At 36.3% G+C, this 59,287-nt stretch overlaps 2 protein-coding genes across 2 annotated transcripts; both read right to left on the reverse strand.

The window, feature by feature from the left end:
- Nucleotides 1–23,902: 23,902 nt before the first annotated feature.
- jagn1b (jagunal homolog 1b) lies at nt 23,903–26,525 on the reverse strand. The gene is made up of 3 exons (XM_052590525.1): nt 26,409–26,525; nt 25,402–25,513; nt 23,903–24,978 (listed from the first exon to the last, which is right to left on the reverse strand). Exons 2-3 carry the CDS (start codon nt 25,488–25,490, stop codon nt 24,516–24,518), a joined length of 552 nt encoding a protein of 183 aa, XP_052446485.1. The 5' UTR covers nt 25,491–25,513; nt 26,409–26,525; the 3' UTR covers nt 23,903–24,515.
- A 221-nt stretch (nt 26,526–26,746) lies between these two features.
- col8a1b (collagen, type VIII, alpha 1b) lies at nt 26,747–39,197 on the reverse strand. Its single transcript, XM_052590524.1, has 3 exons — nt 39,052–39,197; nt 30,249–30,555; nt 26,747–29,579 (listed from the first exon to the last, which is right to left on the reverse strand). The coding sequence occupies exons 2-3, from the start codon at nt 30,550–30,552 to the stop codon at nt 27,670–27,672; spliced, it is 2,214 nt and encodes a 737-aa protein (XP_052446484.1). The 5' UTR covers nt 30,553–30,555; nt 39,052–39,197; the 3' UTR covers nt 26,747–27,669.
- Nucleotides 39,198–59,287: the final 20,090 nt, after the last annotated feature.

The raw sequence follows: 59,287 nt of genomic DNA on the forward strand, positions 1-59,287 counted from the left end.
TCCAGGTCCATAAAATTGGTAATTTCACAATATTTTGAGTTTAATATTGCAACTCTGAGTTAGTGAGTATCTAAGTATTATAAAAAAAAAATTAATTACATTTTAAAAATGTCTGAATTGCGGGATAAAAGTTGCAATTACCCACGGCTGAAACAAGCTTTAACATTCTGCACCATTGTAGTTTTTAAGATTTTTTCCACTGATTTCATTATCAAATTCATTAGTCCAGCTGAATCTTACTTGCTCATTTTTTCCAGTCATTATAATTATTAAGATTCCTGGTAAAGATTTTGCTGGGATGGTGATTATTATCTGTAGATGATGTATACCTGTTCTGTAAATCTTGGATTAGACCATCAGCTATCCATCATATGTAAAACCGTCTGCCTCCGATCTTCATAGATGCCAAAAAAAGCGAGAGAAACCAGGTTTCTGGCCACCTCCTCTATTTAAGCGAATAATATACGACTGTGTGCCAATTCACTGAAGCTTTCAGCAGTATCATACAGAAATTAGGATAAGAGGAAGAGACTAAAGGGTATGTGTATGAGAAAATTAGATATACCTGCCAAGAATACTTTAACTCTTAGGAATCTTTTCCTTTAACCACAGAGAGCAGAGAGGACAGATTAATGGGCTTAATTTATGACCTGAAATTAACATTCACACTTTTTCTTCTCATTGTCAAGGGCACAGTACATCATTATTTATCCCTCCCATCTCTCTTGTCACACTGTAGATGTCATACATAACCTGAATATATTTTCCTCCACTACACACCTGGATTATCTGGGAATGTTGACCTACTTCTGCTGCATGTCTCACATGATGCATCAAGATTCAAGGCCAAGCTGGGTGTAATTACAATGGTTTGCTATTGAAGGAATATTCTGAGTCATGTCATTTTAGTAACTCTACGATACTTTTCCAGTGTTTATTAATATTTTGAAATATTGACTTTTTTTATTTACTTTTTTTTTAGTTTATTAAGTTTTTATTTTTTTTGTCTAATTTTATAATTTCTTTATTTTATTAAAACTACATTTAAAAAATGTTTATCACAAAGTCAGCTCAAATCAACAGGATTTGCGGCATAACGTTGATTACTACAACAAAAAATTATTTCCAAGAAAGCAAGCAAAACATCTGGGTTAAAGTGAGCTGTTTACAATGGAAGTGAAGAGGGGGCCAATCTGTAAACATTAAAATACTCACATTTTCATAAGTACAAGTCATAAACCATATGCAAGCCTAATGCAACATGATTTTAGCTAGAAAAATTAAACATTTTTACTCACCGTTTCTGTATAACGTTCTATGCGATTTTTACATTGTTGTTATCATGCCAACAATAAGTAACACTATATAAACATTAAAAAATTGTGCTTTTAGAAAATTATATGTTTCACATTTATATTTTTTAAACATTCAACAACTGGCCCCATTCACTTCCACTGAAAATGCCTCACTGTAACCTCCATGTTTACTTGAAATAAAAAGAGGGGTGAGTCTAATTTTTATTTTAATTTTTTTTTTTTTTTTTTTTTAAGTAAACAACACTGTGGCACAAATGTCACCTGAGCTAAACAAATTATTATTTTAAGAAATCCATCACCTGAACAGCATTTTAATTTATACCAGTACTGCAGTATCAGATATAGATATTGGGAATGCTGGGACGACAATGTTTTGTCAGATACAGACGTTTTTTCCAAGTACTCCTCGCTGCAGACTGTAGCGCGGCGATGTCACGTATGTACGTGACGTGTGTTTACCGCGCATGTGCAGTAACGTATATGTATTTACCGTAAATACGATTGTGCGCCGTACTGACCATATACATATATACTCTATATCTGTATTTATGTCTATGGTACTGACTGTCATTAATGTGCATATCCAGGTTCATTCACTTCCGGATGTTCGTAAAGTATGGTGAATATGAGATATTACTTTTGGTTTCTTAAAAATTTGCGTTTAAAATTGTGAACAACAAACGTTTTACCATCTGCACTATTGGAGCCGACGACTGTACTTTATCTGTTGTAATTTTGACTAGCTCAATAAGAAATATAAGGTGCCATTGAAGTGTAATATTACAATATACACAGTGAAGTAAAGTGCAACAGAATGTTAATATATTGTAAGTAAGATACTACACAGATATTACAAAATAAACTTTAATTCCGTATAATTTTACCTCAAATGAAACATGGTAAAACACGGTTGTTTTCCCCGTCTTTTTTACGTTTATGTTCTTTAATACTTTAACATTTTATTAGAGTTTTCTGCTAAGTATGCACATCGTTTTAACGCACGCACAACGCGAAAACAACTAACGTCATCACGCAATGCAAATTACATGCGCATGCACGGTAAACTCATACGTGACGTACATACATGACGTACGTACGTGACGTCACCGTGCTACAGTCTGCAGCGAAGGAGGTGTCTCGTTTTTTCACCTCTGCCACTTTGTCACACCTCAGACCTCGAATATACACCCTCAACCTCCGGAAGAGACCACCGTGAGGAGGAAGACAAAGTTTATGGAGAATTTTGTTCCATTCACCAGTTCTGCTTCCCTTCAGCTTTCAATTCATCTCACCATGGTAGTCTTGAGATTACAAAGACAGAAAAGATCTATATTTTCTGTGGAACTGCATTCAGCTCTTATTACAGCGGCAAAAAGAGGTTACATTTTATCCCACATATGGTCTGTATGAGTCACAGATACTAAGAAAAGTGACTTTGAATCTACAACAAAACACATGTTGGAGCAACCAATATCTGTCCAAATGTTGTCAAAGTCTAACAATGTTGTCTGAACAGTTTCATATTGAGAGATGGTGTTGATTTGTAAAGGGTTCGCATTTTTCCAGCTAGCACTGCAGTCATGTGGTCAGTATTTTAAGAATATTGGTTTGTCGTGTGCTGTTTTCATGTTCAGCTATGCAGATGATCTTTTTGTCATCACTGTTAGACGTTTGCCGTGGTCATGTTAAGAGCTTGTCTTTTTACTTCATAAGAATTGTGAGTAAAATCTTCATGTTTATTATTATTATTTTTTTATTATTATTCTAGGCAATGCCTTTGCTTTGTTCAGAGACAAACATTGTGAATTTCATTTCATAATTACTATGGAATTCCTTGCATTGTTAATGATTGCTTTTGGACAAGAATTTTTTATATGCCCTGGCTAAGAAAACAATTAAAATTCAGACTGGTAGTATTGCTAGAGACAATAGTCTAGACAATAGTCTTTTTATAATTTTTGTCATCAGTTCATTTTACACTGAGGTCCATTTTAATGGTGCAATAGAGGGTTACTAAAGATGGCTTGCACTGATTCTTTTTGGGTCTTTGTGAAATGTCTCCAACACACTTTGGTTTAAATTCTTCAATGGTTGTGTAAAACAACACCCTTTTTACCTTATCAAAAACAGCCTTGTTCATAGCAACCCGTTTTGGTGCATGTCTCTTTAAATGATACTCCATCCTTCTCTTCTGTTGTTTGTGTATATGGTGGAGTGTTATCATCAAAAACAATAAAAATAATAATAATATAATTGTATACACACACACACACATATATATATATTATGAATAATTAAATAAATGAATCCACTGTGTCCTCAATGGCTGTGACGTTGGGATAAAATGCAGTCTTATTTTCATTTTTTTAATCCAGCTACAAAACTTCTGCATTACTTATGAGACATTGTTACCATTACACCATGGAGGAAATGGCGGAAAGCCAACAACTGGCTAATACAGGACAGTCTGTCAGCGGTCATGGGTGGGTCCAGAAAATCAAACGACTTGATAATTGAACATGTTTAGGTTTTTTGATTAAAAAAAAAAAAAATTGAATTTTTTATCATTGTTGGATAGTTACATTTATGTGCAAACAGGATGTTAAAGTGATTTTTGCATCCAATGTCCCTTTTAAGGTCCTACTGGAAAGAAAATAGTTTCTCAGCAATGAGATTATACTGTAAAACTAAGAAAAAACGAAGCAAAAACGTTTTAAGTTAAGTCTCTGCCATGCCCCCCTAAAATGGCTTGTTTAAACACGCCCCCACATGTCTATGTCACTATGTGGAAATATTTGCGTAATGTCACCAAAGGCGGCGTGGTTTCAGTAACCGCAGTTAGTGTTGAAGCAGCCATGTCAGGGAGATGCTGTGTGTATCTAGAGAGAGAGAGAGAGAGAGAGAGGGTCACACAGTGGAGTCAGCTTAACCGTCTTAACCGTCTGTGTCCCGTTTACTGCAAACACATACAAGCTTCATCACTGTATTTGTCATGCGACTCTCTGCTCCTCTTTCAGGTTTGAACTGATGATAAAACTTATGAAATGATTAACTGTCTTTACATGCATTTTGAAAGATTTAGCTCATGATTATGGAAAGAGACGATAGATTTCCGACAAGTGCTTGCGGTGTTCATCCAATCACGATGCACTGGGTCAGTTGGCCAATCAGAGCAGACTGTGCTTGTCTGAGGGAGAGACTTTAAAGAAAGCAATGAGTTTGAGAGAGGCGGGGCATAGAGGACCTCCAATAATGTAGAGTATTTGAAAAATAATGTATTTTTTAACATTAAAGCATGTCAACATCTTCTGTTACACCAAATACAGAAAATAATGATGAAGCATCATATGACCCCTTTAATATCAAAGCAATATTGATAGACAGAGACTAGTAACACTGTTCAAATGAAAGAAGTTTCAAGTATTTCAAGTAGTTTTATGGAGTATCTCAATACTGCAAAATTTCAATCTCAAAATGAACCCAAACATTTCCCATCAAACTCTTTCAATACCAAGAGATATGAGCTGCTATCCACATTTACTGTAGAGTGTCTATTTTTTCATATCCTATAAAATGTAAGGAGAAACATCTCAAATTAATTCTCCCCTGAGCAGTAAAATATTCCTACTGCAGCTTACTCATCATTAAACAAACTGTATATTTCATCAGCAACCACAAATGCACACTAGTAACTATCAATCGCACTTCATCATGGTTCAACAAGACAAAGACGAAGATGAAGCTCCTGCCGAATACATGTAGCCCTTCTTTTGTCAGGCACCCAACACAGTGACCAGCCAAGTATTCATTCACCTCATACCATATAACACATTCATGTCTAAAATAGCTTAACCAAGCACATAAAAATAAACCAAAGCTTGAACCACAAAAGATGAGCTCAAACAGGTGCAACAGAGTATCTGTGGCAACACATATATCTCTTCGCATCAACTTGCTTCTACGAGGCATTGAATATATTTTAAGAGACGTAGCATTTTTACTGAGCCAGAGCTTGTCTTTCACTGCTCTGCACATGGCTTACTGAGTCCCAAAGGCTTTAATGTCAAATCAAGAGATGAAAATAAAGTGAGGGATGATCTATCATCTCAACAATACACAATGAAAGCGCACCAAAGGGCTTAGAGAAGGCTAATTTATGAAAACAGGCAGCAGTCCTATCCGAAATACAACTGTCACACATTTCCACTTCTTTGGCCTTATGAGGTACTGTAAACCATGAAATTATGCTTTTCTTAAACAGACCTTGTTGAAGTTCACTGATCCTTAAAGCGGGACTGGAGGAGAGTCACTCATTTTACAGCCAGAGATGGAGATGTCTCTGTGTGTGGATTTGAATCAAAGGTCCGCAGACTGTGAGAATAAACTCTTTTGGTTATTTATCCTGCTAATGCAAATTAGTTGAGCAGTCATCCATCATTACAACAAGAAGAACCTTACCAGTGAGAATGTGCAAAAAAAAAACACAAGGAAAGGTTTGCGTGCATTCTTCTTATTCACACATGCACATCTTGGGGTATCCATCATTTTTCAATACCCTTGATTTTGTTACATCCTGTGTAGCTCAAAATCCAAGATAACTTGATTATTGTGGCTATTTTCGTGTAATACTGACTACCTAGTCCTATGGAAAAACGTGCCTATACAAGCATTTTGTGAAACGTTTAATGCAGCATGTTTTAAAGTCCACCGAGTGGTGCTAAAACTAGTACAACTTTTATTTTTATCTGAATGTTAAATAATCACTGTCGTGGATCTACTGTACCATTGTACTCAGAAAATCAACACAGTCTCACTCCCTACTCGTCAAATGTCTGACGCATGGTCAAGGGATCTGGCGTCACTTTTTTGATAGACTGGGTATACCTTTGGCGTTATTTTTCAACGTGCAGGTTACTCCGATAGACTTCTATAGAACTCAGCAGCATTTCAATTTGACGTCTTGTGTCAGCACACCGCAACGAGACTAAATAAACAAAATAAAAAAGAATAGGCTACAAAAAATTCTATATGACAGAGATCGTCTTTATCTGGCCCTCCAACTTGTTTTTGAGGTTTAAAAATCCTCGCAATCTGATATCAAAGTGCTCTCTGCGCAAAGGTTTAGCGCGTTCATCAGTGGTGAGTTTAACAACCCTCAACTGCAGGGAAAACAGCATTCAGCAGTGAGTTTGACCAAAGCAACGCGCAACTGCAAAAAACAGCATTAAAAGGTGAGTTTAACAATGCTCCAAGGCGCGTGCAAGTAAGCAGTTTAACCGTTTTCTTACAACCCATTCTCGCTTATCGCTTATTCATAGTTTATCGCTATGAAATCACGTTCAAGAAGTCTCATTCAGCACACATCGCGATACTTGCCATCAGTTTCCATGTGCCACAGGTTCGGTGAGTAGATGTAATTACGCTCTTTTAATGCCTGTTTTAAAATTTATTCTGTCTTCTTTATTAATCAGATTAGCGCCGTATTGTTTTCTCGCTGTATTATCTCAGTCATCCGAGTTTCCTCATCCTTTGAGTTTCATTGCGTGTAACTAAATGAACACACCTGCTAACTAGTGTGATTAAACTCTGTCGGTCACGTGACGTGCCATAGACTTTGAATATATTAATTTCAGGATCAGATATGTAAATTTGTAGCAAAATCATGGGAACCACGACACGTACAATAGTAACAAATTAAATTTGAAGTTAAAACCCAGGAACGGGACATTTACCATGTTTTTACCTCAGTAACTGTAGTTTTACTATGGTATATTAAACTCACCTTTTAATGCCGTTTTCCCTGCTGTTGAGGGTTGTTAAACTCACCACTGATGAACGCGCTAAGCCTTTGCACAGAGAGCACTTTGATATCAGATTGCGAGGATTTTTAAACCTCAAAAACAAGTTGGAGGGCCAGATAAAAACGATCTGTCATATATAATTTTTTGTAGCCTATTCTTTTTTGATTTTTATTTATTTAGTCTCGTTGCAGTGTGCTGACCCAATACCTCAAATTTAAACGCTGCTGAGTTCTATAGAAGTCTATCGGACTAACCTGCACGTTGAAAAATAACGCCAAAGGTATACCCAGTGCGTCAAAAAAGTCTCTTTTTTTGTTAAACAGAAGAAACTCATACAGTTTTGCAACAACTTTAGGGTGAGGAACTGATAATAATTTTCATTCTGTGGTGATATATCCTTTCAACTGTAATACATTTAAATAGAACATCTTTGGAAAAATAAAACTTGCTTTACAGGGGCATCACCAATGCAGAGGAATGCAGTAAAATGCTAATGTTTTGCAAAAATATCTGGTCACGTTTTTTGTCATGAGTTGGAGACTGAATAACAACTCATGTGATTTTTGCACAGAATAAGCATTGTAACCAATCACAAAATCATGTCTGTTTTTGAGCATGAATGTGCCAACATCTATAACAGTCAATAACACAATCTGTAAAACCCAAAACATGCATGTTTTGTTTCACATCTGAGTGAATGTGTGCCAAAGAAAAATCACGACACTCAAAATAACTTTTAGAACCAAAGCAAAAAGTATTGTCGGTACTATGAAATGAATTAAAATTTGTTACATTACACTGGTCACTTGGAATACAGATGGTAAAAAAGTGAAAAAAAAAGTGAGTGAAAAGTGAAAAGTGAAGTGTACAGCAAATGGCTAAGGTGACAAAACTAGAAAGCTCTTTGGAGGTCAGCGAATTTTCAGTTCCAGAGTAAGCTCTCATTGTCCTGTTTCGTGGAACTCAACAACTAAGAAGACCCAATTATCATGGCTTTCGGGGAATTATTATTAGTATTCAGACTCCAAGACTCCAGAGTCATATGGTTAATATCACTCCTCGCTAGGCTGAGAGATCCGAGCAGTTTCTGTCTCTATCTTTCACTTTCTCCATTCCCTAACGTCTATCCGTGACATGCCATTCATCAGCCCATGCTATGAGTGGAGGTCCGCTGGGACAGAAGCTCCAAACAGCCCAAATGTATCACTATCTGGGACGAAGCAGAAGGACATGTCAATCAGACCGTGGCCAATTGGGAATCAGCATGTGCTTGGCAACAGCATCCAATAATAACATATCCAACACTTCATCATCTTTATTATTTTTAACATTTTATGTTTATGCGCAGAACAGCTGGTAAAACCAGAGTAAGCCCGGGTGGTCTTATTTCAACGCATGCAAAAAGGAGAGCATCAAACACTGCGTAAGTGATGTTTTGGTTGCATAAGATTCTAATGTTCTGCTTTCTCCACCAAGCAAGTTCGTTCAAGTTCTTCCTCAACCAATTACCTTTTCCAAATAAGTAAAAACCAGTCTGAAAATGCATGCTTGTCTAATAAAGGAGTCCATAAACATTAGCATTAGCATTGCCATTCCTCTCAACGGCAGCTGAAGATTTGCTCCAGGCCGACAACCCAGTCCAAATCAAACTTTCATGAATATCTTATCAGTTCAAATCCCTCCCTCTCCAGACAGAGGTATGGTGGTCTCACTCAGGCACACACGTTTTGTCTCCTTGAGCACACGTGAGTTCATCTTCCCTCCACGTGCCATCAACCTTTAACAAAACTGTGTGCTACAGAGTGCTAACTGTCTGGGTCAAACCAAATTCCTTGGTAAATGTTTTCCTTTGCTCTATTACCACTCTTATTCTAATTTTAGCAAGAGGTTAGTAGTTGGTTGAAAGTAGAGGAAAGTACTGACAGATCAGGAAGTGGGAAGCAGTTGGGCTGACAGCCTGAGGTAGGCCGCTTTTACAGTGAGGTAAGCACACTTTGTCTGCTTAAATTACTCTAATATCAACTGTTAGCCACAGTTCAGACCTTTACTTAGTTTTCACTTGTACTACAACTTTAGGTAAGAACCAAAGAGGGTGCAGAAAGTATCCCAGGTCAACCACAATGGTAGCGTTTGGATATGTTCATTTATGCAAAAGTGCATAAAACGGCACACTTGAATATATATTTTTGTGATGAACATGCTGTAAGAAATATGGACCATCACGAAAACAAATGGACACTTTTTTTTCTTTATCTTGGATACTGTATATATAATATATATTGTCCTGATACTACAGTCAAGTAGGAACGTCTCAAAACGATGAGGAACATTGAGGAGATGTGGTCTGCTTCATATAACTAATTTGGCTGATGTCAAACAGCATTTGGCCATTCCTGGCCTGTCATGAATTGTGGCATGGGAAAAACTGCACTGAATCATGGATTGTCAACAATCTTGCGGTTAACATACACTGCTTATTGGATAATTTATCAGATGGGAAAGGAGAAGAACAGCTAGGAAAAGAAAGACAACCAAGGTGGAGAACCTGAATAAATGCCAACGTGGAACACAGCAGGAGAGTGTCTTCCCATACCTTCCCACTGATTCACAAGCTTGGTGGGCCACACATCTCAGCAACAACATGCTGAACAACAGCCAAAACCACAAACGCATACATGCACGCAAACATATAGATCCGGACATTCCTGCAAACCCTAAATCTTACGATCTGGTTCCGAGCCCAGAACTGAACCCCCCCTGATGAGCAATCAAAACAAACACTGGGATATTTGGCGAAGATGACTGAGTGACTCAGTTATGAAGAGGCTTTGCATTATCAACACCTGTTTATGCTTCACACGTGAACGGCAGCAGACAAACTTGACATTATTTACCCAGGTAAAGGTAGTTCATGTACATGAGGTTGCCAAAACAAGAATCTGAACTTCGATTAAATCCATTGATTCATGAGGCATATGAATGAGCTGATTTGAAAGTGAATCATGACTTACAATTACAGCCATAAAATAAACCAAGCTTCACTAACCTCTCTTTTGCTATGATGGGCCGAAACAAACTGTTGTATTTTTGACAAGTTGAGAGAGTGCGAATGCATTTTGCATTTTGACAAAAAGATGGATTAAAGACTTCTCTGAACAAAACAGGCCTAAAACAGATGTTTCCGTCAATAATTCAATAATAATTGAATTTGCATGATGATACAGAGGCCATAAGGACTTTAATAAGGAACACGCAGGTCATTATGTAACAGCACTGGAAATGAAAAATTAAAATAATCTGCAACTTCTGATCATCTGTGAAGATTTTAAAATTACATAATACATCACATAAAAAATGTAGCTAATTTTTAGTATTGTGGTTCATTTGGGTTTATTGTTAGAAAGCTGTCTCCTAGTATTTTCTCAGTTTAATATGTAAACCATCTGTAGGCTGATTTCCCCTCTAAAAGTGGTCTATTTTGTTTGTGCTGACCAGTCTAGCATAGCAACACTGGCTCAGCCAATGACGTGCATTTAAGGCATTGGTTTCACTGACCAATGGCAGATGAGGGGAGTGTTTAGGAAACCTGTTTGAAAGCAGTCCTGGTCTTTGAAATTACACAGAGTGTTAATGCACAAATAGACCAATTTCATGTAGCCGTCAGTTGTGGTGGCAGAAGAAAAATGTTGGAGTGAAACGGGAAACATCCACGGAATAAGAGATAAAATGTATTGTTGGGTGTCAGAATCGGGAATGCAAATCATTTTTATAGAGTACTGTCATCAAAAACGCCATTTGAAGCTAAACGCAAATGTTTAAATGGACAGCCTAACAAAGGAAACCTGCTATGATTACACTACTTTTAAAGCATGAATTTGATTTAAATAACTGGTCTACATAATATTCACATATGCAGTTCATTGGGAACATATTATATTTGCCCTACAGTTACAGCATGAAACACTATTTAAACCTATAACATTTTACATTTAATGTTACCTATTTTGTCTCACAATTATTTTTTGAAAATAATTTTGTATCATCATGCAATGTCAAATTTCTCCAGTTATTGTTAAAAAAAACAAGTTAACAGACTTCATAGCTAGCGTTAATGAAGCAGTCAGGGGGATCTTTCTGCCACCACCTAAGCTCCGCCCACAGGAAAACGTCACAATAGGGCCTTTTGCGCCGCAGAAATCTTTTCAAGAAACTAATTCTGGAACTACCCACTTTTGGGAGTTTTAGTAACGGACTGCCTTTTTCGAGAACCAAATTAGCTCCTGCTCCAGGGCAGGATCTAACCAGCACAACTGGTACTAACCGTGACGTAAGTAGATATTGATTGGCCAGACGCATTTGAAAACGCCCTCATCAGCCATGATTTAAAGCGCTTTGTAACCTAGTGTAAAGTAAACATTGTGTCAACTTATTTCACAAGTATGATCAACAGCAATAAATATACGGACGCTGAAGTGCAGCACTTGTAGCGAATGTAGCACTGCCAGTTATCATTGAAGATTCTTAGTCTTAGATATTCCTCCTTGACTTCATTTGTATACGTTGACATTCCATGTCCATTATTGTGAAACACGACAAAAACACAACGGTGATCACAGCGTCCTCCGTTCTCCTATTGTTAATGTTAATCTTCTTTGTTAATGCTGTTGAACACCGTGCACAAATTACATCACTTTCAACCGGCTTACGTCACGTCCTAGTACACATGGTCATGTGAACGCAACCCTTTAAATGGTACTGGGAAATAGTTCTCGCAAAATCGTCCCAGTACTTTAGTACTGCACATTTAGTTTTAGCCCTAATGTTTAGCCCTAATTTTTCACTAACAGAAAAAGGGTCTATTGCGCACTTAACTTTCAGATAACATATAAGCTTTAAATAAAGCAATAAGCCCAAAGAAGCCGTTGTTTACACTTAATATATAACAGCTAAGAGGCGTTAGCTGTAATAAATGTACTGTAACCACAGGTTTTTCACTGCAAAACCCCCTTAACTGTTATAAATCCGCTGTAAACCACAGCTTCACAGGGCTTATTGGTTTTATTAAATGGTTATTCCATATACGCAGTAAAGTTTCACGGAATAAAACAGAACAAAAAAGTGCAATGATATAAATAAAAACAGTATTCTTCCACCATACAATGTAGAACCTCAGAAGCAGTTGAGGTTCAAACAAAGTGGTTGCCGAGCAACACACACAACAGTAAACAAAAGTGTATGGTTGTAGTGCAATTTACAACAGCTTCGAACGCGGCTCAGCCAATCAGAATCAAGGACCGGAACTATCCGTTTTATAATGTTAAAAACATGATTAGTTGTAAACAACTGCTCAGATGTTACTAATATCTAAAAAGTACAGTCATATGACCAGTCAAAATAACAGACTTGTGACCCTGATCTAAGTAAGAATCATTAAAAAGACCTCCAAAAAGAACCACCATTACTGACAGGAAATCCTCTGCCCTCTCATAAGCTATCAAAATGTGTGCCAACACAAATCCCTCACACTGACAGAGGCCAGTATGTTTTCGTACGAGCCACACGTTTGACTGTTGAGCGTGACGCTAACGGGTCACTTACCGGCATCAATTGAGATCCCAGAGACACACGATAGCCAGGAATTCCCAGAACACTCTGCTCTCTTTCTGAAACACGTACGTTCAGGAACGACATAGGACACAGAAATCTTACACCTTTTGCAGTAAATCGTGAAGTGTGAACAAAACAGGCTGAAAATGTGTTGTCAGCTGTTTTCGGAAGCCTTTTGGCAATACGTAGGCTACCCCAAAAGTGGTAAAACCAGTGGACCAGAAAGGACAACCGGTACTTTGTACTCACATCCAGTCATCCTGAGCAGGATTTATTACTAAACAAGTATTTCACATACAGTAATTGCCATTCTTAGCCAGTTGGCTATTCAAAAACAATCCTGAAACCTTAAGTTACTCAAGCCTTCAAACTTGTGTGATAGAAAAAAAAAAGAGAAGGTCTGTTATTTGTACTCAATTTAAACAACATATATTTGTGTTTACCTGTTTGTTCAGCATCACATCTGTAATGAATGTTTAATTAGTTTGTTGATATTAATATTGCTTGCTGAAATAGACGGAAACCGAATGTGTGCGCCCTCCTGCGGCAAACGAGGGAACTACTAGTGTCATTGAGTGACATTGTGACCAGGTCATTTTACGAATCACATTTTGGTGTGCATTCACATGCACAAGACTGAAGAGGTCAGAACCGCTATGACGGCGGCCATGAGGTCACTGTCTACAAAGGAAGAGAAAACGCCTTCGTCTGTGTGGACTACCAGCTATAAATAGTGAATTATGAGTTGAACAGAACAGTTTTATTTAAATACTGAACCGTAGGACTGAGTAATATTCCACCTTGTGTCTATGTGAGGACAGAAAATAACACCCAGAGTGGTCTGGCCTCTGCTCCAAAACCTCGCCACTTGCTAATAACAAGAATATTCTCACCATGTTTTTCGCTAGCATATAATATTAGCATTTGGTATTGTGATTGTGATATTTTATTTTAGAACAGGGATAAATAGGGTCATCTCTTCTTTTGAATTCCTGTGGTCTCATATGCCTTCAAGCTAATCTAACTTGTTTGACAGCTACATGGGATAAATACTGATTCTGGATTTCTCTGACAGTTTTTATCTTTTTGTTTTTTTGATTTTGTTTAGCTCGTCTTACTTTAATGCAAAACTAAAGAGCATCTGACACGGATTTGAATCAACGCAAAACAAAGAGGAAATAAATACCCAATGTGCGGGTATGTTTTTAATGAATTTACAATGAATTGCAGTTTATGTATCTTCTGCATTTCACAAATGTATTTTCTTGTAACTGCTTCCCCCTGGTGGAGATGCTCTCCTCACTTGGCTTAAAGAGAAATGAACTTCAAATGACATGGTTACTAACACTGGATTCTGGATCTCGTTTCAAAATCAATCAATCCATTTTAATTAGGTAAGGAAATGTATTTTATGTAACTCGTACATAAAATCTCCAAAATAAATTCAGACCCAACAGTCTACGCATCATTTCATCAATGTTTAACATACATCAACAGTATTAGTAAAAAAGCAATAAGCCAAACTCTTATTATTAGTGTGTTTACAGTACATTTATATTATTTTACAACAGAGCACATATCAGTCAGACATGGCAAAAACTGACGGCTGATAATGTGCTTGCTGTGCCAAACCTTAGCTGTCAAGTTTGTATAGATAGGCAACAATAATCGGACAGGCATTTCCAGCTCAAATGCTTTTAGTTTATTTAGTATGAACCGCAAATAAAATCAGGTGTTAACAAAGCTACTTATTGTTTTGTTGTTGATTATTGGAATGTGAGTCACTATTAGATTGGATTTCAAGCCGTTTTTAATCATCATTTGGGAAAAAGCATATTTTTGTATATCCTTAAAGGGGGGGGGGGGGGGCATGTGGGGGGAATGCACTCAGGCCATCCAAGATTATTTTTGGAACAGATCATTCGAACAGATTTGAATAAATTTAAGCATTACATCATTTGCTCACCAGTGTATCCTCTGCAGTGAATGGGTGCCGTCAAAATGAGAGTCTGAACAGCCGATAAAAACATCACAATAATCCACAAGTAATCCACACCAGTCCAGTGCATCAATTAACATCTTGCGGAGCGAAAAGCTTTGTGTTGACAAAAAACAAATCAAATTCTTCTCTTGTGAAAAGTCACCTTGTCTGAAACAGGAGAGAAATATGCATAGATTATGCCCTGTTTACAAGCGGAAAAATAAATAAATCCAAACTGGTCCTAACAGACATGCCAGTGGACTTTGATGTAAGAGGACAACAGGGAATTTTCCAATGGAGGAAGCGTCAGAAGTGACAGTTCAGAGCTAAAATGCCTTAATGATGGACTTGTTTCTTACAAACATGCATCTTTTCACTTTTATAAGATGTTAACTGATGGACTGGAGTGGTGTGGATTACTTGTGGATTATTGAGATGTTTTTATCAGCTGTTTTGGACTCTCATTCTGACGGCACCCATTCACTGCAAAGGATCCATTGGTGAGCAAGTGATGGAATGCTACTTTCTCCAAACCTGTTCTGATGAAGAAACAAACACATTTTGATCTTGGATGGCCTAAGGGTGAATAAATGAATTTCATTTTTGGGTGAACTCGAAATATATGTGAAAGTAATTATTGTGAACAGTACTAATAGCTTTAGGACAAGAAGGTCAGATTGCATAACCTGAGAAATGTGTCAACAGTCAGTCCTATAAAAAGTACAAATGTGAACAGAGTCCAAGAAGCTCATAAGAACATGTTTAGAGAACATAAAATGGAGTTGCTAATGCAATACTGGGTCAGGATACAACTGTACGAACGCCAAGACCATTCTTACTCAAAATATCTGACTCAAGATGATATTCCTCCTTGACTTCATTCATTTAATGAGCCTTCACTGCATGATGAACAGTACATCTTTGCTGAGGTCAAGACAACAGTCTCACCAAGGAGTTTTGAGGAAAGGAAAGGGTGGTTTGTACACTATATTGTATTTATTTAGATATTGTGACCTTTGGTGTATTATCATCATATGATGATTATTTAAAATCCACCGTACAGGGTCCCTGATCTTGGTACTTGTGGTGGTCAGACTCCGGGACTATATTCTGGCTAGACACCTTTGCTACATTCACATGTTGGACGAGGTTGTCAATGCCGAAGATGAAGAGAAGGTTGAAAACCATCATGCATTTGCAGATGTTCACCACTAACAGAGTAGGACTGCCTCCTCTTGACTTGCTGTGGCATGTGCATGAATATAAAAACTGCTTCGCTGCAGAAAGCTGTGTACTTAACAGTGTTAACTATTCACTTTTACCGGGTTAAGATTTGGTGCAATGCTGTGATACACAGTCCCACTACAGACAGAGCACATGCTGATCCAATGCAAGGCTTCAGAATATTGATAGTTGATATCATATGCCTAAAAAAAAAAAAGAAGACACCTATCCAATTTCGATCCAGATTATATCTTGATCTTGTTGTTAGAAAAGCTGTGTGTGAATAAAATGAAAATCTGAACACATTTTGAAGGAGAAAAAAATTAAGTGGTCAGTCACCAGTCAATGCAAGACATATATATTCACATAATATCTTAAAACATCAGCTTGAAGAAATCTAATCTCAAACCCGAGCACAACAGCCAGAGAGAAACTACTCAAAATCTTCTTCTTCATAGGAGTCCCTCGTGAGCTAAAGAATCAAAATTAATATATATATATTTTTGTATATATACATACATAAGCTATTTAATATACATTCTTTATTTACAAGTTATGCAAACAGAATCAAACCGTCGTGACTTTTAATATCAGTGTATTTAAATGTACCCCAGCGTATGGTCGTGGGAAATTTTTGGAAAGCTCGGGGCGGACCGTTGAGGGCGTTTCTAATGAGGAAGAACACATGAGCGGCTTACAGGATGTTCCAGGCAAATGTGGACAGCAGGAAGTACTGCAGCAGGGCTGTGATTGCTGTACAATGACCCTGATCATTCTTCTCCTGCACATCTGATGAAGGAATAACATTCTGCTCTGAAACAGATGACTTTGAGCTCTGGACCGGATTGTTGATCCCAAAAATGAACGAACTGATGTTCACCAAGAGCTTGGTTGAGTTAGCTCCTCTTTGTTTCCTGTAGAACTTAGGAAAAAATACGATTAACCAAACTAAAAAAAACATATACTTAGATTTTGCCTGTTCCATAAACCATTTCTATTGATTAGCATTAGTTTGCTAGACATTATGTAATAGAAATACTTGAAATGATCTTCCAAGAAATGTTGCCACAATAAATTAAAAAAAAAGTGTTTTCCAGTAAAAAATATTTTATTTTTCTGGTTAATAACTGACACATGCCTAAAATTAAAGTGCTGTACTATTTTGTCCAAATAAATAAAAAATTAAAAGTGAAATAATTTGGCTAACAGTAAACTTTAGCATCACAATTTTACATTGTATAGTATGAAAAATGTACATTCGTTGATTTGCTGAAGATAACATTTAACAGTGTTGTAAAATACTATTTTTAAAGAATGTTCAGTTTTCCAATATAGATAAGGTCTCAATATATTTGATACGCCTAGAAATAAAATAAAAGTATAAAATGACTATATAGAATTAAATCAGGTCCACTTCCATCAAGTATATTTATGACAATTAAAATTGCATACAGTTAGTGTTGGCGGTATGGTTATGTTCTGGGCAACACTCCACATGCCTGTCCATACAGCGATGCTTGGACAGAGCGGGGAGAGCAGCAAGACAAACCCCCCTGGGGTACAGAACAGAACCATTGGAAGCATATATAATTACAATTCACAATTACATGAGTTGTAAACAAAATGTGATAGAGACTGCTTCCAATGAAGACACTGTAAAGAAAGAACAAGTTAGATCAGATTACAGGTTCAGTTGGTGGAGTTGGGGTTGGAGGAGGGAGTTAATTGACTAACGTGGCCTGACTGAACTAACGCGATGCTCGATTGTATTCGAATTGCATTATTTAATTTTATCTTATACACTATTGGCAAAATGGGTTTTTCATAAATAAACAATGTATGGGGGAATATACTTAACATTACACGTTAAACGTTACGTTTATATTGCACTCCATTGGGATTATGTATTTTGACGCAGCCCTCTGTTCTTCATTCTTTATGCGCGAAATCCCAAAACAAACATGCAAATTGAAAACATAAAGTCACGTCGAGCTTTATTGTCATTCCACTACATGTGTGGAAAAACAGTGGAAGAAAATGTTGTGTCTCGCAGGAACACGGAGCTGCATAAATAAACATAATATAAACATACAACGCTAGTCTTAAGAACAATTTTTAGACCAACATAGCTAACTATCTGAAGTGGTAATCTAACTATACTGTGCATATACTATAAATAGTTGACTATACATACACATAACCTAAGACAGACTACACGTATACTTTACATAATAACTGTGCATGATATTGTGCAAAAGAGGTATTTAAGGTTAACAAGAAAGTAGTGCAGTATGATTTGTGGTGCATTCACAAGTAAACATTTGTTTTATCTTAATAAGTGCCTCTAACATGAACTGTTTATAAGAAAATGTCTGGTGCATATAGAGAGAAAGGAGTGTGTGTTTTTCTACAGGTGGTTTGTCCAGCCCACTCACTTGTGTAGTACACTCAGAATTGCACAATGTTTCCTTGAAACATTGAGTGTTTATACGAAAGTTCGGTGCATATAGAACAAAGAATGTTTTTCTACAAGTGGTTGGTCCAGCCCACTCAGAAATGCACAATGTTCTTGAGGTTTTTAAGACACCATGTGTGTGTGTATTGGACGGCCCATGTTTTCGCTTTGCAAAACTGAAAAGATTTTTTGGACTGGTTGGAAAAAAATGTGTGTGTGTGTGTGTGTGAGATGGTGATTTTAGTTAGCCATTAGATGGCGACAAGAGACTGTTTACGGGTCAGCAGTAAAGACTTTTAAATTGAAATTGAATTCCTTCAGTACTAGTTCTAAAGCGACGCTGTCAAACTGTTGTATAAATGCAATATCAAACTTGTAGATATGAGATATGGCTGTGTATTGGCACGCTGTGATTACCTACGCCCAGGGTAGGACTTAAAGGGACAGGGCCCCTGGGCTTAAGGTTATGTTTGGGCCCTATACCTACACTACAAATGTCCTCAAACAGAGCACCATTAGGGAGTAACACAGAATACACAAACATATGATTTGGGGTTCTTAAATAGTACAATTAATATGCAATATGTAAGGGCTATAGTTAAAGTTTAAATGTAATATTAAATGTTCATTATAATATAATAAACAAGGATGTGTTATCTCAGTTGAGAGATTAAAACCCTGAGGGGAAAAAATCCAGATGTTGGCTTATTAGTATAATAAAAAGTTATTGTCATATTTGTGTCCTCTTATGTCAGGTCCTCATTTAATCAATTAATTAAATCGAATAAAAAGACATGCTGGCTATTAACTATTAAATGAAATCACTATCAGCAAAATAAGATGCTTGGATGGATTGTGCATACATTTTAAGTTTAAATATAACTTTTTAATGTAGAAATATTAAATGATTGCACAAATTAAATAAGCTACTTTATTTATATATGTAAAAACAGCCACCAGTGGGTTGGATGAGTTAAATCAACCGATTTGTTTAAAAAGCTGATACATAACTTTGAAAATGACAAATGATAAAAACTAGTATGATATTGCTTATTTATATTAATATGAATACAAAAGTTTTTACAAAATCTGTAAATTATAATTAACTTGTTTTATTCAATTTTTTTACATCATTATAACATATTAATTTATTACAATTATGATTTTAAATATGTGTGTAGAATTGTTTTCATTATTATATATATATTTATTAAAATATTGAGGCAAGTATAATGAAAAAGAAATATGTGAATAAATAAATTACATATAATTCATTTTTCAGATATTTATTTATTTATGTTTGGCCAGTTATTTTGTGGTAACGACTGACTGTACGTTAATTCATATGTAGGTGTTTTATTGACTAATAACATGAGTGATTCATAAACTGTCATGTTATGTAATCATTACAAGATGATCATTTACCTCTGGCCTGATGGTACACTCCATGTTATAAAGCAAATCTTTTTTCTGTGAGGCTGGCAGACACCACCCTTCTCTTGGTATCGAGTTCACTCCGTAAATGTTTTGAGTTGAAAAAACAATCGTTTTCATAAAGCACCATTCCAACACTGGGATTTCTGTTCCCCGTGGGAAAAGGGAAGGAATAAGGTATTCAAAACTTTGACTATTATTTCTATCCCTCAAAATGAAAACAGAAACACAAACAGTACTCCAGTCTTTCTGGGAATCATTTTGCAGTTTGATATTTAACAGGAGATCAGTGGGACGTCCTGAAGAAGATACCATATTATCATCGTCTGCAACCAAACTGATTCTTTCAGGAGAATTCTCTGACACATAATAAAAATGATCATAATAATTATAATATATATATATACATACACACACACTATACTATACACAAAACATTGCACAAAACTATTTTTTTTTTTTTTTTTTAAGTTTTTATTTTATTTTTAAGTTATATACACACACACTCTCGTAAAAAATCATATCAGAATTTTTGGGTCTAAAACAACAACAAAGTAAATATTGGTGACTTTTTTTGTGTAATAACATTTAATATCCTATTTTTTCACAAGGAGAAAACTAAAACGTATTTGTGTCTAAATAAAAAATAATAATTTGCAAAAAAAAAAAAAAGGGCAGCAATTTTAACATAAAAAATGGATAATATCATAAAATAATTAAAAGTATTGTATATGGTATAATAAAAACATTAGATATTCAAAATTTTTATAAAAACTAATGATACTAAAATTACACTTGCAGACGACTTTTTGTCATCTAAATGAATGTGAATTGGTTCAAATTGTCAACCATTGTGCCCTATTAAATGTCAAAGATGTAAATACATACGTTGACTTTGCTTTCTAACACCTCCAGGTTCAAGCCACAGTCCAGAAGTTTAATTCCACCAAATGTTTGGAAAGGTGTAAAATACAAACACTGAGCCAAGGCCATAGGAGTACCAGCTACAGACGATATCAAAGACACACCAGACTGGTTAAACATGTTAACTTACGAAACACAAACCAAAGAAATTACATACCCAAGCTCAAATAATATTTTGATATCCATTTCTGACAGAAATTAAGTTAAATAACTGCATTTCCTTTCTTTTCCATTTTTTTTATTATTATGTTGTATAGTTTGTCAAAATAAAGGATACTTTTTTTACAGCCTAGTTCCTCCCATTAATGCTTATATAATGTTTTTGTACTCATTAATGTTTTATTTGTTATACTGCATACCACTGGCTGTTCCTTGAGGGCAAAGCTGTGTTGAATAACTAATCTGACTGATCATGGTGAGTTGGAAGGTCAAACTGGTGAGTGTTTCCTCTGAACAGGTATTGCCTGCAACAAAACCATTTTGGGAACCGTCATATTGGCAAGTCATCCTTGACCAAATCATAAAATGGTTTTACTTATATTACAAGCTAGAATTTCAGAGAACTCTTCAGCAATGCTTACCTGTAGGTTGACAAGTGGTTAAAAGCAGGTTAGGGCTGGAACTTGATGTTGACCAAGTGGTTGAGGCACTAAATATAGTGGTAGTATGGGCGTTAATGGCAGTGGACTTGGTAGTAGTGATAATGGCGGTGGTAGTAAAATTGGTGGTAGTGGTAATGGGGTGGTAGTTGAATAGTGGTAGAGTTAATAGGGGTGTTAGTAGAATTAATGGTAGTGGAAATAAGGGTGGATGTAGAATTGGTTGTAGTGGTAATAGGGGTGGTAGCTAAATTGTTGGTAGTGATGATGGAGGTGGTAGTACAATTGGTAGGTAGTAATCATACGGGTGGTAGTAGAATTGGTGGGAATAATAATAGGGATGGTAGTAAAATTGGTGGTAGTGGTAATAGGGTGGATGTAGAATTGGTGGTAGTGATGATGGTGGTGGTAATAGAATTGGTGGTAATAATAGGGGTGGTTGTGGAATTGGTGGTAGTGGTAATAGGGGTGGTTGTAGAATTGGTGGTAGTGATGATGGTGGTGGTAATAGAATTGGTGGTAATAATAGGGGTGGTTGTGGAATTGGTGGTAGTGGTAATAGGGGTGGTTGTAGAATTGGTGGTAGTGATGATGGTGGTGGTAATAGAATTGGTGGTAATAATAGGGGTGGTTGTGGAATTGGTGGTAGTGGTAATAGAGGTGGTAATTGAATTGGTGGTAGTGGTAATAGAGGTGGTAATTGAATTGGTGGTAGTGGTAATGGAGTGGAAGAAGAATTAGTGTTAATGATGGTGACGGTGGTAGTAGAATTGGTAGTAATAATAGGGGTGGTAGTAGAATTGGTGGGGGTGATAATAGGGATGGTAGTAGAATTGGTGGTAGTGGTAATAGGGGTGGAATTAAAATTGGGTTGGATTATCAAGTGTTGTTGTGTGTTGTAGTAGCACCTCAATTATAAATGCTGGTTAAACAGAAGAAAACAAAACCATTTAGAGCAGTGCTATTTTTAACCACTTTAAATAACAAAATATCTGACCCAACAGCTACACTCTTAAAAATAATGTTTTTTTGTTGTTGTTGTTGTTTGTTTTTTTTGTAATTGATTGTTCCATGAAAAGCTTAATCAATTATTTTTTCCTTTTCAAAAAATGTCCTTTATACTAGAAATAGAGACATCAGTAGTATTAGACTTCAGTCATCAAAAAAGATGCCATTAAACAAATTTTAAAAATATACTGTCTTTTTGTTGTTTGTACATTAATTTGAAGATTGAATGCAAAATTTATATTGAATAGATTTTTGTTGTAGTGTTAGAGATTTTCGAAGGTCTGGATGGGGGAGCTGAAAATGTGTAAAAGTATAGATTTAAATTAAAAAACATTATAACACCCGCCCTACATCTATTTTTCTGAAACTTAATCTGTAATAATCCCTTACCTGAAAGAAATATGAGCAGCAGCATAAAATGATTCAGCATCATCCCATTTATGATCCAGGTCTGGATCTCAGAAATATCTAGTTATGACAAATTTGGTAATATTTAGTATCCTATAAGTAGCTGTGCATGTGTTGGACATCTGTTAAAGATACTAGCTTGATTTTTGTTGTTGTTCTTGTAACTTGACTGTAAATACTGATCATACACTGAACACAGATGCTACCAACATTAAATGGTAATGATGGTTTAACGTTAAAAACGCACTGTGAGATTATTACTGACAGTGTTTTGGAATGGAAACAGAAATGTGCTACTCAAGAACGTCCATAGGAAAAGAATAAAGCTGAACAAGGTGCAAAGGTTTAACACGTTAATCTGTGTAAGCTAATAAAGCTTTAGAACCCGTGTATCCATGAGAGAGGATGCACGCCTAGAAACCTCAACATAAACTCTGCTCCCTTGTTGGCTACTCATGAACTGAACACTTGTGTACTGGTGAGACCTTAAAAAAATTAGAACAGTAGCCTATGTAATACAGTTTTAACATCTTAAACATACTTTTTATGAGTTTCTTATATTATTTTCCTTAAAGGAGTACTCTATGTTAAGTGTCTTAGTGATTCTGCTAAATAACTGACAACATCTATACGTTTACATATTATGACATCTTATAAAGAATTACAGAAAGCAAAAACAACTGGTAGATCATAATGTCAGCCCTTAAATTGTTCACCTAACAATTTAAATGTTATCATTTACTCACCCTCGTGTTGTTCCAAACCTGTAAGAATTTCTTTCTTCTGTTGAACACAAGATAAGATATTTGGAATAATTTGGTAACCAAAAAGTTGACAGTAACCGTTGACTTCCATACTATGGGAGTCGATGGCTACCATCAACTGTTTGGTTACCAACATTCTTCAAATTTTCTTCTTTTGTGTTCAATAGGAGAAACTCGTTTTTGGGTGAACCGTTGCTTTAAGCAATTCGCCAACCTTAGTTAATTATCTGCTGAGCATTCCTATTGAATAATAACCTTGGTTGTTTCATTCAGAGAAAGATTTTTCAATCTTTATATTAAGTCAAACCAGAGAATTAATCCAGAGCAAATGCAACTTTACCATCGATAAAGAGGTGAGGAATTCCAACAGCCATCTGGCAGTAATGTAAACATTTTTATTTACTTTTTTTTTAAATTCTTATTACTTTATACATTTTAGATTTGTTACATAGTATTGCAACCTCAAACAACACCATTAGTTGATTTCAGTCTATTTATTCGAAACAGACAAAAAAAAAAAAAAAAAAAAATCTGATCATTTTATTGAAAGCTGATTAGTGGAAAAGAGCAGAATACGTCATGTGCACTATCTTAGTAAATGGACTTTTGCTGTGGTTCTTCACACATCATCTGATTCCTCATCACTGGGGTTACATTTCCTAGATGTGCCTAGATCCCAATGAATTCCTTATGAATACAACTCGAGGGATCTGTTAAACAGCATGTTCAATTGTGGTGGAAAAACAGAAAGAGATTACAAAGCCAGCAGTTCAAACCTAAGCAGAAACGGACATCAGTGACGTCTTGATCTGGGCCAAGAGCCAGTGGATGAGAAGATTGACAACAAACATCCTTTAACGAATCTGATCTCCTCATAGGCTCAAAACACTTAAGTCAGGTAATCATAAAAGCGGATGTGATTGAAGGAGCCATCAGGAAGAGAAAATAAAGACACAAATAAGCAGCCGACAAACTATTGTTCTCCAGCAGTCTCTTATTTCTTCTTTTTATCTTGTGTGCTGGTGAACCAGGCGTCCAGCAGCTTTTTGCTGTAGTAGATCTGCCAGCCATGCACTTGAAGTGAAATAATTAAAACTAAGTACATTATAGAAACAGCAGAAAAACCAAAGATGAACCTATAAGCTTTGCCGTGCCGATAAAGCTGCTGAGCCACAGGGAACATCTCCATCCCTCCATAAAGAACAGGACCGACACAAAAAAGCCCAGCGCTGATCATTGAGATGACCAGATAACTGATGTTGTTTTTTGGCAAAGCCATGAAACTGAAGACCGTAGGTATGATGCTCAGAAGATACGTGTATTCCCATTGGTACGGAGAGGCCACCACTTTATGGGATACTAAGTTCAGCTGACTGACCACCACCTGTGCTGCTACAAGCAACCAGACCACAGCATGAGCAATGTTCAGCTTCTTGATCTCAGACTTCAGGGCCACACTGAGGGGATTAAGAAGGGTCAGTGCAACAGGATCACAGTTACTGCACTTTTTTTGTATTTTTAGGGGTTTGTTCCTCATATATATATATATATATATATATATACACCCCCTATCATGTCTTAATATATTGGATAACATGTTCTAGTTTTCATTCATTTATTGTTGCTTTCTTTTTTGTTTATTTTAAAGCATTTCACAACTTGGGTTGTACTACAAGTGCATTACGCCATGTTTTTTTTTTTCTAAAATAAAAAAGTGGATTTTCTTTTTATTCGTTATTATTATTATTATTATTATTATTATTATTATTCAAAGACTAAGTACTGCACCACCGAAATAAGCAATGTTGCTCACGGGACACTGTAAATACAAAACACAAATATAACGATTCATATTTTTACATTAACATCAACACACGTACCTCATCTGATAGTGTGACGCCACGCGCTCGCGGTGTTGAAAGTCACTTCCGTCTGTTCCTGTAGCGCGCGGTCCTGACCGTGATGCCATGGTAAACCTCCACAGTCGACAACCTGAGGTTAAAGTAAACTAGGTAAATTTTGAAGTTTTACAAGATGGAAACTGTGCCTACACTCGCGTTATGGTTTAAAAAGCGTATATGAGGCAAGTTATAGCCGACGCCTACGTTATAAACCGCGGGAAATCAGAAGAGTTATCCTTATACGAAATTTACGTCACAATTTACTCTCCCTCTGTTGTTCAAAAATAGGTTGACCTGCTCATTCTTTTTAATTGCATTTTTCCACAATGAAAGTGAATGGTGGCTGTGACTGTCATTCAAACATTTGTGTTTGCGAAAATACATTAATAATAATATATCGCTTAAAAAATAAAAGTAAAATTTACCACAGATTATTTTAAACTATTTCTACCATGATACTACAACATTTCTCGCTTGCATGCAAAATTTAAAATAGTTTCCGTAAATACTCTCCATTTTGTCTAAAATATCGATCCAATTTATACTAAAGCAGTGCAAAACCTCCATTTCCGCAATCGAATTTGCCTACTGTTTATCCTATTTTAGCTAAGCACAGACGTTTTTTCTTCTACTTCTTCTCTGTAGTTTTTGTTTGTTCACGACCTTGTACTGAACTGTAAAACAGGCGGTTATATATTCACCCATGCGTAGCACGATGTACCTGTTAGATATTATAATAACTATAGTTAATTATTACTTTACAAATAATTACTGACAATGCATTTTTTTTATTCTAATGCAATGAATGTTTATATCACAGTAATCACTCAATCCAACTTCTACTGCTTTTGTTAATGCTTCCTACCGGTATAGTGACAATATTATTTATACGAGGCACAATACACGTTCATTCACAGTCATAATCGGTGTTACAAAAAAGAAGACAGTATATATCATACTTTTGAACACCAATACTATTAACCTACCTTATTTGAACATGAACCAGCAAGCAAATTCATACACACAGTAGAAACGTGAGTAAAAGTATCTCTTCTTCTAAACGTGCGTTCGCCTGGACATAATGCAATATCGCCCTCACTGACGCGGAGTGGGAACAATGATTTGGAAAAGACTTTCTATATATTTTCATTAAGATGACTGATACATCGTATGAACATACTTGCTTATTAAATTATGCATTATGTTAATTAAATCATTATTAATCATTTGGCATTGCTGAGGTTTCCAGAAATTATACACTATTTAAAAGCAGCAGCTCAGTGTGAAACATCCATAATCCCATAAATAATGGTCAACATAAAGATTGAAAGCAGGGATTTTTTATTGCTTGTGGAATTCCCTAATTACAAATCCACACACTTTTAGACGATTCAATTTATTAAAAAAACAACAACAATGACATGAAATCTTTACTCCATATTTGTTTAACAGTTTAGCAACATTGTCAAAAATAACAAATAATAAATTCCTTCTTTTTTGTGTCCCACCATCTTTTTGCACATATACAAATTTAGTCATTCAGTAGTATAACTAAAAATAAATTACAGAGAAGTTCCTAAGACTATTTGAATTTAACTTAGAGTGTCCATGTGGCCTTATCAACTTATTTTGTACTGATATTGTACTTATTAACAATTATTCAGTACCCTTAAGTTTGTTTTAATAAACAATGATCTGACCTACTCAAATCTGTTGGGTGTGAAATAAAAACCTACATGTAAGGTTCAGGACATTTCAGATATGTATTTTAATTATGTTTTTAGTTAATAAGATCACTGAATAGCAAAATCTTAAAAATATAACACGTATGTGCTCACATACTTTCTTGAAGTTCATTGAGATGGCAATGAGAATCTAAGACAGCAGAAAAATAGTGCATATCTAACAATCTGAACATTCTTCATTATGTCAATATCACATCATTTTACATTGATATGTAGTAAATGTGAACCCATCTATATAAAATCAATATACTGTCAAACAATAGGAAATATGTAAATAAATAATGTGATAAGAGTTCTAACAAAGTGCTAACCATATGGATGTACGGATAATGTAAGATGCTGCAAGACTGTTTCAAAATATGTAATTATGTGTATGCATAAAACACACTACATACTTTTCTATTCACGTAACAAGTGGCTCTGTACTGATGGCACATACAGTTTACTTTAGGAATATGTAGCACTTATTTTATATGAGTGATTTTTTTCTTTCTTCACAAATTCACATGGGATATAACAAATATCCAGAGAATGATGAGTGGACATATGGACCAGCATAAAGTCCTGCAGCTTTGTCTGATGGTAATTGGATATGAACAGTGTCTCCAACTTGTAAGGGCAGCACTGCACTACCTGATGCCTGATCCAAGTAACTTTTTTTGTATTCATCATATGTATACATAACTGGCTCATTGTTCCTGTACAATGCCACCCATACATTGTTTCCTTTGCAATTAACATGGTAGACAAAGTAGTAAATTCCAGGTATTTTGCAAGTGAAGATGCCAGTTTGAGAGTTGTAATTTTGGTTGCCATTATATAAAATCTTGTTGAAAACAACAGGTTGCCCAACTGGAGGAAATGGTGTTGTCAGCTGAGCTGTAAAAGCAGGCATCTCTATGCCATTCCTACCAATAATGGCTCCTCCAGGCTTTTCTTTCTTATAACCACTTTTTGCCCCATCTATCCCAGGACCTGTCTCAGGAAGGATTTGCCCAATAAATGGAGATTGAGCAGGATGTCCTGGTAGGCCAGGTGGGCCAGGAGGACCAGGTATTCCAGGTTGTCCTGGGGGCCCTCCAGGTCCAGGTATACCAGATGGTCCTATTGGGCCTGGAAGCCCAGGTTTTCCCTCACCTGGCATTCCAGGTTTCCCTGGTGGTCCATATTCCCCTTTTTGTCCTGGTAGACCAGGTGGGCCTATTGGTCCTGCTGGACCCATTAATCCTGGGATTCCCATGGGTCCTGGATGACCTTTTTCTCCTGGGAATCCAATTTCTCCTTTTGCACCAGGCTTTCCAGGGGCTCCAGGTAGTCCAGGTAAGCCGTTATGTCCATATTCACCTTTAGGTCCTATGGGACCTGGTAAGCCTCTAGGTCCTGGCTGCCCCAATTCTCCTGGGAATCCTGGCTTGCCCGGATGTCCTGGAGGCCCAGGTTCACCTTTTGGACCAAGTTGTCCCTTAGGTCCTACTGTACCACCCTCTCCTTTTTGACCAGGGAAACCAATGCCTCCAGGTTGTCCCAAGTGACCTGGAGGGCCTGGTAGGCCACTTGGCCCAGGTTGTCCAATCATTCCAGGGGGACCACCATGACCCTTTTCACCTTTTGGGCCTTGAGGGCCAGGCAAACCACCATGCCCTTTGTCACCTTTAGGGCCGGGATATCCAGGTTTGCCAAAACCAGGCAAGCCTGGGTTGCCAGGTAAACCAGATGGACCTGGCTCGCCCCTTCCACCTGGAAGACCTGGTTTCCCTGGCAAGCCATCCAGACCAGGTTTGCCAAAGCCTGGTAGTCCTTGTGACCCTGGAGGTCCTCTTTCCCCTTGGAACCCAGCCAATCCTTGTTCTCCAGGTGCACCAGGTTTACCTTGGCCTCCAGGAGCCCCAGGTACTCCATTCAGTCCTGGTTTGCCAACTCCTGGAAGTCCTACTTGTCCTGGTGGTCCTGGAAGTCCAGGAGGTCCCTTCAGTCCTGGCAGTCCTGGTAGGCCATTCCCATTTTCACCTTTTGGTCCTGGAAAACCAGGGATTCCAGGGAAGCCCTTCTGTCCAGGTTCTCCACGAGTTCCAGGTTGTCCTGGAAGTCCTTGTGCACCTGGTTTTGAGACACCTGGTAAACCATGAGGCCCGGGATGACCTGGAGGTCCTGGCATTCCTATTGGCCCTTCACCACCAATTGGTCCCAGCTCACCCTTCGGTCCTGGTAAACCTATACCTCCAGGTTTTCCTGGTAAACCTGGCATTCCTGGCTTTCCAAATCCTGGAAGTCCTGGTGGACCCTGAGGACCAGGTTTACCTGTAGGTCCTGGGATACCATGACCAGGAAGTCCTGGAGGGCCCTTAGGCCCTGGAAGTCCCATTGGTCCAGGCTCACCAGGAGGACCTTTCTCTCCTCTTGGAATGGTTTCACCTGAAAAAAAAAAAAGATGTAACAGTCATGGTCAGAGTAACTTAAATTATTCATAAACTACACAATATTTGTATATCTAAAAGTCAAAAGAAAATTTAATATATTTTGGTCTCTTGAACCAAAATATATTAAATATGAATCAATTGTATTATTTTAACCTTTTTAGTGAATACAAAAGAGCTGAAATTAGAATTAACTAATAATAAACCACACAAACATCCCAAACCTTATTAAAATCTGATGGCAGGTGTTTTTAATAGTTTAACATGTCAGAAAGATGAAAAATGCTTTCTATCAGTACAAAATAAAAGTAAACTTTGTCAGTGCACTGTCCGTCTGATGCAGTTTCCATTATCAGAAGTGTCTGAAGATGTATGCACACACTGTCCATGTCGAGCCAATTTTTTGTGATCGTGTGGACAGTCAGCATACAACAGCACAGGTGTGAACTGAATGTTGAGTTATAACGAGTCTACTAGGTGGAACTGCATACGTCAAACTCGTCCATCCGTGGTTGGGTATACTTTGAAAGCTGTGGAGACACAGCTGTGCACAAGATGGAACGTGGAAAGTGAATTATAGCCAGGCATTTACCTTTTATTTTAAATTAACCTGTGGAGTGAATTTTGCAAGCAAAGTAATTATTTAGGAATTTGCTAAATAACAAACCTTTTCCTAAAATAGGTTTACCCATGTGCATGGGTATCTGTGGACGTTCTTTTGCATACTGTGGAAGCAAAGGCATCTCATTTCCATATGGTAAGTGTGGTGTTTCCTTTCCATGGTAATGGTGTTGGGTTATTTGTTGGGGTATCCCTTCATTGCCATGTGACAGAAGAGGTAACTGTGGCAGAGGCTGGTGCTGTTGGGGCATTGGTTTGTGACCATAAAATGCCCCTGCATGGATATGATGTAGCAGACAGAGGTGCTCCACCAGTACAAACAAGCGGGCTGAGAGGAGAGGCCCAGCCATGTCCTGTGAAATAGAGAACAGGAAAGAAGGTTAACTGTCTAGGAAAATGCTAGCAGTACCCTTAGACCAAGTGTAGTGGAAGCAATTCTATGCCTTGCACGTTGTTTTAGAGAAGAAAGTTGACACACATAAAGACATGACTGAGTAATCAACTATTGGTTCTATAAATATAGCATATAATATGTTACTCTGACAAAGTCTGCATTGTCCCTTCAATTCAGGGCTGAACAAGCAAAAGTCTTAATATTTTTGAATCGTGTAAATAATGAAAACAATTTAAGGGCAGAAGAAATTACCCCCAAAATTTAAATCCGCATCAAACAAACAACATTAGAACCTTCTAACAGTATATGGACTATATTATTTTTTCTTAGAACAAGAAGATATAAATATATTCATTTACTGGTGACTTGAAATATCCATTTACAGATCTAGAATGCATTTTTCCATAATGATGACCTGATTGCACATTACCCCATATTTTATGGAAAGAGCTCAGTTTTTGTTTTTTAAATGCACATTGAAGTTAATAATATTTGAAGTTTCTTAATTCAGTCACTCATTAAAAATAATGAGTTTGTTTGTATTAACATAGACTACATAGGCAACACATTTGTTATACTTAAACATGACCACTAGAGGTCAGTAACTGCTCACATATGAATACTGTTTGGCTCACTCAAGGGGTCTTAACTATACACACACCATCTGACTGCAAATAATCCTGAGCAACTGCTTGTGAAATCAGTTTGCTTTCTCCAAATCAAAAGAAAAGGCAAACTGTTAGGATTGTTTCTTATCCCATTATTGAATGTTTTGTATTCACTGTTTTGTGCCCCATAAAGCTTAAAAATGATCAGAATTTATAATCACAAAAATGTAGACTGCCACCATGTGATGCCATCTTAATGAAACCTTGCACTGCAAGTAACACAAATGCAAAAAATGTATGCATTATCATGCCGTCTAATAAGCAGAACACTAGGGCACAAAAAAAAAAAAAAAAACACTACAGTATTTCTTACTTTTTTGCTAATTTTCTCTTCTCTTGAGAGCCACATCATTTCAGATCTGTCCTGAAACTGTGATGAATGGGAATCCCAACCACTCAGTTACAAAGTGTTGGCTTTTTAGCACCCAAAAGCCGAAAGCCGTGCTAAAATCCAAAACGTGAGCCTAAACCAAAGCCGACCCCAGAATGGAGGGGGCATCCTGCTTTGATTGAGCGTGGAAAAATCTTAAAAGCTGGAATGCTTTTTAGGGAGTCGGTTTTTTATTCTAATACATGGAGACATATTGGGATCAGTGTGCGGGTGGGATGCCAGAGCTTTGATTTCCTTTTGTGAGCTACTGTAAATGGAGATCTTGACTGATCGAGCTTGAATAGAACAAAAATACAAAGTAACACATAAACCATTTTTCTTGGGATGCTGCAAGCCAGGTTGACTGTGACTCCAAAGATACTTTCCACCTCTTTCACATCTCTAAACCTACTCCAGTATCATCTGTTCAAACCTTATTCTGTATTCAGTTCCTCTAAGGGATAGTGTAGACCTTTAATATGGTATTAATGTAGGCATTTAAATAATAATAGTAATAATTATTTATATATATATATATATATATATATATATATTTTAATGAATAAAGAATTATTTGGAAAATGGATTAAGCAAGAAACTGGCCAAAGTTTTTGTAATAGCATTTTAAAAAAATTATAATGTATTATTTATTGCTAAATTTTAATCATTTTAACTTAACAGTTCTATAAGTATTTGTCATTAGTGTTTGAGTCACAACACTAACCGGCTTTTGGGGGAAAATGGGGGTTGTAACCCCAGACGGTAGCCCCCTATTTTGGGGGGTCTTTGATCATATGGATTCAGATAATAATTCAAATATTTCATTTATTCAATAGACAGTCATTTTAAGGGGTATTCTTTTCATAGGCTACATCACATCCTTCGACATTCATTCATTCATTAGTTCCCTCATTCATTGGGCACCGAACACAAACCAAACATTTCATTCCTCAGAAATGAATTTCATTCCTCAGTCCTCCCTAATTTATGACTCCACCCAGTGATTTGTTTTCAGAGGATCTTGTGTCATTCTTAGTGCTGACTATGTTCATTCTAGAACTCTCACTTTAGAAAAACAACTCTTTCTCTGTGCTCGACTAGACTGGCAAGCCAAAGGGAATGTCCATCCAATGTTCTATATCCAAAAATGTTGTGGGCATCAAAACAGCCTAATTCCATTGGAACATTTCTCAGTTACTGCTGGCCATGTCTGAAAAATATTAAGTGATACAGAATACCATAATCAATAGCTCTTATTTCCATTCGTGGTACACACCCAGCATAAATTACCAAGGAGATGCCAAAACAATCTCAAGTGAAGCAGTTCAGGAGAGGTCATGGGGAAAAAAACATGGCTCCTAAAAGCTTCCGTTCATTCTGAACCCAACAACTCACAACCTGGCCTGGTTGAATTTCCATGCTCATTTATCAGATTCACAAGGCTAAAACAAGCTTCTCACGTTGTTTCCTCCGGCCTACATTTGGATGTTCAAGCATGCCAGAAAAAAAAAAATTGGCACTGAAGCCAAAGGTCAAACGAGAAATATGTTGACAGGCGAGGGTCAAAACCACAAGGACAAGCAACCGACACAACTGCAACTCTACATATCCACTGCAGAGAGCAGAAACCAATGTTTTCCTCCACTCTATTGGCCAAAATTTATAACCGCAGCGTTTGTCTCCTTGGTTTCATGCCACAGCTCTGTTATCGCCCTGCCCCGATTCTAATATAATCAAATTTCCATTCCTGCTTTTCTGACTGCTTCCAGATGTTTCGCTTCAATTCACAATAAACAAATAAAGAAGAGCATGCTGGGTGCCAACCATATAACCAATGTTGGCATGATAAGGTTATATGCTCAGCCCTACATTCTTTTGAGCCTTTCTATGATTTTTGCCAGTGGTGTCTATTTATTTAAAGAAAAAGCATTAATAATAATACTAATAATAATAATATATTAGGTTTTTTTTTAATATAAAGATAATTTGCCTAATTTGTTACCAAATGCCATTTAGTTAGATTTGTTATGAAATGTAGACATTTTAAATGTAACTTTTGTGTCCAAAAATTAAACCTAAATCGGGGGCTCATCCGAGATCTGAACCCACTACTTTTTGCACTGAAACACTTTCAGGATTACCATGTTAAATAAAAACAAAAGAATATGAAAACTTAACTTTGTATATCATGAATTTGTTTATAGAACACACATTCATCTACCTGTCATGCTTTAAAATACTGAATAGTCTAAATATTGTTTATTGTAAAATGTGAAGTGTCAAACCCAAAAGCAAGCTAGCATGATCAAACTCATTGTTTGCAACTGGCTGTATGACTGACTGGGCAGTAAATGTTTCTAGCTAATAACTGGAGGATATAAAAGTTGAACTGTCCATTAAGGCCCATTTCAATATCAAGATGTTTGTCATATTTTTGGAGAGAAAAGAATAAATAATTTTAAACTGACATTCGATTGGAAATCACTTTAAAACGATCCACTAAATTACAAATAAATAGAAAGTCCATGGAAAAGTCATATAAAATCATGCCAAAAGGGAACCCTGCACTTTTCCCCCAGGTTTCTCAGGGGTGATAGTCAATTAAATATAATTACCAGAAGACACTTTGGATAAGAAGCATCTGCAACGTGCCAAGTGAAACCCAGTGAGATGGAACGGACACAAAAGAGGCTCCTTTTCAAAGTAGCACTGATAATTTGTACAGATGCATTCCTGTAGTTCAAACCTCTGATCATTACAGAAGCAAAACAAAGGTCATGGGTTCGATTCCCAGGCAATGCATGAACTGATAAAATGTATACCCTGAATGCAATGTAAATTACTTTCAATAAAAGTGTATGTAAAATAAAAAAATGGTAAAAAAAATAAATAAAAGGAATAGTCAGCTTAGAGTGTTGCTTTCCATAACGCTGACAAATGGATTCATGATGCAGTATTTTGGAGCTGCTGTTTCAGATTTGGCTACTGAAGTTGAAGAACTTTACAGTTCTTTACAGTCAGCAAGATGGTGATAATGACGTGCCGACAGTAAACAGCATAAGATGCCAAAAGACACACACTCACCCACCCACACCAACCGCTCTGTGTTCCCACCCTACCAATTACTACAGGTCATGCTTTCTCTGGAAGTGGGAAGAGTGAGAGAAAGTTTCAAGACACTTCTCCCATGAAACAGATGTAAGTACAATTCTCACACACAGATTCCAAGAGCTTTTAACATGTATGGAAACTTTCAAATGCTCAAAAGGGTCTATATAGTGGAACAAGGTTTCTTTAGATTATTAAATGGTCTTTTAGACATTAAAACTGATCACAGAACAGATCCCCAATGGCACAAAATAAAAAAAATGTTTATTTAATTGCATCGCTGTAAAAAGCCCTTTCCAGAACCTTCACCCTCTCTTTTCCTCTCGCGGTCAATCTCCAAATCAAGCGCTGAGAACATCTTTTAAAAAGCAGCTCTAGACATACCTCTTCTGGAAGTACAGTAATTCACCACCACCACAAAAAAAAACCTGCATTTCTCCTCTTCTCTAGCTTGCTTCCTAATCTAGTTGTTAAATAAACCTGGCATCGTATATAATGAATATTGTTGGCTCTTTGTCAAATTTTAGAAGTCGCTTACGCTTTGGATAAAACATCTGCTAAATACACAAATTAACATTTTTGGAATTCAGTGTGGTGGCGTTCTTGCTGGTGTGATATTGCTGAAATATACTGAGTCTGAGTTGCAGTTATTCCACAGGACAGCGGAATGCAGAATCAGCTGACAGAATGGACCGTGAGCCAGAACTGCTGCCAGCTGTAAAACACATTCTCTCGCTCACTCAGTAACTCACACACTCACTTTTCCCTCTCAGGTCGAAGGGAAGTTTTTCATGTAACCATATGTTTTTTTGTCTATGGGGAATAAGAGATTTTGGCCAGTATATAAACCATGATGGGGTAGCAGAAAGCCTTTCTGTATCCCGTATAAAAATGAAATGGGTCTCATTTGTGCCTGAAAAGGTCAGGGGAAAAAAATTCTTACATTTTTAAACTTTTTTTATCTTTTCATTTGGAAAGGTTATGGCTGACATTTCAAGAAAACCATATTTTTCCATCTCAGCCACTTGGTACTAAAACCTCTTTTCATACAAGACGGACTCAGGTACTGTCTTTAAGATTATGATGTGTATGTGTGTGATAAAACACTATAATAAAAAAATATAAGCTATATCTACTGTATATAATTAATGTTTGGGTATCAATAATACTATATTTTTAATAACATGGTTAATAGTTCATAAATTAACTGTATTCTGAAGCACAGTATAAAATACTTAAGATATTTGAAAAAAAGAACTGTGATCAAAATTAGAGAACACTTACAGATACATCCAAGTTGATGGTTTTTGGTGATATTCTGGCATCTGGTGCTAATTTCTTTAATAATAATAATAATAATGATAATTCTTTACATTGATATTGCTTTTCTAGGCACTCAAAGCACTTTACATTGTGAGGGGGGATCTCTTCATCCACCACCAGTGTGTAGCATCCACCTGGATGATGCGAAGGCAGGGGGCAACCAGTCTTGGGCTGCAGGGCGACATGACTGTGGCTTTAATTATATGACAACCCTATTAAACTGGCAGCATTCCTCTAATCTTCACTGAGATTGCCAGATGGCAGGCTGCTCTAAGGTGACTGAAACCCTGCGACAGCAGGTTGTCCCGATGAAGGCCAATAGCTGCTATAGCAAGAGATGTTGTTCATTCCATATCCGATTTCTAGAATATCCCCTGAAAAGTCTAGTTGTCCATAAGACAAATGCAGGGGAAGACCTGATAATGAGGAGAATCTCGATGAGGAAACGGTTCAGCACTGCAGCTGGAATTGCTTGCCAGTTCAGCGATGAACAGGGTAAGAATTTGTCTCCGCACATTCAAGAGAAGTCCGACTGAAAACGCACGTGTATAATCAAATTTAACATGCATATCATTTCCAAATAAAATGTATAATTGAATTTTGCTTCATGTACTGTAAATATTTAGCAGTTGTTTTTGTTTTATTATTTTTTTTACATATTTTTCTTTTTGGGGTACTTTTGGTTAAAGCACAAATTAAACAAAATCAAAATATTTGTTTGCTCTCAAAGCGCACCAAATCCACGCAGTGGGTTACCTCACTTTTTGTGTTAAAAGACAAAGCCTGCAGTCCTTCATGTCCACTTAATTTCCCAATCTCTAATTATTGTGTGAATATTTTATCAGCACTAATAGATGGCCTCGGATAGCTCTCATTGTGCCAGCTGGACACTGATGCTGATGATTTATATCACTGCAAACATAGGCCAGGACCCGAGGTGCGCTGGTGTGTTTGTGAGCATATGTCAGATTCCAAGCCCACGTCCTCTCGTTCTGGACACGCTCAGCCTTCACACCATCCCTATACCTTGATTCTGTGATAGAACTCTGGGCTTTTCCAGGGTAATTCCAAGTAATAAATGCATGCATTTTTGATCAGCCCAGAGTCTTCTCAGACTTTCAGATATCTGGTGTCTTCAAAACCGTAAGTGGCGAGCCAAACCTCTCTTTACACAGAGAATTGCTGATCCGCCAAATTTTGGTGTTCTCATTTCAGTACGATGCTGATTTTAAAATGAGAAACTATACTGCCAGGGAAGACCTGTAATTCTGTAGTCTAGGAAGAGGAGATTTGTACAGTACACAGCGTTTGGCCAGAGGTCAGGACAGTACGTGCTATTAAATAAAAAAAAAAAAATACTTTTTACAAATAATACGTGTCACAAAACATTTCTTAGGAATGAAGCAAGCCAATCCAACGGGAATCCAACAAAATCTCAAGCAAGACTCTCCTTCCTTCGATTTTTTGTTGTTTTTCTATTTGTGTAAGAGTGCCCAGCTTTCATGTAGATCGAAAACACAGTTATAAAACACCAATCTGTTAATAGCTGGAGGGAACTGAAGGAACATTCACAGGTCAGGCTGCGTCTCTGACTGTTTAATGACTCAAGCTGCTCAGGAAAGATACAAATGATTGGAGAAAGAGAGACAACAGGGTCGCCGGATTCATAAGGCTTTTGCACGGAAATAAAAGATGCTCCGCAACGAAACAACTCAGAGAAAGGAGAACTAGTTCTAATTTTGAACTGGGTCCATTTGATTTCAAAATGGAAAAAAACAACCAAAAACCACCAGAAATGAACGAGTCTGATGATTTATTCACTGACGATATCAGGATCGGTTAGAACAATTCTTCACTCAGTTAAGAACACATTGAATCGTGTTGTTTTTCAGGCCTTCTTGTTTACCTTGATGCGACATTGTGTTAAATTAATGTTTGTTAAATGTACATGTTCAGAACAGTACATACAATAAATGGTACTTTAATAAAAAATCATTTGAATTTTATTTTGTAATCATTTAATAAAACATTTTGTTTATTTCAGTGTACTGTTTTATTATTTTATTAAATACCTTAACTTTTCCAGGCTTGCAAATCACAATTTTAGGACATTTAAGTATATATATATATATATATATGTATGTATAAAAGTAGTAGTAGCATTAATAATTCACTAAATAAATGTCCACAATTCCTGTTAATTAAAAGCTTTTTCAGGCCTTTTACCTACAAAGGAGAGTTTGAAGAATATCAATACAGTGCTGTGATAATGATTATTAATAACAATCATTATTACAAACACAACCCCTTCTGATACCAAAACATCGCCAAGATGTCTCTGGTCGAGTTGCATTGAAAATGTAATCCATTTAGTTATCAATGCCAGGCCCAAAGCATTTTTTAAAATCGATCTGGACTAGAGAAATTGATCGAGAGGGGAAAAGAAAAAGAATAGAGGATGCCTCAGCGCGCAGAGCTGGTCACGTGCCCACATGAATGGATCCTCTGAACCCTGAAGACAAAACATCCAGCCCTGAATGCTGGAGGAAGCTGGGAAAATCACGCACAGCCGCCCTCTGGCTCACAGCGATGCCCAGTGCCAGGAAAATCAAAGTGAAACTAAAGTGAATGTGGCTGTAGAAATATACAAAGCGAGCTGGATAAAGACTCTTGCACAACAGCAGCAGGTGTGGTAAGCAGCAGGATATGAATCAGCATATCCAAAAATTGCAACTTGAGTTTGTTCTCATTGCATATTAAAATAAATGAGGATTATATATATATATATATATATATATTCTGTCTGGTTTCACAAGCTTTTAAATATTGAATTTCCATGAATTCCACCAAACCTTTTTTTTTTTGTGACTGGAAAAATAATATACACTCCTATTCAGATTGATATCAATGCGCAATATTTCAAGTCACTCGTCATTTTATTAATTCTTTCCTCCTGCAGCACGCATTATATATGTACAGCACTCACCTCTCTCTCTCCTGACCTCTCTCTGTCTCTTTCTTCGGTTTATCTCTCTCTCTGAGTGAGAAGTGAGGGAAGAAGATCCAGAAGACAGAAGGAGAAATGTAGTTAAAGGCTTCAGGCAGCATGGTTTCCACTTTTATGGGCAGGTAGGAGGGGCAAGGCAACTCCTCAAAGGAGGTGGGCAAAAGGGAAAGAAAGAAAGGGAGAGAGAAAAGCGGTCAAGTAAGCCTCCACCCAGGGTGTTGATGCAGTGGCTGTTAGGTTCCCTTACCCAAAGCAGCCTTTTTAATTATTTAAAAACCTTGAAAAACGACATGTCAAATTAAAATTACTTGACAAACAAGGACTGTTATTGACATATAATTTAAGATGACTTGCGTCAGTTTATTTACTACCATAACTTACAAAATAACAGATTCAAATATTGACAAAAATATTTATAATATATAAAAAATGTAATAAAACCTGCATTACTGGACCTCAGTCAGGTTAGAAGTTACAAAATGCAAGTTGTCATCCTTTACTTACCCACAAGCTGTTCCGATTTATGAGTATCTTTCTTCTGTTGAAAACAAAAAATATATATATTTTGAAGAATGTTAGTAATCAAACAGTTGCTGGTAGCCACTGACTTACATAGTAATTTTTCCAATTCTATGGAAGTCGATGGCTACCAGTAACTGTTCAGTTCTCTACAACAGACAGTTGTATGTAGAACTATTTAGAAAAATGATTGTCTCTTAATTCGTCTATTTTTGCTCCATCAGTAACAATACTATTTTCCATACCTCCACATACAAGTAGTGTTGTTTTAACTCACATTTTTGAAGATAGACTTGAATGCGCACGATCCAAACTTAAATTTTTATAATTCATGACTGAAAACATTTTGTAACATGATATTGATGTACAATTTACATGGTAATGCAATGTTTGATTTTAAAATTGTCTTTTAAAGGATGAGTTTTGAGATTTTAAGTTTTCAGCTGATATATAATTTCTGATAATTTCTAAAGTGTGATAGAGAAAAAGGCAATGAAGAAACTCATGTTACAATGTAGATTTTTGAGGGTGCACTCTTGTCATAAATTAATCTATTACTTTTCATACATAATTTTTTACAAAAAAACATTGGTAAAATATATATTTGGGAGTCTTAGACCTTTCCAACGATATATAGTTTGTCAAGATTAGATTAGATTTAATTGTAATATAGTGAAGTAAACATAGGCGTCCCGTATGCAGGACGGGGTGAAAGTTAAATGGTTAAATGAATCTGGTGTTTTGGACAAATCGCTTGAATAAATGATTCAACGACTCACTTTTGCACTCTGAATGAATTAGTCGAAGACGTTTACTGATGCTCAAGAAGGAAACACATTGCATTAAGAGCAGGGGGTGTAAACTTTAGAAATTTGATGATTTTACATTTTTTGTTCGTTTAAATATTTAAATATTTTTTATTTAATTCTGTTTCCCTGAAGACAAATAAGTACAATTGCATTATTGTGTACAAGTGCTATGATTTGGTGGATGGGTCTATTGATGACTTTTTGTGTTACACACCTTCTTATAAGTTACAAAACTTGTGTAATCTAATGAAATTTATTACAAATTACTTTTTAAATCTGTAATGAAATACGTTTTAAAAGTAACCTTCCCAACCCTGACTATGAATATGAGTAGTATGAATAAAATCCGGACATACTACATCCACCATGTGGACATACTATCATGTGACTTACCATGGTGAGTTGCATCACTTCACTACCATTCATAAATTCTAGCAAAGTAGTAAAGTGTCCATTGACTGCACACTTAAAATCCGGGAGGAATTAGTACCATATTTTTCGGACTATAAGTCGCACTTTTTTTCATAGTTTGGCTGGTCCTGCGACTTAGTCAGGTGCGACTTATTTATCAAAATTAATTTGACATGAACCAAGAGAAATGAACTAACAGAAAACATTACTAACATCTAGACTGAAGACATAGAGCGCCCAGTTACTTTTCGCTTACTGTTTTTTGAATACTATAACTGCGTCCCAAATGACAAATTCGAAATTAAGCCAGTCATTTTAATTTTTTTAAATAATTTTTTGGGTTACTAAACAAATCAGTATTTTAAATGATTTGCATGATTGGCGACTCACTCATAAAGACAGTCTCTTGTCGCCACCTACTGGTGTAGCTAAAGTTGTAACCTAACGAAGCGTCATTTCAAAACCCCAACATCCCTACGTTTGATCATACTAATCTAAACATAGTTCTTTACCTATACGTGCGTGCATGTTAATGCAGCTCTTGCATGATCAGAGCTCCAGCGATTATACTGTTATTAATTTTCGGTTTCCTGCTGTGCGATGAAATGACTTTAATCTGTGAGATTGGCAGATGAATCCAGTGACTCACGCTAGCAGGTGCATGTAAACCTCCGCTTATTTCTCTGTTCTTGTGATGTTGGACAGTGTCAACTGACTGCTGTGAGGGCGTCTGGACTATTTCTGCCGTACAGCGGAAAAAGCTAACATTTTAAGAGGTCAGGGACAATTTGTGCGGCAAGAAATCTTGACATTTGTTCAAAAACAACTCAAAAATATTTGACTGAAATTAGGCTTATTTATTTATCATCGCATGAGTTAGTCTGCTGTTCATTCTGGTCGTAATTCCCCTCCATTCCTGAGACAAGAGAACATTGTGTCAAACCATGTGTTTTCCAAAGTGTGGCAAAAATCTTCTTTTTGGCAAAACATAGAGCCAGATTTACAAGCAACAGCATTCTTTTTAAGCAGCTTATGCTATTGTGTTTTGGAATGTTGCCTTGTATGGCGGGATTTTATTCTGTGTTGCAGCACACCGGCATACACAGCCAAACACCCACCGCATTTAATCGTGTTGTTTGGATTCACAATGGCACAAACGACACAGTCTTGCACAGTGCTTCCACTAATACTCAAACGAACAAGTTATGAATCATTCTTATGTGGTGGAACCATTTTATACTGACTTACAGTAAGGGTAGTTCACATTCGGCAATGTGACAAAACTGAGAAAGGTTTAACAGGAAAAATAGATATAGAAAACCATGTCAGAAACAGTTGGAATTCGAGATACGATAGCTATGTACTTCTGCTACTTTTATATAAACTCTTTACCGCACGGAATGTTGATGACGCATTTTAGACATGTCTGCTAATTTGTCTGTTTTGTCAGGAAAGATAACATTTTCCAATTACTCATCTCCACACAAGCGGTGTGGCTTTGAACAAATCATTAGAGTAAATGAGAAAAGTTGAACAGAAGTAAAAAAAAAGACATTTATAGAAAGAAAACTATGTGAGAAATTGTTGGAATTCAAGGTATGATAATTAGTATAGGCTATAAATTCTTTCCCGCACAGAATGTTGAATGTTTTTATTGGTGGGGAATTTATTTTTTTATCCATATATCTCCTTTGACTGTCAAAAGCTATGGGTAGTTGTGTAGTCTGCCAATCATGCCAACTGTTTTCATGTTTCTGATTATCCCTGTTGGATCTGAACAGATGTTCACCTGCATTGGTGCATTTAAAATATGAAAAAAACAGTAGCTATTACATATCAATACAGTAAAATGAAGGAACCGCTCCTAAGGAATCATCTATGTAGAGTCTTGGAGGACCAGCTCTGTCAGGGTTCTCATTCCAGTCTCACTCACTCATTTCCTTTCTTTATTTTTATTGGGGATTCTTCATTTGTACACTTTTGACTACTTGAGGACTTGAACTTGAAAATAAACGCTTTCGTCTGTTTCAGTTATCACATGAGACTGAATATGGATCTGTCCATGTCCTTGATCTACCATCAAGTGGATTTCAAGCATTCTTCAATAAAAACTGGTTTCATAATAACATCTAATAAAGCTATGATGTGTGTGTGTGTGTGTGTGTGTGTGTGTGTGTGTGTGTGTGTGCTCTTGTTTTTGTGACATATCAGGACACAACTCATAATGCTGTATAATGACATGGGTATGACACAGGTATTACAAGGAGAGGGTGACTTATGAGGACATAACCCATGTCCCCATTTTTCAAAACACTTATAAATCATACAGAATGAGGTTTTTTTTAGAAAGTAAATATGCACAAAGTTTCCTGTGACGGTTAGGTTTAGGTGTAGGGTTGCGGAAGGCCGAAAGAATATACAGTTTGTACAGTATAAAAACCATTACGACTATGGGATGAACCCACTTTTCACAAAAACAAACATATGTGTGTGTGTGTGTCTGGAAAAGGGAGAAGACCAGAATATTCCAACACTCTTAATTAAAATAGATATAAACACATATTAAAAGCTGTCATTTAAAATAATATAATAGAAAAATGTAAACATAAAATAATCCTAAATGAAGAATGACCAATCTACAGAGCCCCCTGATGTAAGCCAACAATAATGCATCTTTACAATTTGGCTGACCTACACAAGACAGACACAGTCAATTTGCTTATAAGTACATTTCATAAATGAAAACCGATTCCCGACCCTCTATAGAGGCACATATTAGTCATATTTCCCAAAACACAGTCTCTTTCAGCTCGCAGGTCTCAAATACACAAAACTAGTCAGGAATAGTGTTCGTGAAACCTGTTTAAAACAATGTACAGTGTAAACTATCTATATTTTACTAATGAAGTATTGGGATAGGCATTGTAATAGTTCTCAACAGCTCTCTCCCACTATTTTACATTTTATCAGCATTATGAAAAGAATTACTCAATGTGGTAGCCCAAAAAATCAGGTTGTTTTCTCATTTCTGTTCAAAAGGCTGTCGGTGTGAATGCGCAGTGTGAGCCTGCTGTTGTAGTTACGCTGCAGGCCTTACTTTGGATACAGTGCAGCTGTGGAAATATTTGAGGTCATTTCCTACTCCTAATTCTCGCAATTCTTGCCTCCTCAGCACAAACACGGCACCTGAAGAAAGTCCATAAAACAGGCTCAGATAAAAACATCATGACACACTCAACTGAAATATTGAGCCATATGTCTGAGACGGCAGTGGACTTTTCCAAGTCTGCGAGGTATTTGAATCTTTTCAAATCGACTGTGAGGGTCACTCGTTCAAGACTTGGAGAAGTAAACAGACAGCTATGAATGAGTAAGCTTAGCAGAAGCACAGCCGCTAGAAACAACTCACTATTACTCTAAACAGTTTTTCCACACATATAGTCTTTTGCAACTATTTCACTCCTTTGTTGTTGTTTTGTGCTAGGACAGACTTAAATGAAAAAGGAAATAAACACTTTGTTTTGTCTGGTTTGGTTAGTTAGCACGGCCCAGTTAGCTTTTAACAGAAGGAGCACTTAAAAACATTGCAGCATTAGCATTAGCTAAAGTGAGGATCACTTAAGGACGTCTTCATTTTCCATTTTCTGTGTCCGGCTGGATCTCGAGTCTCTTGAAATGTCCCCGTTTTATGAAGTGTTATCTTTTTTTTTTCTTCTCTCAGTTTATATCTTGCACTTGCTAAGTTTTTCTGAGCAAACCTAATGCTTCTATAGCTCACTCATGCTAGCATGCTAAGGTCTTCATGTGACTTGCGAAGCCAAATGTGTCACCACTTTGCAATTCTGCAGTCCACCACTTTTTATTTTAATCCAGTATATATTTCACAATTAACAGCATAATGTTTTTTAAACAGCTTAAATTATACTGTCAAAGCAAAATATGATGACAAAGTAGGCTGAAATGGTAGCATTACATGACAAAGTGAGCAAAAGATGTAAAACAGGTCTCACTTTGTGAATGTGAAAAACTCATTTAGGCTTAATGTAACAAAGACACGCTTTCATGTAGGTTTCCCTAAATAGCCCAAGTCTGCAATTCTCTGAAGGCTGGTATTCGTTTTGTGGTGTTTGCTATCACGGTCAGCCTCTGGTTTATGTCCCAGCAGAGGATAAATCATGTGGAACATATTCAGGGGGAAATTTTAGTTTGAAAGGATGTGCCTGTCATCACCCTCTTACACGCGACTCACGCTATATGCTTATGATGTCATAGAAATGATTGACGGCTACTGTGGACTACTGAGCAAACATGACAGCATCGGTTCTTGATTTGGGAAAATAAATCAAATGCGAGATTTGATAGTAATTACATTTTAAACATTTATGTTTATGTATTATTTTTTTTCGTAGATTTTTGTACTATATTCCAAGTCTTGTAGTGTGAAGAAAATCAATTATATAATATAAAACAATATAAAAAATTCAATATTACAAGAAAAAGTAGAACAAAATTAACAGAACTGAAATAAAAATAAAGCTACATAGAAATATAAAAAATAAGTGCTGTCAAACGATTAATCGCATCCAAAATAAAAGTATGTGCACTGTGTATATGTATTATGTATACATAAATACATATACAGTATATATTTTGAATATATATACACACATGTATTTATATGCATATATTAATATGATTTATATATAAATATATTTAATATAAAAACACACATATATATATATATATATATATATATATATATATATATATATATATATATATATGTGTATATATACACACACACACGCACATATATTATGTAAACAAAAATGTGATTTTTCGCATTTTGTATGCGATTAATCACGATTAAACGTTTGACAGCACTACTAAAAATAAAATAAAATCACAATAAAAGTAATTAAAATAAAAACATTAATACTATATATTATACACACACACATTAATACATATTATATGATAAATAATAAAATAAAAACTAAAATAAAAACTTAATCTAAGTACTACAATTGCTAAAACTTAATTAAATCGAAAAACCAATATTAAAAGTAAAAAATAAAATGCTAAAACTAGTAAATAAAAAAGTAAAAGGGTAAATCAAACCAATAATAAGTACTATATATATATATATATATATATATATATATATATATATATATACAGTACAGACCAAAAGTTTGGGCAAACCTTCTCATTCAAAGAGTTTTCTTTATTTTCATGACTATGAAAATTGTAGATTGAATCTGAAGGCATCGAAACTATGAATTAACACATGTGTAATTATATATGGAATTATATACATAACAAAAAAGTGTGAAACAACTGAAAATATGACATATTCTAAGTTCTTTTGCTTTGATTCCTGCTTTGCACACTCTTGGCTTTCTCTTGATGAGTTTCAAGAGGTAGTCACCTGAAAAGATCTTCCAACAGTCTTGAAGGAGTTCCCCGAGAGATGCTCAGCACTTGTTGGCCCTTTTGCCTTCTGTCTGCGGTCCAGCTCACCCCTAAACCATCTCGATTAGGTTCAGGTCCGGTGACTGTGGAGGCCAGGTCATCTGGCGCAGCACCCATCACTCTCCTTCTTGCTCAAAAAGCTCTTGATGCCTTCAGTGTGACTCTACAATTTACATAGTCATGAAAATAAAGAAAACTCTTTGAATGAGAAGGTGTGTCCAAACTTTTGGTCTGTACTGTATATTAGTATAGAAATAATACTACTTTACCATGCAAACACATGCTTAGTTTTTAAGTCACAAAGTTTGTTATTTGATTTTCTTTTTGAGGAATTTGTACCTCATGCAATGCCAAAGACCGTGAATAATCACATTCTCATGGCAGACGGATTAATTTGTTATTTTTTGTTCATTTATTGGGGTTCCAAAATGCTCCTCCGAGACGAGCAATGTTGTGGGTGGACGATTTATGCTAGAAGAGCTTTAAGAATCATTCCATATCGAAATGAAAAACGACACCCCAACTTTCCTGAACACAAAACATGGTGAGCGAACCTATTCTTCTCCTCCTCTCTGGGAAGCGATTCATCTCAGAAGGAGTTTAGACAGAGCAGCAGTCGTTTATCAAACCAAACACCGAACCTCCCTTGATGTCTAGAAAGAAGTTTCCACACCATCCAGTTTGTAGAGTAAGCGGAGCATTCTTGCAGTGAAAAGACAGCCAGTAAACCACTAGGGGAGTCTTGGACAAGACAGTCTGTGATGGAACAGGATCAGGGTCAGTTCAGGTTCGTCTGGGTTGGGCTGCACCTGACCCAACTTTCTTTATAAACACACTGTTTGATTTTTCTCTGTGGTAGAGCAAACACAAATAAAGCTGCATCAACTGCCAACTGAAATTAAAAGTGCAGTATGTAATATTGACAGCTAGTGGTACACATTCAAAATATTAAAGAGAGTTGTTTCTCCCGTCCCGTCCGCTCCACCTCAGACTCAACTCTTATAAGGGTTGCCAGATCGACACAAAGAAGGAACAGTCGCAGTTGACAACAGAAGGCAGCGAGCCTTACACAATGTTAAAGTTTTATCTGCGTTTTAATATGCCATCTTTGATCTAGTTTGTTTGTCTTTTCCACCAACCGGCAACCTGGGGTGTCAAAATATTATTGGGTAAACTGGCAGTGGGCGGAGTCACTCAAACCAAAACAAAAACAGACATTCCGAAATAGAATGCTCCATTTTCAAAGTAGAATAATTGGCTTTAGCGTTGTTTTTCATATAGACAAGTATGTGAACTTGAAGCATGTTTCTTAGATATCTGCGAATATATTATAGTATTTTAATCTTTGGTACAGACAAAAATACATATAGCACCTTTAATTATAGGATTCTATGTTCATGGATGCCTGGAAATATCAGGGAAAGTTAAAGTCATCGAAATTGCTCTCTTGAATATAGATTTAGGTTAGTTTAGACACAATAATGAATTTAACATGAATAAAAATGACACTGTGAGAGTCTTCACAATCTCACACACTGTGAAATACCCTAAAGTTCCTAGATCATGTCGTTTTTGCAACGTACAACTTCTAAAACTGTCTTATGGATATTTTATCTACTGAAAGGTATTCATTTTTTTGGGATGGATGTTTTGTCAGCTAAATAATTGGTTTGTTGTTGAACACCCATTGAATGTACAACTCACAACCTTGTCTTAATTTCTGTCAAAAATAATAATAAATATGGCGCTGCCATGACTAAGCTCTATAGATGTGTTTCTTCATCTTCAAACACCTCAATGTGCCAGCAATTGATTATTATTTTAATTTTTTAATAAAAATACACAGAGAAGTATTAAATATGATGTCATTTTATTATAAAAAATGCATTTTGATCATCATTTTTATTACAAAATATTATTAAACACAATACATCATTTTAGACGTGCTGGAAATGATATCGCGGCAGGAATTTTTGTTGATTAAAAAAAATGAAACAGAATTCTCCCATGAATCATGGACATCTGTTGGATTTTGTTAGACCAAATTAAATTAGTGAGTGTGAAAAGTGTGTCGTAATCCAGTTTATGTTCTAAAAGTCTCATAGTTGAACAGTTACCCATAAATAATGCTTTTTCTCAACTGTTAAATATTTCTAGTTGACATATAATGAAAATTCTAACTCGATATTCTGGTAAAAATACAATCAAGTTCACTTAAGCTCCCCCCCTGTAAACTTTTGTTTATATGCCTCCCCTTTTGAATACCACGCCTACATCTCAACATCCAATCAAATACATAGAACCAAGTCCCCACCCAACATTTTTTTATTTTCAATAATGTATTACACTCAGATCTACATCACAATACAGAAGAACTGTCACGACTTCCACTTTGTCGTAACTTTAATTGGCCAAAAAAACGTTCCATGTTCCAGGCAGATAACTATAAAAGTCACAGAATAACTTAACCCTCAGCAAGTCCTTATATAGCACATTGTAAAGCAAAATTTGCATTTGCAGTATGACTGTAACTTATGTAGGACCGAACATGATAGTCTCTTTGAGTAATGCTAACCAGAACTTATAAATGCTGTAAATCATTATTCTAAAATCCCTTTCGAAATTCCCCAAGAAAATATGTCTCTTTTCCAGATTTCACAGCTGTATTGAACAGACGAAGCAGCAGCTCTGGAGAACGTTGAATTATGTTCAGAAGTCATCAAAGTGCAAAAATGTAATACTTCCACACAACCACCCAGTATGAAACTGCTGTTGCAAATACGTCTCTCTTCTGAGATCGAAGACCTGTCTGACGGCACAGAAAAGCTATAACTTACAGGTCAAATAAATCACAGAGGCGTTCACACATTCTGACATCCTATAAATGCTCCCTTCCAGACATCCACAACAAACATTAACGTGCCGGCGACAGGCTGTGTTTTGGTGAAAATGAGCCTAACTGCTTTCACAACATCCTTGTTTATTCTCTGTCGGCCTCTGAATCACTCAGATTAATAAAAGTTGTCACCACAGACCATTTCTGCTGAGCTCATGAGCCAGTGCACGTGATGATAAAACACTGCGAGATCACTGTGTTCAATTCATTAGGACCTGGAACGCCCTCGCTGCGGTGGATGAGGTTAGGACCAGATGCAGGAAAGAATAAAATGACATTTAAATCAAAGGAAACAGACTATTATCTTGATATCAGTGGTGAACCGCAAATCTGTGGAGCCCCGCCCCCTTTCACATGCTTTGAGACAGGCTCCACCCACAAGAAACAACATTAAATGACAATTGTGTTATTATTTATTCTCCCTCATGTCATTCCAAACCTTTATGACTTACTGTGGAACACAAAAGAAGATATCTTATAAGATGTTTTCACTTTTTTGTTTATACAATGACAGAAGGACTTTGGACCCCATTGGACAAAAAACAGTCACATTTTTCTAAATTTATTTTGTATATGGACATTGTATTTTGGTCCTTTCATCAATATTTTTGCCTGAAATCAACACACACACACACACACACACCTATGAACTGGTGTGACTGTTAACACTACAACTATATTCAATAAAATCAATGCAGTATAAAGCTACAATGATGTAAAAAGTGGACAGCAAGGAATGGGTTATGCTCTAAAAGAGTGTAAAACAGATAAAGCCACTCAGACACACTTACTTATACACACTCACAGACACACACACACATACAGAATTATGCTCAAATGAATCGGTAAATTTTTACATTTTTATAGAATTGTAATGTTTTGTGTAACAAAATGCTTTCTGTGTTAAGGTTTGAATGTAGTAATACTAATGCAAAAACCTACACTTCAAATCAACAATTAAAACAACAAAACATTTACACGTAGTCAAAAAGTAGTTTCTGGAATGACTTAATATACATTTAAATCCACAACCTAATAAAAGTAAACAATTATGTATAAAACATCTAGGGAATTCACAAGCCTCTCTATAGAGTCCCATACGGGAATCTAGTGGTTACACCATTTTTATTTTTTTTTATTTTAAAGGCCTAGTCTGTATTTTTTTAAATCTGAAATACTGTATTAATTGAGAAAGAATTGTAAAAAAAAAAAAGAAATTAGGGGAAAATATTGTACTATATTCTATAATATTAATTTAGTATCATACAATTCTCTCAAAATACGAAAGAAGAAAATAGATTATTGAACAAAAATATTTTAGATTGATTTTACTGAAGAGAAAAAAAAGTTACATTTCAGGTGTTACACTTTTGACCACGAAGACCATGAGTGTGACTCTTAAATAAGGAACGCACATTAATTTCGCGCCGTGACAGTTTTTGCAAAGACGTAAATTTCCACATTTGCTGGAGCTACTTCAAATTTTGGAGTGAACTGACAGATTGGCTGCTTAAACAGGTATGGCTCTGTAAAATGAATGTTTGTTCAGTAATTTGCGAAAGAAAATAATCGTACAAATAACAAATGCTTTCACAGCCTTTTCCTAGTCATGTAAAGATTCCAGTGTAACTGCTTCTGGAGTCATTTCATTTTGAGCTCTGTTATACATATATCACTTACAAAAAAGGTTTTTGGACATGTACCATTCTAAATAGTATAGTATACGGATATAGTAATGTATTGTGGTACTATGGTATATGCAGTATCAATTACCACCTGATTTCATCACTAAATCATAATACCACCAAAGTACTTTTAGTAAGTGATAGCCATGCATCGATCCAGATTTTAGAACATGTCAAATGTTGTGCATAACATTACTGTTGGAATTGTCTGTGTCTTGTTCCTGGGCAATGGGACGTGTGAAATCATGCTTATTTACAGAAGCAGAGTATTTAAAACTGTATTTGTTCAAAACCTCACTGAACCAAACGTTGCCAATTTTCTTGTCAGACATGCTTCAATGGCTTTTGTCGGGACCCAATGTTGGCCTGTTCCCCTCTCCTGTCATCCAATGCATAGTGCTCTGTTTGTAATCCAAAACAGGTAAAACTTTGGAAAACTACCGGTGACACATAATGGATTTTTACTGAAGGTTCTCAATGGGCCATTATAAAAGTGAGTTGTAGCTTTCTTAGCATGAGGCCGCATGGAGAACACATGTAAGTAATGTTCACAATGGCTCGGGTCCAAAACCGTGTGAGCTTCCTAAATATGGCGTCTTCTGTGGCAGCATCCTAAATACAAAATGTAAGCTTGTTTGTAACTTATGTATTATGTTAATATGTTGGATGAGTCAGGATATCAATAATACATGAGCTGTGTTTCCATTAGCCTTTATATTGCGCAAATTAAAATTGTGAATTTAAAACACGCCCGATGGAAATGTGAATTTCAAAAAAAACTCCCATTTATTGAAAAAAAAAATGAGGTGGTTTTTCAGGCAATTTGAAAAAGGAATATTTCGCAATTGCAGTGGAAACATTTACACGTCACCTGGAGTAAGTAAAAGTCACATGATCATTATTTAATTTACTATAACCTCCAAAAAACATCATACATGGCTACTCGTAAGTATAAGGGGCTTTCCTTGCCGTTAAAGCTTGGTTGACCCTTTATTTACCCCTTATTTATACTGTACACATCAGCGCTATTTATCAACATTTATAAAATACAAACAGAAGCGCTTATAAACAATGTATTACAACTGTTTCACTAACGTTGATGTGCTGAGCTGCCATTTTGGATCTAAAGTTGTTGCTTTATTACTATTTACTAGTAAAACGCAATTTCCGATTTCCGAGTACAAACAATACACCGTAATAGAGTACATTACTACCCGCCCCCCGTAGATTTTCCATTCATTTTTCCCATAGCAATTAAAAAAAAAGTCATATAAGCATTATAAGACGTGAACCAGTGAGCAATGAATCACGACAATACAAACATTGATGTGAAGCAATGACACTCTAAGAAGCACAATTCCAGTGAGCCATTACATAAACTGAATATATGAATAATGGACATTTAGCTTTGTCCACCATCTTGGCTGGAGTTCTTCACCGAGCTCAGCGAAGTGTGTTCTTCAAATGTGGCCGAAAAAAAGGTATCTTAAGAATTTAGCATAATGCTATAACTTTAAAATGCACACATATGAAGCCTTAAAATAGTCCCTACACAGATAGCTCACCAGGTTTTGAAGCAAAGCCTATTTATGAGCGCATATTTGTCTTCACATATTTTTTTAGCATGTTTTCAGAGGCTCTAGAGGACAGTCTTGATATCTTTATAAGGTCACACAATCATTTCAACAGACCAGTTTACCTCCACATTCACCCACCGGAAACATTATAGCTTTCTGTAGGTTTTCTGTTGTACATATCGGTTCCAAAACATGACTCGTAGTAGAATAAATGTCAACGTTCCAGGAGTTTGTTTCATCAAGGTTTGGAAGTTTGGGAAACAGAAGACATTTTCACTCAAGAAGAAACATTTGAGGTTTCGTTGTAGCACCTGCGGGCCCTTCAAGTTGTTAAGTTAATGATAAAAGCAGACAAGGGCAGCGGGAGTGCAGGCATATGTCAGCTGTATACGATGAAGGGAAGAAGAAATGAAAATGCATCTGGAAGACGCTCTGCTGCACCCAACCGAAGAAATACAACCAAACCTGCATCTCGCCTGTGGCTTGTGGTGAATGTATGGGGTCGAGATGATTCTATTACCAAAATGTACTCCCCTTTGGGCATTTCTATTTGAGATGGAGTGGCAGTTTAATGGCAGAAAGTCAACACAGATGGTGTTACGAGAGTTTAGGGCAGCATCATTCAGGTCAGCTGACAGGAGAAGACGAGGAAGGGAGATATACAAGGACAAAGATGCAGTCAAGAGGTCAGTCCGATGTGCTTGATCAAAGCTTAGTTATTTGATTTGAGGATTCAACTATTAATCATCAGTGTGTAAAGATGTGTAAAAAACAACAGCATCTGTTAATATGCTCAGAAACTCCCTCAGGCACGAATAAGCTCTTTTCTTAAAGGAACAGTTCACTCCAAAATCTCAAAACTCACCCTCATGTAATTTCAGACATGTACTTTATTGTGTGTGTGTCTGTGTGGTACATAAAAAGAGATATTTAGCAGAATGTTCATGCTGCAATTTTTGTGAAAGTCTGTGAAAGTGAATCCAAATTTTGTACTGGCAAGCACCATAATTTTATCTTTAAAGTAGTCCATATGTCTTACAACAAAAAAACAGAACAGAACAAACAAAGTGCGTACACACACAAAGAAACTACAAAACAAAGCAAACAAAACAGAAAAACATGAAATTAAACAAAACACAACAAAAACACAGAACACAAAACACAACAAAACAAAGACGAAACACTATGACTTGTCTAAAAGCAACAAAACAAACAGAGAAATAAAACAGCAAAAAAAGAAAGAACAAAAGACAAAAAAAATACAAAAAAAAAACATAACAGAAAACACAACATTAAACATAACAAAGAACAAAACACAACAGAAGATAAATCTACAGAACAAAAACAAAATCCTACACATAAAAAATAATTAAATACATAATAAATAAAAAAAATACAACAACATAAAATAAGGAGTTGCATGAAACTAAGCTCATAGACCTGTAGTTTGAGACAGTGGAAAACCGTAGAAAATCCACTTATACTTATATGATATACTTTGCACAAGCCAACTCAATAACTTCAGATTAATTCATATTATTTGACACCTATTTTATATAGATTATAAGCATAAGATAATCTTATTATAGCCATTAGCTTTGAATGATTCACAAGCCTGAAGGTAAAATCTGTACTTCAGAGCACTGCTTGGACAATATATTAGTTCCTCTGATTTGTGTGCTTAGGAAATAATTCATGGCAAATATCAGGAACATTGCCTTCATGTGATAATTACGGTATTTATGCCAGACTACCATGGTATCTGTCAGGACTTTTCTCTATTAAATGCCTCTTATTTGTTTGGCTAGGACATGTAGCTCGTATCTTATTTCGCTGTGGTCTGGAAGCTGTAGCGGCGTGGGGTTATTTTGACTGGAGCCTCTTGTTCGTTTAAATCAAAAGAATATTTGGAGGTGTTTGCTCCAGAACCCCATGAGGTCAACAGTCTCTGAGTCACTGTCTGGTCATTTTTGTGGCTGTCTGGCCAAATGTCCTAAAAATCATTTGGACCAACAGATACAGACAGTCACTTTTAAGGCGGGAAGAATGATCATCTTCACTTTCCAGTTCTGTTGTTTTTTTTCCTAAGCATGTGTCTATGGTAATGAACAAGCACAGCCACAACATTTCTGAATACAACAGGTTCTGAACTACAAGTGCTTCAGCCAAAACCCTTACAGAAAAAGATTTCAATTTGCCGAAGGATGATGGAGGTCCTGAATAAGCACAGTTGTGGTTGTTTTCTTATATTGCATTTGATTTCCAATAAATGTTGTTGTTGTTGTTTTTCTACTCATCAAAGAAATTGTCACAATTCGCACAAAAATATTAAACCGCACAATTTTTCATCTATTATATTATATATTACAGTACAAAAATTTGAGTTTTTTTCTTTTAATAGTTATATTCAGCAAGGATGCATAAAATTTAGATTTACTTCATTTTTGTATTTCAAAAGTGTGTATATACACTTTTTTTTATTAATCAATGAATCCTAAAAAAAAAGTATCAAGGTCTGCACAAAAATATGAAGCAGCACGTATTTTATACGAAATTTCTTGAGAACAAATTAGCATATTAGAGGAATAAGTTACATTTGAACATATATTAAAATATTAAACAGTTGTTTTAAATTGTAATAAATGTAATTATTGACAATTAATCATTTACATTTTTAAATAACATGAAATAATACATATATTGGATCAAATAGATGCATAAGAGATAAAAACACATGGACAAAACATTAAAAACATCAAAACAACTCACAAACCCCAAACTTTTATATTATATTATATTATATTATATTATATTATATTATATTATATTTTATTATAACCCCAATTCCAGAGAAGTTGGGACATTTTGTAAAATGCAGTAAAATCAAGAATGTGATTTGTGCATGCTCTTTAACTTTTATTTAATTGACAAAAGTACAAAGAAAAGATTTCCAGAGTTTTCACTGACCAACAAAAATGTCTTTTGTAAATATGAACTAATTTTGATTTCAATGGCTGGAAGACACTCCAAAAAAGCTGGGACAGAGGCATGTTTAACACTGTGTCACATCAACGGTCCTTTTAACTACAATGTTTAGTTCTTTAGGAATCAAGGATATTAATTGTTAAAGTCCTGCAAGCATAGTTTTTGTCCAATCTCGCTTGATATAAGACTTCAGATGCTCAGCAGACTTGTCTGATTCTCCTTTTCATGATGAGTCATACATTTTCAATAGGAAACAGATCTGCAGGCCAGTCGAACACATTCACTCTGTCTACTAAACCACGCTGTTGTAGCACATGCAGAATAAGAGCTGACATAGTCTTGATCTAATAACCTTGGAGCCATGAAAGACATCACCTTGATGGCAGTATATTTCTCTGTACAATCCCAATATGTGCCTCCATGTCAATGGTACCTTCACAAATACTGTATGGCAGTCACCCATTACGTTTCCACCAATGCAACCCCATACCATGACAGACGTTAGCTTTAGCTTCTGTCGCTAATGGAAGTTTGGATGGTCCATTTGGTCTTTGGGAGTGAGAACTCAAAATCCATTTTTTCCCAGAAACAAGTTGAAATGTGGAGTCATCTAACTACAGCACACATTTTCTTAGTTTTGATTTTTATTTTTTGATTATCTGACTATCTGGCCAGAGAACCCGGCAGCATTGCTGCATAGATCTGATGTACAGTATAGCTTTCTCCTCAAGTAACAGAGTTTCAAGTTGCATTTCTTGATGCAGCAGCACTGTGGTAAATGACAGTGGTTTTCTGAAGTACTCCTGAGCCCATAAGGCTATAGTTAACACCGCAGCATGACGGTATCTTATGCAATGCCATCTGAGGGCTCAAAAGTCAAGCAAATTCAACTGAGGTTTCCTGCCTTGCCCTACATGTACTGTAATTTCTCTGGATTCCCAGAATTTTTCACAATATTATGGATGGTAGTTGGTAAAAGAACTAAATTCTTTGCAATTTTGCATTGCAAATTGTGATTGTTTTATTAGTTTGACACTTCTCTCATGAAATTTGGCACAAGTGATGAGCCATGATCCAGCTTTGCTTGTAAAGACTGAGATGCTCCTTTTACAACCAAACATGATGCCTTGACCTATAACCAATTCACCTCCTTACTTTTTAAAAAGAGTTTAACGTGGATATTCTATAACCTTTTCACTTTTATTTTGCCTCTTGTCCCAACTTTTTTGGAGTGTGTTGCAGTAGTCAAAAAACAAATTTGTTTCCTGTTTACAAAATACATTTACGTTGGTCAGTGAAAACTTTGGAAATCTTTTCTTTGTACTTTTTGTCAATTAAATAAAAGTTAAAGAGCATTAACCAATCACAGATTCATGTCATTGCATTTTACTAAACATCCGATCTTCTCTGGAATTGGGGTTGTATATTATTAAACCTTAAATGTTCTATTCAGTCTATTCTCTTTGGTCCTTAATAAATAAAATAAAATAAAATAAAATTGCTGCTGCTAGAGGCAGAAAAATTCAAAACTTCACCTTTAAGTAACTTGAGCTTTACCTCATCAATAAGCCATCAGCAAGGATGGCGTTTTCCAGCGCTGAACATAAGCTACAGCCGCAGCTCTTTAATCAGCCTGTAGCTTGCAAATGACCCTGTAAGCACACCTAAAACATCAGGCCCATCTGGAAACTTTCAACAGACCAAATCAACCGAAACTACAATATCAAAGGTCAAAATATCTATGACGCCACGGACCTGTAAACCTCTGCGATGCATGCTTTTTAACACGTCCCCTTTGCGAAAAGAATTTATCGTGGGTGGAAATGAAAACAAACTCCATCTGGATGAAGTAGAATTAAAAAAAGAGACTTTTATTCGAGAAAGGTAGGGTGGAGATTTGACCATCTACCAACACCTGTAGCGATCACCCAAAACACTGGATTTTCTGGAACATAAGCGCTCCGTTACATACCCATTGGCCTTGACTCAGCTCATTTGCTCATAATCACAGGAACTGACTGTTTAAAGACGTTTAGCCAAGGCTAGGACTCTTAACATGAGGTTATGCTCAAATTGATGGTGAATTTCAACTGGCAACGACTTCTCAAAGATTGATAAGTATTTTCTTTCCTCATCTGGATATTGCCGAGATGCGAAACGTTTATTTCTTTTAGGGTTCAGCGTTTTTTACGAACCACGGGCAGAATCCTTATTCTCACGACATTTGCAGACAATTTCAAACATAAACACAAGCCTAACATTTCCTCCTCGATAAAAAAAAAGAAATAAAAACAACAACTGCATGCCGTCGCAGCTGACTAACAAAAACTGTGCGCAATTATTCCACTATCGATTGCACAAACAAGCTCTGTTTGAATTGGACAAATAGGCCTACTGACGCCGGACAAGGTTGTGTGTTTTTATACACGTCAGTTTGTAAACCTCTGTTAAGTATTAGCCTGTTCAGTAAATGCGAGCGTTTAATGGTCCTAACAGATGTTGCTTTGATACCGAACCAAAGTCTTGTCATATTGCCATGTAGTGCCGAGTTCTGAACTCCGGCCCAAAACTTCAAGCTCTTTCGGCTCGGTATCACTGCCCGACTCCATCTGAACAAATACCATCCGTCTCGGTCTCAGTGTGATGATGTACGTTTACACAAGCTATGGAAATTAGAACACTAATGATCATTTCGTGGCCGTGAAAGTGTGATTGTGTTTATGTAGGAGAGAAACCGAGAGATGGCGGGTGAAAAGGGATCGCTGAAGCAAGACATGACACACACACACACTTTCTGGGACTGTTTGCGTTTGAGTCCAAAACATGAAAGAGGCTTCAGAAACCGTGTGCTGTTGAGAAGAGGAGTGCTGTTAGAAATCAAACTTGGGATTTTTGGCTGGCAAGTGATAAAACGGGCGAGAGAAATCCTGCAGACATACCCAAGCCGTGTCTAGAGACTCGATTATTAAAGAGAATCGGGGGTGGTCTCTTGTGACTTATTGGTGCAAGCAACTATCAAAAACATGCTAATAAAAACACTTTAAAAATCTAAAAATTATGAAGTGTACATTTATTAAAATAAATGCATAATAATAAGATATAAAATAATTAAGTGATTTAAGACGATCATTACAGTGGTCACTACTGCAAAACTACAGTATATAGGCACCATAATCTGAGGGTACATGCTAAATTTGGTAACAGTGCCACCTGCCAATTGTATGACAAAATAAGATAATGTATGTAATAACTAATATGATATTCATTTCATGGGGTTTTAATATTTCCTTGTTAAAAATAACAGATTTTTCTTTATAGTGTAAAAAAAAGTTTCTTTAGATGTTTAAAATGTTCTTTTAATAAAACATATTTTAAGAACCGTTTACTGAGAGGCTTTGGGGTAGGGGTGGTCGGATCGATTTAAATATCGATAGTATCGATGCCAACACTGGTATTGGTATCGGATCGATACAATTTTAATTGAATCGATATTTTAATTTAAATATCTCTCATCTACGTTCATTATACTTTGCTTGTGTCTTCTACCTCTACAATCCTGAGCAAACGCTGCTTTCAAATCCTGGCCCACTTTGCTACTCCTCCCCCTCCTGCTGCTCTGCTGTGATTCGTTGTTGTGTCGTCACGTGACTCACTGACACAACGCGCCGAGGAGCAGCGAACTGAGCGAAGCTGATAGCACATTGAAGTCCAGAAGGGGGGCTCAGGGAATGTAATTGCACAGGTATATTTGTTCTTTGTTTGTTTTTCAGTAATAATTGTGTGCACTTTATTTCATTTGCTTTTAAAACCAGAAAAAAAGGGAGAGATTTTTTTTGTTCTTTATTTATTTTTATATTT

The sequence above is a fragment of the Carassius gibelio genome, chromosome B22, assembly GCF_023724105.1.
Source record: "Carassius gibelio isolate Cgi1373 ecotype wild population from Czech Republic chromosome B22, carGib1.2-hapl.c, whole genome shotgun sequence".
In the NCBI taxonomy this organism is placed as follows: domain Eukaryota; kingdom Metazoa; phylum Chordata; class Actinopteri; order Cypriniformes; family Cyprinidae; genus Carassius; species Carassius gibelio.

Coding starts and splice junctions, on each gene's coding strand:
- col8a1b (XM_052590524.1), bottom strand. CDS start 30,552: ATGGCTGGGCCTCTCCTCTCAGCCCGCTTGTTTGTACTGGTGGAGCAC. Junction 29,580..30,248: donor TAAACCTATTTTAGGAAAAG/GTTTGTTATTTA, acceptor TTTTTTTTTCAG/GTGAAACCATTCCAAGAGGA.
- jagn1b (XM_052590525.1), bottom strand. CDS start 25,490: ATGGCATCACGGTCAGGACCGCGCGCTACAGGAACAGACGGAAGTGAC. Junction 24,979..25,401: donor GCGTCACACTATCAGATGAG/GTACGTGTGTTG, acceptor TAATCCCCTCAG/TGTGGCCCTGAAGTCTGAGA.